At 45.4% G+C, this 70,363-nt stretch overlaps 6 protein-coding genes across 9 annotated transcripts; 2 read left to right on the top strand and 4 right to left on the bottom strand.

The window, feature by feature from the left end:
* Positions 1-1,401: 1,401 nt before the first annotated feature.
* tbx22 (T-box transcription factor 22) lies at positions 1,402-7,250 on the bottom strand (the record flags this gene model as incomplete). Its single annotated transcript, XM_079268503.1, has 8 exons — positions 1,402-1,943; positions 2,037-2,122; positions 2,343-2,407; positions 3,185-3,349; positions 4,832-5,006; positions 5,098-5,199; positions 6,443-6,677; positions 7,112-7,250. 8 exons carry the CDS (start codon positions 7,248-7,250, stop codon positions 1,402-1,404), a joined length of 1,509 nt encoding a protein of 502 aa, XP_079124629.1.
* A 17,099-nt stretch (positions 7,251-24,349) lies between these two features.
* LOC306777501 (integral membrane protein 2A-like) lies at positions 24,350-29,769 on the top strand. Its single transcript, XM_079268652.1, has 6 exons — positions 24,350-24,579; positions 24,985-25,122; positions 26,528-26,713; positions 26,809-26,919; positions 28,133-28,277; positions 28,539-29,769. The coding sequence occupies exons 1-6, from the start codon at positions 24,508-24,510 to the stop codon at positions 28,631-28,633; spliced, it is 747 nt and encodes a 248-aa protein (XP_079124778.1). The 5' UTR covers positions 24,350-24,507; the 3' UTR covers positions 28,634-29,769.
* A 266-nt stretch (positions 29,770-30,035) lies between these two features.
* gpr174 (G protein-coupled receptor 174) lies at positions 30,036-38,303 on the bottom strand. The gene is made up of 3 exons (XM_079268925.1): positions 38,228-38,303; positions 34,452-34,862; positions 30,036-30,966 (listed from the first exon to the last, which is right to left on the bottom strand). Exons 2-3 carry the CDS (start codon positions 34,653-34,655, stop codon positions 30,145-30,147), a joined length of 1,026 nt encoding a protein of 341 aa, XP_079125051.1. The 5' UTR covers positions 34,656-34,862; positions 38,228-38,303; the 3' UTR covers positions 30,036-30,144.
* An 808-nt stretch (positions 38,304-39,111) lies between these two features.
* p2ry10 (P2Y receptor family member 10) lies at positions 39,112-42,662 on the bottom strand. Of its 3 annotated transcripts, none has more exons than XM_079268807.1 (5): positions 42,489-42,662; positions 41,991-42,058; positions 40,930-41,162; positions 40,660-40,840; positions 39,112-40,434 (listed from the first exon to the last, which is right to left on the bottom strand). In XM_079268807.1, the coding sequence occupies exons 3-5, from the start codon at positions 41,100-41,102 to the stop codon at positions 39,538-39,540; spliced, it is 1,251 nt and encodes a 416-aa protein (XP_079124933.1). In that variant the 5' UTR covers positions 41,103-41,162; positions 41,991-42,058; positions 42,489-42,662; the 3' UTR covers positions 39,112-39,537. The 3 variants fall into 3 exon arrangements, with proteins under 3 accessions (XP_079124933.1, XP_079124932.1, XP_079124934.1); XM_079268806.1 differs by having other exon boundaries at positions 41,999-42,058; XM_079268808.1 differs by lacking the exons at positions 41,991-42,058; positions 42,489-42,662 and adding an exon at positions 41,587-41,720.
* A 2,092-nt stretch (positions 42,663-44,754) lies between these two features.
* On the bottom strand, positions 44,755-50,135 carry lpar4 (lysophosphatidic acid receptor 4). 2 transcript variants are annotated; one of them, XM_079268290.1, is made up of 3 exons: positions 49,852-50,135; positions 45,945-46,737; positions 44,755-45,806 (listed from the first exon to the last, which is right to left on the bottom strand). In XM_079268290.1, the coding sequence occupies exons 2-3, from the start codon at positions 46,518-46,520 to the stop codon at positions 45,318-45,320; spliced, it is 1,065 nt and encodes a 354-aa protein (XP_079124416.1). In that variant the 5' UTR covers positions 46,521-46,737; positions 49,852-50,135; the 3' UTR covers positions 44,755-45,317. The 2 variants fall into 2 exon arrangements, with proteins under 2 accessions (XP_079124416.1, XP_079124417.1); XM_079268291.1 differs by having other exon boundaries at positions 49,878-50,135.
* A 12,044-nt stretch (positions 50,136-62,179) lies between these two features.
* Positions 62,180-65,303, top strand: cysltr1 (cysteinyl leukotriene receptor 1). Its single transcript, XM_079269377.1, has 2 exons — positions 62,180-62,229; positions 62,916-65,303. Exon 2 carries the CDS (start codon positions 62,934-62,936, stop codon positions 63,966-63,968), a length of 1,035 nt encoding a protein of 344 aa, XP_079125503.1. The 5' UTR covers positions 62,180-62,229; positions 62,916-62,933; the 3' UTR covers positions 63,969-65,303.
* The last annotated feature ends 5,060 nt before the right edge of the window (positions 65,304-70,363 follow it).

Raw genomic sequence — 70,363 nt, 5'->3', positions numbered from 1 at the left:
ATCACGTAACCACCACAGATTATGTCCGTCTGCAGACAAAGGGCCGGCTGTTAGATTGCGGCGCACCTGACCGCTTGCTGAAACGCGGGGGCCATCCCCGACCTCCATCCCCGGCCTCCAGTTCCTCAATTGACTCCTTCCTGCTATTTCCACGTCCAGCGCAGCATTAGCTCGCCGCCACGCTCGACCCTGACAAGTAAATTGCTGTTTGGTTACGACCGTTTGTCGGGAAACAGGCCATTTCCCCCCGCTTTGCCTAAACCGCTGATCCTTGCTCTGCAGGGAGAGGGGGGGGGGAGGGAGGGAGGGAGGCAGGTGAGGGAGGGTGCAGGGGTTTTGAGTCTGAGCTGAAGGCAGGAATTATCACATCAGCGGCTGAACGGGCGTGCCCTGCTTTGGTATGGACTAAACACCACCGCATTATTGGCCCACAGTAGGTCTTCACTCTGCTCCTCGTGGCACACTGCTGCTCTGAAAAGCCGTCCGCATGTCTCCACACAGCGGTGTTGGTTTACTGTTGATCCTGGAACAATGTTACAACCGTGATTACAGCAATGATGACACGGCTGCGAGGAGCCTTCTGCTCGGCCTAATAAAGGCCTCTGACGAATAACCCTTTCACCTCCATGCGGCTCTGATTAGCGCCGTTATTGGTAATAAAGTGCAGGAGTGGAAAATGCCGGCTGAAACCTAGCAGCTGTTGTTCTTCCTCCTAAAATCACAGTGAGACCTGATGAGCTCATGTTATTAGTGAGGGGTGGCTGGGCCTGACACTGAGATACAGCTGAGTTTAGGGCTCGGAGAACACAGAACACGCTTTGTTTTTTCATCACGTCTGTCCTGTAGTTGGACCACTGACACTTTTTACATCATTTACATCATTTCTTATTCAGTATATTTCTTATTCCTGTTACACAGAAGCACGTGTTTCTGAAAAGGTGTTTCAAAGAACATTTTGAATGCTGGTGTGTGATCTGAACAACAAAATATGACTTTAATAGGCACTTATGGTCAGTTTAACAGTCATTCATTGATATCTACATTACATACCTCAGGTCCTAATGCTGATGCTCTTTGGTAACGCCATTACAGCGAGGGAAGTAGCGAAGGCGGGAAAAGAAACTGTGCTCTCTGTCCCAAATAAAAAGCTGCATCCTGTCTACGTTTCTGTTCACTTCGATGTCGGGTGTTTTTGGCACAAGCAGTGAAGGGGAGCAGCTCATGATCTGCTTCAGGATCAGTTGTTGTTTTTTCAGTGCTGGTAAATCCAACACAGCATACGAAAGTGTATCGCTCCTCTGGGTCTCGCTCCTATAGAGAATCAGCCCTCTCGGTTTTGTTGCTGTAGGCTTTGGCTCGTTACACTCAATGGGCCGGAGCCTGAAAAGTGCGGTCCAGCTGTCAGAGGCAGTGGTTGGTGGTCGGGTGCCACGGAGACTGGCGCAGCAGACAGTCTGTGGTGTTTTCGGCTAGTTTGGCGTGCCGGGAAATGGCTGCGAGCTGCGGGTTCAGGGGGAAGCTGTAGCGGTACAGACAGTAGGGGCCCGCAGTGTCAGAGAGATGAGGGAGCAGAGAAGGCCCCTGGGGGCTGAGGGGGCCGTGGAAGGGGAAGAGGCAGTGGGAGCTCCCCGGAGACCCGAGAAGACACGGGTCCCTACAGTGGGGGGGTTTCTTCGCCTGCAGCGCCGAGAAGAGCGAGAGGTCTGTGAGCGGAGACAGCGGGGCCAGGCCTCTCAGTCTGTCCGCTCCCAGGGAGGAGAAGGCCCCGCTGGGCAGCGGGGAGCCCGGCGAGGAGGTGGAGGTCTTGCCGTGGAGGGGAAGAGCGAGGGCGTGGAGGGCGGCGTCCTGGCAGGACAGCGCGGAGATGGCGAACGGGTGAAAGGACGCGGAAGAGGAGAGGGGGAGAAGAGTCTTCACGCTGCCGGTCGGCGACCCCGAGCTCCCTGTTGAGAAAGAAAAAAAGAAAGACGTCAGAAACTTGAATCACAAAGGCAAAAACTATTGGAGAAAAGTAATAGGAGCTGCAGCACATTTACCTTGGAGCTGTATGGCGAATGGCTTGAAGTCGAAGCTGAGAGGGCCTCTCCAGGGATACGACTCCAACAAGCCATCCAACACTCCCCTGCACACACACACATAAAGTGTAAAAGCACTAAAGAATGCTGTTTCAGGTATTTAAATATTGGTTCTGAGAGGTGTGAAACTCTGCACTACACATTTCAACTTCATGTGAAGGTTTTATGTGGTGTCAGATGCCAGTGGCTGAGCCTTAAAACCCTCTCGCGTGCTGTAGTGGAGCACTTTCTGAGCTAAAACAAGTGTTTTGGTGAGGTTTGCTGTACCTATTCCTTCCTGGATCTCTGAAGCCCTTGGCGAACGGGTTCCTGTCGATCTTCAGTTTTGTGATCTTGCCCCAGGAGAGAGGAATGGACACCGGTTAGAGTGGACGCGTCAAGCGCAGACGTGTTAAGCTAACAACGAGCTCAGCTTCACGGCAGCGTGGCGAGTGGCAGAGCTCTCTCCCTCGGGGACTGCATCTCCCAGCAGCACCCGGGGGCGAGCAGCCACGTCAAACAGGGTTCTCGGAGGTCGCACGGTTTTATTTGGTGCTTTATTAACGGGCTGCGTGGACTCCAGCGGTCGGCCCACGTCACAGCTCGTTATTGAGTTTCTGTAATAATACGTTCACTGGTCGTAAAAAACGAGCCATGATGAAGAGAGCCGGCGGTCCCCGCAGACGCCTCTGTTACTGGAGGAACTGTAGCCAACAGTGGGGTCAGGAACACAAGCACACACACACACACACACACACACACACACACACACACACACACACACACACACACACACTCTCCCCGAGCAACTGAAAAACCAGGACACTGTAATTCGTGATTTTGCTGAGACCACAGAATATTTGGCCTCGTCACCTCCATGATGTTCAGATTAAAGCATCGATTGGATCACTGAGGAATATTGCAGGTGCTGCGTGCATGAAAAGATGTTGGCTTTCTTAATATTTCTGGCACATAAAGCATGTAAATATGCAACATCGGATACAGCGGATTCTAAATTCAGATGTTTGAAAACAGCAGATGACTACACATTTTGAATGTATCGTGTTCTTCTGTTTCAACAGTCAAATCCATCGTTTGTGATCACGCTACAGAGCATATTTGGGTGTTACCTGTTGGTTCTGATAAGCCGTGACTGTGGTGAACTCCGTTTCTGGGAAGGAGAAGCTGTGGACTCCTTCAGCAGGCAGCGACTGGATCTGTGACAAGTCCATGCGCGGGTCGTTCCGGATGACGTGCACACGTGGCTTGTATTTATGCATCGACTGGAGAATAATCTGGACGGAGAGATGAGGAGGAACCGTTGTGTTTTACAACAAATATATGGGGCTGCAACTGAGGTTGCAGGTCACTAACAATAAATATCAAGATGATTTTTTTCTGATTAATCGTTTGGTAAAATGAAATGTCAGATAATAGTGAATAAGATCCTTCACACTTTCCTGAAGCTCATCAAATTGTTTTTTCTTTGTCCAAAAACCCAAAATATCCAATTTACTGTCACATGAGACAAAGAGTTGAGCGGCTGAAATCAAAGAACCTTTAGCTTGAAAAATAAAACCTTAAACTCTATAAAAATAAAATGATCCGAATAGCTGTTGTAACTTTTCCCTCAATTAACTGTTTAACCGACCAAAATAATAACATTTAAAAACTGTGGGAAATGAGCGAATGAGTTCAGCTGCACAAACAATATAATATGATAAGAGAACAAAATAAAACGTAATGTAGGCACCACAGTCTATAACAACACAATGTAAAATAGTATTACAGCAGCTGTTACGTATACGTTAAAACTAATACAGAGTTCGCTAAAATGTGCTATTCAACATATAAAACCAACAAATCATCAAATATAATTCAATCAGTGCGCCATACAAATATTAATCAACGAACCATTTCATGGAAATTGACAGGATTTTTATTTGACATCTCTAAAAAAAAATGAAACAAAGAAAATAGTAAGACTTATTTATCCCAAAACTGAATTTTGCAGTTTATAGAGTAGCTTTTCTTGTGTTATTATTATTATTATCATTATTATTATTTTTATAAACAGCCAGAGTAAAATGGTAAATTACATGAATTAACAGTTTGACCGCTTTGTCTACAAAACTAAAATTTTCCTTTTTAACCTACAGGAGCCAAGTAAAAATAATGTAATAAGGTTTCACAAGAAAAAATCAGATTCTTTCTAAAATTCACAAAGCAGCCAAACTAACAAATGGAATATAAACAAGACAATCGACACTTCTTATTTCGTGTTCAAAATAAGCATAAGAGTTCCAGACAAGAGGTAAACTGACCACAACAACATCAGGGATTTCTCCAGTTTCTACATTCCTCCATCGTTTATGAATCCCCTGAACACACCAACTCCAGCGTGGTTTTACAAACACAAGGATCAAGTGAAAAGCCACCTACAGCCTCCAGGCACCACATCCGTCACACCTGTATACATCGCTGAACCTTTACAGGATTTCCTCTTCCTTTATCCCTGAAAGGCAGAGGCCCCCAGGCTTTCCTCTCTAAAGGAACGCTCCACGAGACATGGGGTTCAACATGTGTCTGAAGTTGACCCTGCTGCGCCTTTACCATCTACACATATACCATGCGGCAGAAATGAACAAATATAAATAAAGTAAATAATATATTAAAATAATTTTGGGTTAAAAAACATTAAAATCACACTGTTGGACAGAGAGAGGAGAGAAAGAGAGAGTAAGACAAGGCAGCGCATGCTCAGATGGGTTACCTACATGCGCCTTATCGTCCATCTCGTTGTTGGTGAGTTTGACTCGGTCAAAGCTGATGACCTGACGCATCCACGTCTCTCCCGCGCACGGCGAGTCCGGGTGCACGTAGAGCCTGGGAGAGATGCACGAGTGGTCCGTGTTTCCGGCCACCATCCACTGCGAGCTGTGGTACACGTACCTGCAGGCCAGGGCGTAGATATATGAGTAAATAAACGCATAGACGCAGCGGGAGTTTAACTAATTGAATACACTCACACACATACACACACCTGTAGCGTTTCGAGTCCACGGGCATGACGTCCATTGCGATGTAGTACTGCTGGCACGGGTCCAGGTTGCGCACTTTGACGCGCACAGAGGGGAACATTCTCCTGACGAGAGGTGAGAGAAGAAGCGCAGCACGTTCACCTGATATCCGAGTCGTGTTTTATTCTTTTTAAAACCTTTCTGAAAAAAGGGAGTCTGTCTTAAAACCGCACAGAAGATCAGCGGTTAAGTTCAGAGTCCTCGAGGGGCCACGAAGGCATCTTCACCATCGAGATTTATAGCGCGTGTTCTCCGTATGTTGTGGAAACGGAAGCTAGACTTCAGCAGGTAGTTATGTACCAATAACTCATTTCTGGAATTAAAAAAACAAACAGAAGAAGACGCACATGGCCTGCTATTACAGCACAAATTAATTTCGTTGAAACTGACAGATAAAGTTATTCTCATCGATCTATGCCAAAGAACATCCACGTGCCATATGACTATTATGTCATCAATAATCCTGGATCATATTTAATAAGTCTTCTTTTAAATTGTGTCCCGGTAAATAGAGTTTGATTCAGTTCGACTAAATGCAATAATTCAACAATAATTATTTTTTTGTTCCAAAGACAAAATAAATACACCATCACATTATAAGTTTGTCTGCTCACCCAATCAAAGGACACAGTGAATACTGAACGTCTGGTGTATGCCTTATATATTGTAATAAACTGCTTACAGCACGTTCAGAGTCCTTCTACACCTGATACACGGGCACCATGTGACCGCAGGACAGTTCATGTAAATATCATATCATCATGCCACTGATGATGAACTATACAGCTTGTTTTTCATAACTGACACCTGAACACGTAAACGATGACATGACCGAATAAGATTAAATAAGATTCTCATTTTTTTTAAACAAAAAGTTAGATTGTCCCTATTTGAGCAAAGGCCCCATGGGCCTGCTCTTATTCCGTGAGATTAAAGACGATTGCTTGTTTTTATCACACTGAGAGAAGGTATATATTATGTTATTATATTATAAGTATTTATTTTGTTGAAAGAGTAAAGGATCCTATTACAATCTCATCAGGGATTTTGTTTTGTTTTAGCTGGTGTGTTTTTACAATAATTAAGTACATACACATAATAATACATATCATTATGAATAGACTCAGTCGTTGCCTGTCAGATGTTGTTCCTCTTGTCCCCGGATATGTTGGCCAAATAGGTGTGAAAGTTTTGCAGAATAGAAACAAACATAAAGCCTTAAAGGCCAGTTTACAGCAGCGTTAATCCGCTCCATAACATACAGATCACTGTAAAGTCTGTCTCTCTGATCCAGATTTGTTTTTTTACCTGCCAGCTTTGGTAATGATCATCTCGGTGCCGATCTCGTAGAATCTCTTCCACAGCTCGGAGCCCTGCAGCTCTGCCCGGACCTCTCTGTGCGGGCGGCAGTCGCTCTCCTTCGGCTTGCTCTCCTCCCCGCTGGGGTCCGCCTCTTCGGACCCTGATCCGAAGGTCTGTCTCTCCGGGTCACAGCACGTGTCCTCTGCCCTCTTCATCTGGCTGACTGGATGTTCGTTCAGGCCTATACAAGGGGCAAAGACTGGGATCAGTGAGGCGCTGACAGAAAAGAAGCCTGGTCGGGCATTTAGGGCTACACGTTGCAACTTTTACTTTTTTTTTAATTTAAAGTGTGTAGATATAAATAATGTAGGCTATAGTCTCATACAAAGGAACAGGAAGTTGCTGAAATCTTTGTTTGAGTGAAAACAAAACGTTTTTCCCTTTGAAAAATACTTTTATCTGATCATTTTGGTTTTAAGATGATAAAACATTTAAAAAAAAGTTGATTTGTGAAATTGTCAACTGTAGGAAACGGAAGAACTAAAAGGTCTGACGGGGCAAAATAACTTGTAAACTGACGACTGCATTTCCACAGCTTGTGCGTAAAATGCGTGTAGGCCTACATTAAAGCAATAAAGTGATCGTAAAAACCCAGCAGTCCTTCTGCCTCCTCACCGGTGAAGATGCTCGTATCGCTGCCGGTGTCTCCAGCTGAACTTGACTCGTGTCCCTCCGACACTTTCATCTTCTTGCAGGGTTTGCCGACCAGCGCCTCCACGGAAAACGCGTGAGCCCGGGAACTCAGACCCTGCATCTTGGCGACAGATCCCGTCTCTCTGCAGGTCCTATATCCGTCTGAATTTTGACTTTGCCCCGCACAAGGTTCGGTGTCCCGGCGCATTGAGAACAGGACGGGGTAGAACCGGCAGCAACAGCAGCAGCAGCAGCACCTCAGGGAGACCCTCTTCACTCACGGCGGCTCCGTGACGCTGCGTAATTGATCCGGTGCATTCCCATGTGTTCTCCGAGACGCGCGCCCTCATCCAAAAATCCTTGATTGTTGGCACGCCTCTCCTCCTCACTACAATAGTTTCCCTTCTCCCCCTTTATCCGTTTCCGTGTCTCCCCTTTAATTCCTCTCTGCCTCAGAGAGGGCTTGTTCCTTTCGTCCCTCTGTGCGCGTCACGGAGATGGGAGGGAAGAGCGCAGCGTGCATTCTTCCACATGAGCATGCGCTGCAAAAAGTGTCCATTCTAACCTCTCAGCCTTAGTTTTCTGAGACAAATGAGAAATAAATGTGACCGCTAAAGTGAAATAATAAATAGTTGTCTCCAAAAACAATCACATTCCCTTCATAGGACTTTGAAAAATGAGGCAGATTACTTCATCAGTAACAGGTGGAACTCCATTCAGTTATGCTCTTTAATTTAGTTTATTTGCAAGGAAACAAGTTACATTGTCCAATCAACTGCCATCTTCTAGCAGAATAAAACTATTGAGACTCTGTAAATAACAGAACATGTGTTTTGCAGTGTGCGCTCGGACTCTGCACCCAGAACAACCAGAAGCAGCATCTTTACGCGCGGTGCCACTGTGGGGATGATGAAAGGCTGAACGGTCAAACTTGGACTTGGTTTGTGGCATTTTGTAATATAATCCAGTTCAGTTCCATCAAAAAGATAAATGTGAGTTGTAGGCCACAAAATAATAATAATAATAATAATAATAAAGGCAGAAAACATAAAGCTGATGAAGTAATATAGGCAGGATGTAAATCTCCAGTGATATATTTGAAATCTGTGAAGCACTTGTTCTCGATTATTTTAGCACACGCCAGCTGTGATTGACCTGCGTGTTGTCCGCGTTGCTTCCCTCCATTTAGACATCTGATAGATAAATAGAATGAGCATTTTAGAGCTGGAGCGGGGAGACTAGGCACAACTATTTGAGCCTTTTAATTCGGACCATCTGGAAGGTAAAACATCGCCCTGAAACTCGCCGCGTTTCTGTTGAAGCTAACGTTTCCTATATTAATCTGAAGCTTTGCTTAAAACGGTCTCTTGTCTCCCGTTCCTCCGGTATAGAAGTGGGATTTTTTGCTTCTTCTCCCCCTTGACTTTGCGGTTCCCGGTGAGGGTGTGCGCCAGTCTGGTTCTCATAAATGCGGAGATCAGATGGAGTTCGGCGCACAGGGGGGGGGGCCGTAATGACAGCTCGGGATTATTACATTACTGCTCGACATGAAATAGATCCGCTTAACACAAATACAAGTCAGCGAAGGTCCTATTTAAAATGTTTTTTAATCACATGATATAATTGCTGTGAGGAGAAAACAAATGAGGGCTGTGTTTACGGCACGGTTGGTTTGGCTGGTGATGGAAATCTCTGACAACAGACGGGAAATGGAGAACTATGACCAACCGGAATCGCATGCTCTCTATCATCATAACCTGTTTGAGGACTGCGGCCCGCAGGAGTTATGTTTATTCTTTCCCGACTTTTCTCTCAATACTGTAACTGAAGTGCATCCCAAACACGCGGTCAGGAGGGAGAGAGTGCAATAGAAATAAATCCGTGCGCGCGAGGCCTTCCGATGGAAATAGCCTGCGTCGTTTCCTTCCACTCAAATTCGACAGCTTCTTTTGTTTTCTTCACCCTGTCGTCTTCAGCAGTCAACTCGTAAATCTTCGTCACGGGATTACGGGATGTCAGCCGAGTGATGCCGGGGCGCTGCTGAACACAACAGGAAACTGCTTCTAGTTGTTTTCAGGATTCTTAATCCAGTGCAAATCTGCGTTCGGCCCATTCGGGGATGTTTGGCACACGTGTTTCCTCTTATTAGAGGCACAATACGCATGCTTGGAGAAAAAAAAAAAAAAAGAAGACAGACAGACTCAAATCCAATTTAGCTCGAGCCTCGGGTTTCCATCAATGCGGAAGTTTGATGACCTTCTGCAATTAGGCCTTCCGATCATTTTGCGCCCGGAGGCCCGTCCGCATGCTGTTGATTTGCGTTATCCACCGCGGCCTAATTAATAATCATTGGTGGATAATTGGTTTGCAATTGGAAACGTACTGGTGGGCCCACAACCAGCAGGCTCGGGTGCAACACTTTAATGTTGACGGTAACTTAAACTTTGCGCAATTTTTGCGATTTATAAAAATAGATATGATATAAACTGCTCCACTATTTCAATACAAACGCTTTGTTTATGACTCGATGACTGACACTTAGGCTGGTGTGTGTGTGTGTGTCTGAATACTGGTGCCTAAAGAGTAATCACGACCAGCCGAACACTCATGCTAGGCGTCTGTCTGTACTGTATATGTGCACATGCTCACAAATGAATGCATGTGTGTGTTTATAAACAGGCCTGTCTGTCGGTTGCTCAGTGCTGAGTGGATGTGACGGGGCCCCTGATGGTTTGTTTTAAGTTGGATCCTGATGCTGAGCAGTTTGCGTGTGTGGTGTGTGTGTGTGTGTGTGTGTGTGTGTGTGTGTGTGTGTGAGGGCGACTCTGGGCATGGGTTGCTGGAGCGGATGCCCACTCGCTGCCAAACGTCAAACTTCCACCACCCCGTCCGCTGTGACACGTGTAGAGTGTTTGAGTACGGAACGCTGTAAACACTTCGCCTATTGTGCCACTAATGGGGAGTGAGTTCTCTGGAGCGGAGGCTCACCTGGAAAACGCACTCTATATGCTGAGACGATGATGTGCGAATTGTTTCCAACGCTGCGTTACATGAATGTGAATTTGGATTTCAAGCGGAGTGAGAGCTGTGTGTTATATACTGGTGGTGTCACCGACTGCTTCTACTTCCAACAGGCAGAGCTGAAACACCCTGAGGCGAAGAGGAGGATGGGAGCAGGCAACCAGTCGAAGCTTTTTACAACATGACCGATTACAGTGACAAATTCCTATGACTCTGACATGTCATCAGCTCCATGGTGTGTGTGGTGTCCTATCTGCTAATCTACTCATAACCTCCTTCTGGGCCCTGTCTCGGGGGGGGGGGGGGGGGGGGGGTACAGCTGTCGGAGGACAGTCGAGTCCCAGGGGGATCCCCTCTGTGCAGAAACAAAGTCTCCTCATGGCTCCTTCTTCTGCAGCAGCTCTAACGGGAGAGTCAGTGAGACGCTGATCACATCCTTCTGTCTATAAGAGCATCAACATTCTCTCTTCCAAATTTACGTTTAATCGGATTTGTCTGTATGATGACAAAGAGGAAAAAGAAAAAAAAGTGAGGACCACACGGGAGGCAAGAGTTTAAGATGGTTTGCTGCATCAATTTCCCCGGAATGTTTCTTACCGCCCTCGTCTCTCAAGAAATCAATCAAACAGGAATCTTTCATGCAGGTTAGTGCAGTTTTAAGTACTTTACAGGTAACTGACACGAGAAACAGAAAAAAATAAGAACAGAAACACAATAGAGACTGATAAATAAGAGTATAGAGAAAAGAGGCAATTCTTGGTCAAGATTAGAAAAAACGTGATTTGTGATCAAAATGACGTAGCAACGTAACGTAAGTAACGTAAATAAATGACAACCATCCTTAGCGGACATATCGTTATTATGCCAGTAACTTCCAATAAAGGCACTGTCACTTGCGCTGAGCGTCACTTGAATGCAAAAGCGTCCTCATTGAAAACAATACCCACATTCGATGTATCCGTGGTTTTCAGAAACGTACAATGCCAACATTTTTTGCCTGACACATACACTGACTGCTGTCATACATGTGATACAGGAGGCAACCTCCGGGTCTGAGGAGTGAAGCCAACCTGGGTGCCTGAGACGTGCACTCTTTGTAAGGGCCATCAGGGGAACATTTGGTTGTACTTAACTCCACGTGTCAATTCTGCTTGCAAAAAGCCAAGATGACGACGGCTAAAAAGCAAGATGGCGACGGCTTTCAAAACCAGCGGGTGACGTCACAGTGATTGCGTCCACTTCTTATAGACAGTCTATGATATTATTGCACCAAGCCTGCGGCTGAAAGCCGTCTCCAACAAATACACTGTTTAATCACTTTTGAGTCATGTTTGCTTTAAAGCTACAGTGGCCAGCAGTGATTCATGGGTTTGTTGACTGTCTGAAAAACATAACGGATATCGCCAGCCATATCCTTTATCAACGCTAAGCTGCTCTCTGGCAGGCCGTCCAATGTAAACTGGGTGTAATGTGCGCTCTCTTTCTGGTCTTATACCCGGGCAAAACACCTCCGCCAAATGTATAACTTTATTAGCATCACAATCGAGGTAAAAACGGTTGTTTGTGTTTCTGTGTTGCTACGCGGCAGCTCTCCTTTCCCTTCGTGCAGCACCTCTGCACTCTGGGTCTCTGGACCGGCAGCGTTGGAGGAGCCTGGGCACGAGGCCTGGTACTACCGCCTTCTCCCTGCCCGCAGTGGAGGAAGATTTAATGGCTCATGTGCCACGGCGTCGAGCCTTTACTGGCTCCTTCTGCCTCTGCCCGGCCCCGGCGGGTAACGAGGGATGAGGGCAGGGGGGGGAACAGGAGAGGAAAGTAACATGTTGGCCAAGACGCAGCCTCCTCCTCCTCCTCCTCCTCTCACCACAAGTGTGTTGTGAATTATTCCCCCCCCCTCCCTCAGTTTTCCTCTCCTCCTAAGCCTTTAGTTATCCCTTGCTACTCACCCTCTTCCTATTAAACACATATAGATCTTCTTCTGTCCACATTGCTTTCATGAGGCCCGCTGTGAATCCGGCTCTGTGGCACATTCATCTCACTTGTTTAGATAGCTAATTCTTTTTGATGAAAATTGCCTTTTTTCTCTCTCTCTCTTTGTCTCTCCATATCTCTCTCTCTCTCCCAGACTGCCAGTGACTGTGTGGTTAATAGCTGCGGTAAAAAGAAACAAAAACAGCCGTAATTGATAATGAGAATCAGACTCGTGTGAGGATCTCAGTCGACGCCTTCTCCCTCTCCTCCAATAACGGGGCAGCTCTGCCAAGCCCCTTCCCAGAAGCATGTCAAAGGGGTGGAAAACCAATCTGCACGGTGTTGGAGAGATATTTCCTAATACCTTGATGTGTAAATTGCACATTATGTTGGACTGCTTGGATAAAATAATGCACAAAAGAGAACAGTGTCAGCACTCAAGCATAAACGTGTTTTCAGGCTGTTGGCGGACTCAAGATGCGAGAGTTGAAATATGTTGAGGGCTCCTGTTGGTGTTGTTAACATGCATGGTGAGAAGATGTAGTAATTATTTCGGAGGAAACCATCCCCCCCCCCCCCCCCCCCACAGTCGCACACGTCTTTATCTGTTTTTGTCCCACTGAGCGCAATCACTCTGAACACAAATATCTTTTATCAAAGCCTGGCCACAGCGGAGGGGAATTGTTTTTAGATTGCTCTGATAAATGGGGGGTTTCATATATCTGGATGTGGTCGGCGGGGATGAAGAGTGAAAATTTAGGAGAAAAGAGATGAAAAACAAAAAAGGAAAAATCTGGCAGCGCCACAAAAGCTTTTAAAACAACATGTGAGAACTGCAGTTCTTTAACAGTTAGCTTGTCATTTTTATTTGCCTCTTCAGATGGTGGCAGCGGTCGTCTTTCAGGCCGTGCCAGCTGGGATTGGGCTGCTGGCTGGAAGGCGCAGGCCTGGCCCCGGCTAGCACTCTTATTATCATCACCACACACTGTAATTCACATGTCAATCACAGCCCGGAGCAGCGCAGGGCCGAGGGGAGAGGGGCTGGTTGGAAAGGGGCCGCCGACTGGGGTGACGGACCGGGCGGGGCGGGGGTGTGCGCCCTGAATACTTCCAGCAGGCCTTAATCGGACCTTTCATTCCCTCATCTCTGCAGAATGGGCCTGGATAGGGGCATGATTGGATGTGCAGGGCCGGCCAAAGCTGAAGCAGCGCTGGACACGGCTGCTGTATGAAGAGGAGTGACCTCCGAGGAAGGTTGAACTGTCAGAGTTTGGCCCGTCTGGCCTGGCTCGAGTTAGGACTGTAGCTGGGGTAGACAGGGGGAAAAACTGTTGATTTTTGCATTAGATGTCCCCTAATTCCAGTGTTTTGTCTCCATGGAAATCATGTTGGTTGCACCATTTCTTCGCTATTCAAACTAAGCCTAGTTACAACGAAATGGAGATATGCAAATAATTCAATAAAAACAGGTTGTATCAACAATTATGTAAACTGAGGATTTACTAAGCAACAACATGTCCAAAATAACAAAAGGTTCTGCCAATAAAATGTAGCTAAATGATCAGGTAATCGCATTCACTGCATAAATATACTGATCAGCTGTCGGTCCGATGACAGATAAGCCTTTGGGGGTAATATTTCTGGGGATCCGGTGAAGACAGTGGATATCCGTGCTTGTTGACACTCCCGATTATAAACTGGAGTTGCGAGACTGGAGTTGGAGATCAGAGACCACGTGCACAACCGGCTTGTTTCACAAGAGACCGTAAGCGAATTCTAAACAATCTAAATCATCGTCAGACACAAGCCCGTGGGTCAAAGCGTTCCGTCTCTTTTGCAGCGGATAGCATTGGCACACAGACTGTTTACATTCAACCGAAGACTGCTCGAAGGTGATTGGTCAACAGTACTCGATTACGACAGAAAAACCAGAACGCTTCCGACAGCAAAATCTTTCTCCCGTTGTCTACAGATTCTGTTTTAGATTATACTCACTAACTCTTGCATTGTAGAACAAGGAACACAAGAACAAAGTGGTGAACACTCACTGCCAGGTAACTGCTTCGTAGCTAACTGAAGTGATGTTAGCTAACTGATAACTAACTAACGTTAGCTTGCTAATACAGTGTGACTCGTTTAGAATAAACGGCCGATCACCTGACACGTCACAATTTCACAAAAATAACACGTAATTGAACCACAACTGAAATGTAATAAAACATTTTCCTCAATGACTTAATGACAGTTAGATTAGAATAATCTGATATTTCACACTTATTCCAAACTGCTTCTAAACACACACAAACTTAGTAATATATTTACGAATAGCTGGTGGGGCCTTGCACTTCCTCTGAACGACCAGCGATGCACTGTGCTGTGACACGACACCTGTGGACATGATAAAATCCACATCGTGGCTTTGACACTGATATCTGTAGAAACCAGTTAACCCCGCTGCTGCACCACAGAAGTCAATCCTTCAGAAGACAAACCAGCGTCTCTGTAGTCGTATCCAGACTGTCCTCACATGTGTCGAAAAACATTTTCCCTTCTCGGACTTTATTCCCACCCCGGGAAACGTTCTGCAGCCCTGTAGAGACACTATAATTTACATGCTGCCGAAATGGGAACTCAAAAGACAACATGCTATTTCAATCAAAAGCCTAGCTCTAGCCCCATCATCCGGCCTGCCAAAGTGTGGTGTAACTCACACACACACACACTCACACACACACACAAACATGCAGAGAGCTCGCCTGCCAACGTGTGGTTTGTATCCACGATGCTTTAATGCCTCGTGGTTAGTGCTCTATCAGGGCCATGAGAAATGATTTATTAGTGGCTCCCGCCTGTATTTATAGATAATGAGCCTCCGTCAGTGTTAATAAAGAGATCCATTCACAGTACCTCTTTAAGGGATTACTGTCACTGCTAAACAATAGCTCGTCCTCCAAAGATAGCCGTGTAGCGTGTTTAGTGTGGGGAGGGGAGTTAAAACAGGGACAGCCTGAATCCATCGGCCCTTCTTAACACCGGCTCATTCATCAACGATACACATTGATCTTCACTTCCAGCGTTCTAATTATTGTTGCATTCAAACACGAGTCTCTCCTTCTCTTCAGGCTCTCCACTCATCTGTTTTTAGAGGGGCTGGTGTTGGCGTGTCTGTGGAGGTTGGAGACGGAGCGAAGCAGCATGAATAAGTGTTTCCCTCGTAGGCCTACTGTACGTTTGCACTTTCATGTGTCTATCTGTCAGTCACATGTACAAGTGTGTGTGTGGTGTGTGTGTGTGTGTGTGTGTGAGGGGTGATGATGAGGATGAAAGAGACACGTGGAGACACATGAGCACCCTGGCAGCAAAGTGTGTTTGTGTGACATCATTCTGTCTCCCTCTGGTTCCAATCAGTCTATCCTCCCCTGTTAATGACACCTGATGGATTAATGTCTGATAAAGTGTGTGTGCGTGTGTGTGCGGGTGGGTGGGTGTCCGTGAGTGTGTTTTGTAGGGGCCCACAGAAAGCCCGCAATCAGACATCTCTCAAATTAGCGCTCCATAACTACATCCTGAGCAGGGCTTAGACTTCTGAAGCACAGGAAAGTCCTTCCAGACAGTCAGACCCCCCCCCCCCCCCCCCCCCCCACACACACACACACACACACTATCATTTTCATCCTCAGTATATCACATCACATTTGTCTTCTTTCTGGCATGGTGAACTTTGACATGGTGAGAAACAGGGTGTTGGGGATGTCATCAATTTTATCAGCTTACTCTTATATCCTCCAACCCTCCCCCACCACCAAGCACTCGCACACACTCGCACACACACACACACACACACACACACACACACACACACACACACACACACACACACACACACACACACACACACACACACACACACACCTTGACCCAATTCAAGTAAGATTAGTAAGATCAAGTAAGATTTTAAGAAGTAATAATGATAATAAAAAAAAGAATGTTTATTTATATAGAAATCATCAAAAAGCCAAGTATTACAAAGTGCTTTACAACGAGAACATATTAAAACAATTATCAAACATAAGTGAAAATACACACATTGAAAACTAGGAACAAACAAGGAAACGTATACAAACGATGATCAAAACAGACAAACACATGTATACTATTTACACATAAAAAATTGCAAAATATATACCAACCATTTTCTAATTAGGCATCCCTATCGACAACCAATTATCTGCATCGATGAGCTCATTTATGAGGCATATTATATTTAATAAGCCTTACTGTAATGAAGTTGAATTTTTGGTTTGTGACCCTTACTTGCCAGTTTTCATTATATAGACATTGGTCATTCATAGCAATAGTAATGTATGGCTTATCAACAACAAATTAAACCACGGCTCCTTGATGACTTCTTGTCAAATTGTATTTGAAAGAATATAGTCTTTGGCCAATAAAAATATCTTTCATTTAGAATCACGTTAAAGTGAGAAGAATAAAGATTTGTTTCGCATTGACCGATGTTTCCTGTCTTCATCCTGCCGTTTTAATTCAATCCACAAAATGTTGACTCTCACCAATGTTCCCTCTAAGCTGCGCGCTTGAGCAATCGCGCACTGCTCGCACATTCTCAGCGCACAAGAAAATCTATGCAGCGCATAAAATAAAATTCAACATAAACGTATTAATTAATATCTAATATTAGTCCTAATCTTATCTAATCAATTAAACCAATAATAATAATAATAATAATTTTGTTTTCTGTACTATTTTGCAACGTAACTCAGTGAGTGACAGGTGTCCAGCCAATGATACGATTCGGTTCACTTACGCTACGCAGCCAATCATAGCATTGACACTATTGCCCTGCCCATTCGCGCCGTGCAGGTTAGCTAGCTATCAACAGTGCGGCGGAGTTACGAGATGCAAATGCTAACCCCTTATCATGGCGAAACGAACGGGCAGCGACATAAAGTCAAAGCAAGAAGCAGACGAAGCCATCAACCTGGACAAAGTGTACAACCATTGGAGAAGTGAGAAGGACAGACGTGAAAAATAAGGTAAAATTTAAGTCAGATTTGTGCATATTCTAGTGACATTTATTAAGATTTTTTACTTATGGATATTAACAGTGGTGTATAGTAACGAAGTAGAAATACTTCGTTACTGTACTTAAGTAGTTTTTTTGGGTATCTGTACTTTACTTTACTACTTATATTTATGTTTACTTTTACTTTTACTTCACTACATTTTGCAAAGAAAACTGATACTTTTACTCCGATACATTTCCCCTGAAACCTTCGTTACTCGCTACAAAATCAAATCTATCTTTAGAAACAAAATGAATCATGAGAGCAGCGTCGGGGACTGTGGTGGAACACAGACTGCAAGCAAGCAGGTTTGTTGAATCAGTGGTCCTAGCAGCAAGTTAAATCATTGGTCAGTCACGTTAATGCACAATTGCAAACAAGTGCTCTCAAAGCCGCGGTGTTTGATTCCCAGTGATTCCCAGGATGCTACATGCTATAAGCTAGCGGGCGACTACCTGAGTATAATTCCACTCTACGATGACTGATTTCATGATGGAAGCAGAAATGGAAGCACCTGCTACTCCCGCAACAAACGACGGTGGTGACGAAGACCAACACCAGTGGATCGCTAGCGAGTTAGTGAGCTGAGGAAGTGTTGACAGTTGTGCAGCACTAGTTGCCTAACGTTAGCTGTAGCTATATACACGGATTGACAGGAGCCGCGAGAGCGCAGCATTCGGGGAATTCTTCGCAGCTGTGTGCAAGCTGTCTGTGACGCTGAACACACCTCTACCTGCCTCAGCGGCCTGTGAAAGGATATTTAGCATCGCAGGACGAGTCTTCAGCCCATGATGAGCGAGACGGAATTCTCGCAATTTTGAAAACCAACTTCTTTTGAAGATGAACAGGACATGTTTCAGTTTCAAGTAATGACTGTGTTGTTACTTTAGTATTGATCATGTTTTGATATTTGAGTCATGTTGTGGATGATCAGATGGAGTTATGATGGTAGCAGTCGCCCAATTGCAGATTCAGCTTGAGCAAAACCTTTGTATTCAAATCAGGCCCATAGGAGTTTACAAGGCAGGCGTCCTTTCTCTAAACACTGACCTGATGCATCAAGTGGATATGTTTTGCTGAACATAATATTATGCATTTGTCCTCTATATCCTCTAGTCTAATGAGCAGACTTATAAACGCACTGTTACAACTCCTTCATAGTGTCATATTGCTTTACGGAGAATTATGATGATAAGTTCATAGTAGATGCAAAAGTATACTTATGTACAATATATTATGTTTAACATTGTTGCTCCTGGATGGATCACAGCCAACCCAATTATGTTCAACACAGCTCCATGTCCTTGGTCATGGTGCCACAGCACTTAAAAGAATAAACTTCATAATTCTCACAATTCTAACCCTTTGCTTTTTTATTAACAGCATTTACTTGTACTTTTACTTTCAATGAACAGGTTATGATGTTCATTTAATGTTCAGGTTATGATGTACATTTAATATCAGAAAATTACTTTTGATACTTAAGTACTTTTGTACTTAAGTACAATAAATATCAGATACTTTAAGACTTTTACTCAAGTAGTATTCTAAGAGGTGACTTTTTACTTTTACTTGAGTAGTTTTCCAGTAAGGTATCTTTACTTTTACTCAAGTATAGCTTTTGAGTACTTTATACACCACTGGATATTAATCATTAAATTATGTTACTACTAGATAATTTATGGGGAGTAGAAATGATAATACAAAACTGAGTAATTACATATTTTACAGACAGTTACAGGAATTTACACTGTATCACACAAGCTACAGCACACATCATTGTGCAAAATGTGAATGTTTTAATGTGAACAAAATGTTATGTCTGAAAGGTGTATATGTATCATTTCTTCCAGAACAGGACCCTCACACAGGCCACAACAGGACCTCACACAGGCCAAAGCAAGACTCTTCCCATGGCCAAGCAGGACTCTCACATAAAACATACTACACATCTCATGAACAACAAGATTTTTGTCTTTTTCCTTTAAAGTTTGTCAAATCACTTATATTAAAAGTAAACGAGTGAAAATTGCTGCTGTAATTTGATTCTTTTAATAAGCCATGTAACTTGCTATGATCCAAGGTTTTGAACAGGTGTGATACTGGTGTGTGGCCACAGCGTGCACATCTGATGTTGCTCACAGTGGTCCTCAGTGTGCTCAGGGAGCTTGTGTGTATGCCCAGACACATGAAAAATTAGAGGGAACATTGACTCTCACGGTCTTCTGCTCTTTGTCTCTTGGAGTCAGTTGTTAGGAAAGTGTCTTGCTCAATGGCACTCCAGCAGTAGTTGCTGATGTAAAGGAGAGTGTCAGTTTCCCCAAATCGTCCCCGCTACATGAACCTTACAGCGGCCTCTTCCCTAACCTCTGCAGGCCACTAAAACCTCACAGTAATATGGACCTTTTAGAGTCCAGGTGGGACCGTAGCCTCATGGCTTTCTGCCATAACAGTTTCGGTCTGTCAGTCCACTGTATGATGTGAGGATAGTTGCTCTCCGAGTTCAATAAAGAAGCTGAAATAAAAATAGTTGAAGCAACCCCTGAGTCACAATTGAAGAAAAAAATACAGATCATCCTCCGGTGAAAAGGTGGTGTGTGTGTGTGTGAGTGTGTGTGTGTGTGTGTGTGTGTGTGTGTGTGTGTGTGTGTGTGTGTGCGTGTGCTTTCTGCTCCTCCTGTGAACCTGACAGAGGTGACGTCACTGAATCTGGAAGTGATTCGGCCAGACTATGATGCTATTGGCCACGATTCAGAAGAGGGTGTGTGTGTGTGTGTGTGTGTGTGTGTGTGCTCTACCGACGCAAAGTCAACATGGCCGAAGTGTACATGTAACGCTCTGGAGCCGTCTCATGATGATGAGGTAATTTCCCCAGAGTTTAACCCTCAGGAACATAACAGACATGCGTCCATTTCCATCGCTCCATTTCTTTTCTCTGCACCCTTTCATCCTTTCTCATCCCATGTGATTCTTTCACTTTTCCCCTTTCTACGTGTGCCAGCTGCTTACCTTGAGTTGTCCTTCATCACGGAGGCTATATGTGTGACCCACCTTTCTACTCTCCATCAGTCATACCTTTTGTTCTCTTCTTCACTCCCGTGCTTCAATAATTCTTTCATGCCATCGTCTTCTTCTTCTTTTTTGGCTTTTCACCGCATCTTCAATAAAACAGACGGACAGAATAGCAACATTAGGTCACAAGTTGAGAGAAAAAGCAGACGTTCTTCTTGAATACAGTCATAAAAAACAACGCATATTCCATGTTGCATCATATGTTATTTTAGCCTCAATAAACGACTCCAAGAACTCGAACAAAAGAGTCTTCAAGTCCAAAGTGTTTGTAAAACGAATCGAAAGAGAGAAACTTCTTTGCTTCATTGCTGTTGAACAAGTTGTTAATCAGTTAAAACTATTTTTAGGGCATTTATTGTTTACCAAGGACTCAGCTTACCTTCTGACAAAGCTAAAGTTAGCTTACGGACACATGAGCCTATTGGAGTGAGGAGTAAAAGAGTTAACATGCTAATAAGCTAATATGAAACATGGTTGATACCTTTGAACCACCGCTTGATACAATGTAGCGTAGCCTCATGAGAATGTAACCTGCAATTGTTTTAAATGACCTTTCACCAAAATAACACAACACACATTACAAAAAGCTATGCCAGCAACATTTAGCTAATAACACCAGCTAGGTTAGCATGAACAGATACTTCCCACTCATTGGGTAACCGTGACAGTTATGTTCAACAAATCTCTAAACTCTCGTTTTTGGAAGATATGCTACAGCTTGTGACACAGGAATGACTTTGAATGAAAGTCTAACCATGTTCGTTCAAGCATGACTTGCACAACATACTGCAGCTGCACTACACACTTAAAGCTACATAGCATCTCCTACAAGTAGCAAAGGCCAAGGAACGCTAGTTGCTTGTTAACGTGAGCTAAATTGCAGCAGGTTGATCCAACGTGGCGTCTTTGCTAACTTACACACACACACACACACACACACACACACACACACACACACACACACACACACACACACACACACACACACACACACACTCTCTCTCTCCAACTAAGCAAAACTACAAAAATACATTAAAAAGTAATTTATTTTTGACGATAGTAGATAATGATATATTGCCAAACCGTGTGCCATTATCACTCAGGTGCTAGAAATAGGAATGTCACGCTCCTGCTTTTGGAAGACACACCTGGCTGTTCTTCTTTTTCTTTGCCGGCATTACCATTTCAAAATAAAAGCACCCACCTATAGGCTACAGTGTGAAAGGATCAAAGTAGCACATCCTTCATAAACACTTTGAAAATTAACAAACTCGAATGCAACATATTATACAAATATACTGGACCTTGCCAAAGGTCATTTACAGGTATTAGAGTCTTTAGTAGCTGAGACTTTTAACACACCACCTAATGTTACCTAAAAACTGGCTCATAGCATAGACTGTATAAGGTTGGTAGTCATGAAGAATCTGCATTACAGGCACGAAGATATGAACAAAATCCTCATTCATTGTGAGTACTTCAACATGAAATTGTTACACCTCCCTGAGGTGAGCCAAGCCGAGAGGATGAAGACAGGCAGACAGGCGGTGCTACGGGAGAGTGAAGGTAGCTTTAGAAGCTGATACTCACAGGAAAGACTCGTTTGTCACCCCTGTCTCGAAACCATATGTGACTGCCAAAAGTGTGTGAGTGTGTGTGTGTGTGGCAGGGTCAAGGATCACGAGAGTGTGATGCACGCTGATTTTTTTTGGTGATGGGGGATCTGAATCAGGGTCTTTGAAGGAGCATCACTGCTCTCCACATGTAGGCTATACCCATGAGATCTCATTCTGTTTCCCTCTTATTTTCTCCATCTCACTCTCTTTGACCACTAAATGTTCTCCCACTGAAGGCACATGGTGATTATGGTGGGTCCACATGAAGACATGTCAGTGACGTTATGAAGCATTGAGCAGTGTCTAGCTTTTTGGTTCACAACTCTGTGGCCAGCTGTTACCATAGCAGTTTTTGGGGCCTATATGAGTGTGTGTGTGTGTGTGTGTGTGTGTGTGTGTGTGTGTGTGTGTGTGTGTGTGTGTGTGTGTGTGTGTGTGTGTGTGTGTGTGTGTGTGTGTGTGTGTGTGTGTGTGTGTGTGTAAGTATGACTTGGGAGCAGTGAAAGGGACACAATCATTTGTCACTTGCGGCTTCACATGTCTGGTATTGAAATTGATGACAAATCTATGAGGTGCCGTGTGTGTGTGTGTTCATATTTGTTGGCTCATATGCGGGTGATGTCATGCACAAGAGCTTCTTTTTCTCACACTTTATGAAGCCAGCTATGCCACTGCAGACTTTCACAGTTTGCTGACATTGCAGGCGTGTGCGTGTTTGTGTCTACATGTGCATTGTGTGTGTATTGATCGTTGCTTTCTTTGGCTGCATGCTGCAGACCACAGGGAAAACACTGGCATTCAAACTCCATCATGCACGCCTGCCATCCAACCATTACCACGCCCGCTGCCTTCTGCGTGCACAAAAAAACACGGGGGTCCATATACGGGTTTTTTGCGTAAAGCAACTCTACCCATAGCGCGCTCGTTAGGCAGTTTTGAGACGTAAACTGGATGGACGGCGAGTTTAATCTGCCGTTAATCAGCTCCTCGGAAAACTCACTCAAGCATCAGACACTGCAGATTGCTCTGCCTCTCTCACTGTGTTTTTCCCAGTCATCACTTCACCCCCCCCCCCCCTTGTTAGAACCACTCCATTTCACCCCCCACCTGCCTCCACGCGCCCCCCATCATCCATAGTTTCCCTCTGCGGTCTCCTCCTCTGCTGTGTGTGATGCTGAGAAGCCCTCAGGATTAAACCTAAGTCTTTTGTTTATCATCTCAGCTATTACTGCTAATGCTGTCTCTCTCTCTCTCTCTCTCTCTCTCTCTCTCTCTCTCTCTCTCTCTCTCTCTCTCTCTCGCTCTCTCTCTCTCTCTCTCTCTCTCTCTCTCTCTCTCTCTCTCTCTCTCTCTCTCTCTCTCTCTCTCTCTCTCTCTCTCTCTCTCTCTCTACGTGTGTGTGCGCAAGCTCTCAGATCAAACACAGCGTAAGACGAGCCCATAAACAAGCCTTCAGGACCACTTAGGTTTTTTTCAGGGAGAGTCCGTTATGGGTGCACGGAGGGAGAGGAGGGGGGAGGGGGGGAGTTAGGTACAAAAATCAGCTGCTCTGTTTATGTACCTTTCAGTGGTGATTACCGGTCCAATCTGTCTGTTTAACAGAGGAAATATCATAGCCTCGCTGCAGAGCGCGCGTGTTTTGTGAGACCGCGGTATAGATGCAGAGTTGCAGCGCGTGAGGGGGCTGCTGGAGAGATGCCACAGAGTTGCGTGGAACTAGAGCGCTGGTGCGGCAGCAAGTGTTTATTTACTCATACATACAACCTTAAATGAGTCAGGGAGAGTGAAAGCAGAGGAAGCAGAAGGACCACCGCACTGAAGGATGCGTGTGTCAGACGCACAGCACGCGGCCTTGGCGCTGGCATGTGTTTCCACACGGCGCATGTGAATGGCGTTGCACTGTGCGCGCGTGTCCGCGGGAGTGGGCAGACACACTGGCAGGTAGTGCCCGGCCCGTAGGAGGACTGGGATATATTTACAGAGTCCGTTTACAGAGTGGAATATTCACGGAGGTGAATGGGCTACTTCATACACTCAGGATATTATTTTTCATTACATTACAGCGCGGAATTGAGTCATGTGTGTGTGTGTGTCATGTGCTGTACATAATGTGGCAGGTAACGGGAGACAAGCTGAACTGGAAGTGTAAATAGCTCAAGTCTTGTGGTGTTAGGTTCAGTCTCATGAATGGAGGCTGATTGTTCCTGATGGGGGAGCATTTTCCGTTACACTGAATTATGGGCGGGTTTCACTCGTGGCCACTGGATGGCGCTAAAGCCACACATCATAACCACATAATCATAGAGACAGTAGAGGCAATAAATAAGGCAATGAATGTTATAGTGGTCACCGGCAAAAATAAAATGATTTCCAGGCGTCGGCTGTTTATTTATATCACGTAGCTTGAAGTTTAAAAGTCGTTTTCCCAGCTTCCGTTTCGGATGTCATCTTAATCCCCTCCAGCCACCGGAAGCTCGAGATAAAGCCGAGGTTGCAAAGTGCGTCACAGAGCAGAACAAAACCCCAAACAACGAGCCTGCAGTCCAGCAAGCGACCGTCTTCTCTTCTTCTCTTTTTGCACAAGAAACCCCGAGCGGACGCTTCCGCTACCAGCATGGTGAAGATCGCTTTTAACTCGGCTCTGGCGCAGAAGGCGCTGGGCAAAGAGGAGCCGGCCGATGTGAAGGTGAGCTGTCGTCTGAGCCCGGTGTCCATTTAATTCATTTTTTATTTTAGCCCGTTAGCATGGCCTCCGCTGACCGCAGGCATGTCTGCAGCAGTGACCGCGCACGTCATCTGTGTGTGGTGTATGGGGTCGCTGTGTTTTCACTTGCATTTTCGCACACTCGATATTTAGAGCTTTGCGGTGTTTTTTTTTTTTTTTTCGCAAACTGCACGGAGAGCCATTTTGCACCTGATGCAGCACACAGCGGGACCGCCCATCTACATCAGCTGTTCTGCAGAGGCCGAGCATTCAATGGGGGTTATAGATTGAGCCAAAGATGTGCGTGCTGAATGTTGATACTAAATGCATGCAATAGTATTTACAGATTTGCTGACTCTGTGTATGTGTGTGTGTGTGTGTGTTTAGGACCCTGAGCTGGGCTCTGCTCCAGCGGGCAACGAGGGCTCCACAGGTCGCTGTCTGCTCACCCTGCTGGGCATCGCCTTCATCCTCAGCGGGCTCATTGTCGGGGGGGCATGTCTCTATCGATATTTCACCCCAAAGGTAAATCAATATGTGTGCGTGCTGGCAGGTGCAAGATACGCACACACAATCTGAAAACATCCCTCCAGGTTTAGATTTGCTATATTACTGTAACATTACAACATGCTTGGGAATGTTTAATCTGCATTTCAGTCAGAATGCACCAAGATGGTCATGGGACATATGTACCCATTTATTGTCTTCCAAGTAATTGCAGCAGGTCAGGAAGTGTTGTTTGAGTTTGTGACGTTATTAAAGATGCTTTAGATTGCTCATGGGACTCTCTGGCCTTGGTGGGAAACTATAATGCTGACTCTTCTTCTCTTCTGTCTGCAAAGAAAGTGCAGACTTACATTTTGCTGTGTTGTCAGTGGGAGGGTCTCTCATTCAGTATAGTCTCTCTGTGCCCACAGGGGTTCATTATGCAAATTAAGCTAAGTTAAAAATGGCTTATTAAACTATTCATGCAATGCATGCACTTCTTAATGATAGGAGATGTGTCCCACTTACAGATTGTGATATTAAAGACTTTCTTCTTACCTTAATGGATTGTTTTCAGGGTTCATTCCTCAATCGTCTTGTTGTTCAAGTTTCCGAACCGCAACAATTTTTATATTTTTCTTAAACATCATATCTGATAGAATTTGTCCCTTGAATTTGATCCAGATTATTATTGTACTGAGGATGAACACAACCGTCCACGACATTGTCTCTCTCAGCTCATGCGTTTGGTTTGGTCTCCACAGATCTAAGTTGGGTTGTTTGACTTGAACATCGAGCAAGATTTGTCTTTTTATATGATAAAACAATCAAACACTTAACATACCTTCAAATAGATGCACAGTAACGAAAACAAAAAACTACAGATTTACATAATTCAATGGAATAATGAGGGTATCTTCTGCCCCCTGGTGGTCGAAAGTCATTCAATGAGGCTTTAAGCTGAGTTATTTTCAGACCTAATCCTGCCACTGTACCGTGAGCAAACTGTCCTGCTGCATTGCGTTGTGTCTGTCGGGCTGATGAAGTTTGTTGGCACAACAGACAGGTAGGTAACTGCAGGGAAACCACTGGCTCCCCTGAGCTGCCGTGTAAGACCACGAGGCACTCGTGGTTGCAGAGGCGAAGACCCACCTCACCACGTGTTGAACATAATTACAAATCCCCTGGTGGCAAAGTGGCATGTGTGGTTTTTCTTCCTTTGTATGATTAATTCCTAGAGCCGCCAGTTCATGTTGATTTTCCGAAGGTTGAAATACAAGTTTAGTTAAAGTGAAGAAAGTTTGAACTGTTAAAAAGAAGTCAATTGAATTAGAAATCACAAAATAACAACAAATGTGTAAACCATGAAGTCATGATATTGAATGTGTCTGCGTGTGCATCAAAGTGGATTTAATTGTCTGCTTGCATGTGTTTCCCCCCCCAGAGGCTGTATCACGGTGTGATGCAGTTCAGCGACGTGTCAGCTGGAGCTGGAGGAGGGAGCCAGCCGTACTACCTGCCGCGGGTGGAGGAGGAGGTGGAGATCTCTGACAGCATGGCCATCATCAGCGTCCCACCTCCCCGCTTCAGACCCGGGGACCCCGCTTACATCCTCCATGACTTCAACAGGGTAACGCACTTACAGCACTGCACTTACAGCACTGCAGATGCTGGTTTGCTCCTGCTCATGTGGTTTGAATTATTTCCTGTGTGCCGCGTGAGTAGAAGCTGACGGCATATCTGGACCTGACTCTGAGGACCTGCTTTGTGATTCCTCTGAACACCTCGGTGGTGCTCATCCCTCAGGACCTCATCGACCTCTTCTCGCAGCTGATTGTGAGTAGTGATCCGCTCGGGATGCGGCGGCCGGTAGAGGAGACCGGGCTTGGATGATGGAGGGAAAAACTATACGCTGGCACAGCACTCTCACTCAAGCTGACGCATAAGCCCGAATATTAAGGGCTACATATTACCTGTGGAAATCCAGGGCTTTATAAAAATTCCAGAGATTGTCTGTGCTTTAATCCCGTCCAAATCTGTCATTTGTAAAGTCAAAAATTTCCAGCGCGCATCATCTTCCCCTTACTCAGACATTCTGTGTTACTAACACTGCATGAGTAACCTCCAGGGGAATTCAGTACTCGCATATCTTGATCTCTTTTATTGTAGTTACATATGTGATTTGAAAAATAGTAGAACTCTAAATGAGTCTATTGAGAGCTGCAGGGATGTTGTATTTTTGTCGGCCAACCCCAGAAGTTAGCGCCACAAAGGTTCCCTTGACAAAATAACAATCCGATTTTTTGGGGGATTTTGAAGTATTGCAGAAAATAAGCTCCTTTGGAAACACAAGTTTCTGAAACGTACATGTTTTTGTTCAAAGAGATAATCTTCATCAATGAATACTACTTTTATTATTTTTGGAGAATGAATGAAATCAGCAGAAGGAAAAAGGTGGCGTATAAACAAACTACACCAAGGTTTTATTGACTTTACTTTTAAATGTATTAAGCTTGTGTTAACCACAGGCTTTATTTTAGGCATCTAACCAAAAGCCCATTGATTTGAGACGAGGGAACCGAAAGTGCAAAAATGCTGAGTCATTTTTGCGTTTTTTATTTTTTTACTCATTCCTGCAGCACTCTACAGTGGAAGACTTTGCATGTGTTTTCTTTGCTGAATCATCAAGTTAAAAAGTCTTCAGACACGCCCTGAGGCTACTTTGGCACTGGAACATGGTCAGCAACACCATGTTTGAGATCAGACTGCACGTAGGCAACAGCTTTCACTGAGTCCTCCACCATGGCATGTTATGCAGCATTTGGTGTTGGGTGGGTGGTGGAGCAATCAGCAAATTTCACTATCCGATGTGGAAGTGTTTCATAGACTGCAGAAGTTTGACGATGATTAATTAATTCTTATAATAAAGTCCTTCCCACTCTGTTGGTGTCCCACTTGGCTGCAGTCCTGTTCACTGAGCTGCTTCTCTCCTCAGGAAGACCAGAAGTGGTTCGTGTCGTGATTCCTTCTTTTCTTTTTGTTGTTCCAGTCCGGATCTTACCGCAGCTACTTGGTGCACGAGGACCTGGTGGTGACGGAGCGTATCGACGACATCAAGACTCTGGGCTTCTACATTCACCGACTGTGTGACGGGAAGGAAACCTACAGGATGCAGCGCCGCTCCAGCCTCCTAGGTCTGGACGCACCGCACAGCTAAAACTGGCATTTTGTCCCGTTTGTTGAGCTTCATTCACACATTGTGAAAGCACCAGCCTGTGAAGAACGCTGCTATAGGAGGGGGGAGGGGGGGGCTGTAAATATACACGTCTGTGCTGGTTTGACCAATACCAGCCAAAGCCAACAGAATAAGACTGCATGTACTGATTTCTTAGGGAGATCAGTTGGAAACAAGACTGATATTGATATTCAGTGCTGACGTCTCTGTTTTCTGCCAGGTGGAGGCATCCAGAAGCGCTCTGCGGACGATTGCTTCACCATCCGCCACTTTGAGAACAAGTTTGTGACGGAGACCAGGATCTGCAAGGCTTGATGGGAAGGCGAGTGCATCGGTCAGGGAGAGGGAGAGAGAGAGAAAACAGCTTTCAGCAGAAAGTGACTTTTGTATAAAACCCTTAACCCCCTCGCTTTAAACCCCAGTGATAAGTGAATTTAAGTTCCAGCATTATATAGCCTAACCCCCCCCCCCCCTGAACCTGTATAAGTCATAGCTCTCTCGCTCAAGTATTCACTAGTTAGTCTTGTACTAATAACCAGCGTCAGCCTGCTAACTGACTACATACTAAGTTTCATTTCGTTTGTTTCCGTTCCGTTGCCGTAGCTTCCTGCTGAATTATCTTGTCGTCGTTACCTGCCTCGTGAAACTGAGAAGTCGTTCATATCAGACCTGTCCCGTGTGTCCAGCCTACTGTTCCCACTCTTAACGGGGGGTTTTCTAGATCAGCAAGACATACTTTAATGTTACAGTGGGATATAGCACAAGCCACCCAGGAAATGTAAGGTGCGGTACAGTTGCGGTGCACGTGCAGCGCGGTTGTCCGTTGTGGTCAACAGGGCTCTCAGTCACCCTTTTTTGTAGATATTTCCCAGAGTGCCTCGCTGCTCCCAGAGGCCTCTGCTGTCCTGCTGTGTGATGATTTGTTTTAATGTAATAGATGGTGAGTCCAGCACCCTTATACGACGTGTGTTTGTGTAGAAACCTCATTTGTGACACTACTGGGACGCTAAAAGGGAAGTTTCACCAAAATTTGAAATCACTTTTTTAAAAATACTCTTATTTATGAATCTGAGCTGCTGCTTAGTATAGGTGGCTCCAAGTTTTTGCAGAATATATTTATAATTGTCACGGGAACAATACGTTTGTAAAGAATCCTTGAATCTGCATTGAAAAGCCCTTAAGGAAAAGCTTGAAAGTATGAAATGAAAATGAAATGAAAATGGCCCTTGGCCAAAAAAAACGTCAAGTGGTGTCTCACTCGATGCCTGCACAGAAAGACAATCAGACAGGAAGTGTGTGTGTGTGTGTGTGTGTGTGTGTGTGTGTGTTTGTAAAAATGTGTCTCTGTCTAACAAGTACTAGACGATTAGATAAAAAACAATGTTGTGTGCAGCTACTGAAACAAATTCACTTTGTCGCTGAATAAAGTTACATTTCTTTACCTACTGAAAGTTGTGTCTGTCTGTTTATTATTACGGCGGCAGTGACCGCAGCACCAACACGTCCCAGCTCATCATGAAGGTAGCTCTAGAGGGACAGTGTGGCTGCTTCAGGGGGTCTGCCTGTATTCTGTGTTTCCTGATGCTTAGAAATGTTGGCACTGATCACAAGGACATCCTTCATAACAGGAACAGCTCACTCTTCACCGGGGTCGTACACATTTAGAAAGAACAGACCTTTTTATTGAAATATAAATAGAAAAAAATGTTTGCGGTGGCATGTAAATGATATGTCCCTCGTTTTAAGGAGCGCAAAGTCTTCGTGTCAGAGTTTAGTGGTTGAGACCAACTGCTGGCCCTTCAACAAGAGAGCAGACCGACGGCAGTCTAGTCGTCCTCGGTGTCCTCTCCCCCGGTCATACAGGACAGACGCCTGCTGAACGCCATGCTCTCTGGTATCTCTGGCTTGCTCAGTCGCCTGCAGAATTCATCGGTTGTGAAATAGTACATGAGCGGGTCCAGGCTGCAGTTAAGGCTGGCCAGGCAGAGGGTGACGGGGTGACTTCGGAGGATCAGGTCCCTGAGGGTGCAGCTGCTCAGAGCGTTGGCTTTGACCAGGAAGTCCAGGGGCATGGTGACGTGGTAAGGAGCGAAGCACACCAAGAAGACCAAAGCACAGCTCAGCACCATCCTCAACGCCCTCCGCTTCTCCCCTCGGTCGGGAATGGCGCCCGCCGTCGAATCCCGGAGGCTCCCGGCGGTCAGACAGGTGCAGGCCAACACCAGGATGAGGGGGATGATGAAGCCTAGCAGCTCCGCCAGGATCAGGAGGACCCAGGCCCCTGGGACGCTGACGGCCCTCATGGGCAGCTCTGAGAAGCACACCAAGCTGTCGGTCTCCGGGGTGATGAGACTCGAGTTGGGGTCGGGGACACTGCGGGGGTTCCTCAGCAGAGGGAAGGGCAGGCAGCACAGGCAGACGAGCAGCCAGCCGAGGGCACACACTAGCAAGTCTCCCTTCCGCCTGGATGAGTTGTACCTGAGCGGGCGCTTGATGAGCTCACAGCGGCGCACGCTGACGCACACCAGGAAGAAGATGGAGGCGTACATGTTGACATACTTCAGATAGAAGCACATCATGCAGAGAGGGTGGCCAAAGGGCCAGGTGTTGTTCAGGTAATAGTAGATCCGCAGAGGCAGGGAGAGCACCTGAGGAGAGAGAAGAGCGGAGAGTTAGTCCAGATGGTTGGAGACGGTCTCGGATGAGCACATGATTTTAGCGTCGACTGAGCTTTGGAATGCATTTTTTACAAGGCCCTTGTGGTTTGAACTGTACAAAACAAGCAACTTTGCGTTATAACAATTTACATTTTTCCATCATTTAATCGATGAAACAATATAAGCAGTCAATAAAACACTTTATTGTAGTTGTATGCATTTTAAAATGTCTATTTCGTGTATTTTTCAGCACTTATAACTAACCTAATATAATCCTTATCCTAACTGGCGTAAACATCCACAACATAACACGGTTGTATTAAATGTATCTTAAATTAATTATAACCCTCTATTTATTTTATTCATCAAAGAAGTTCTTATGATAATTGTGTATATCGAATTTATTCATTTAATATTAATTCCTCCACAAATACTATTTTACTTTCCATGACAACTGAGCAAGTTCCTTCCGCCAATGAAGTCGATGAGATGTGGCTGAAAGCTCTGCCAGAAACATAGTATGTGGAGCTTATTTAAGAAGTCTTGATTTGTACACCTACTATATGAACAGTCGGTGGATGTTTTAACACACGTAGAAAAGATGAGTTTGTGTACTTGTTCATACTTCATTAAATACAATCACAGCTGTATTGTACTGAGTTGTCAATCATTCATTGTCTATTTATGCACCAGTTATGGATGTCATTGGTGAGAGGTTGTAATTGTTCACAAATACATCAAACACTGAAAATGTCATTTTCTACATTGTAGTGTGTTACAAACTGTGGAAGTATAATCAGAGATGGGCAGTGTTTCTATTACTTGTCTTTGAAATACATATTTCAATTGCTTTGAGTATTTTGTAATTTGTGTTTGATAGGGCCGATGAAAAATCGAATGTAATTTGTAACAAAATACTTTAGAGTGGAGTAATCTTGTATTTAAAATACTCAAAATACTTTCTCCACCAATCAAAAAACAGTTCACGAGTTCAGTCTTCAGATCTTCCAGTTCAATGGATTGTCTGTCAAGGTAAATATTTTATCTGAGTGTGACAGATGTCAACAAGCTTAATGTATAATTCATGTCTGGGTCTGGCTACACAGCCTATTGTATATACATGGTGATGGTTATGATATCAAGCTAGCGATTTATGCTGACATGCTAATGAAGCTAGCATGCTGTCTACATACATGGTAGTTATAATATCAAGCTAGCGATGTATGCTAACATGCTAATGACACTAGCATGCTGTCTATATACATGGTGATGGTTATGATATCAAGCTAGCGATTTATGCTGACATGCTAATGAAGCTAGCATGCTGTCTACATACATGGTAGTTATAATATCAAGCTAGCGATGTATGCTAACATGCTAATGACACTAGCATGCTGTCTATATACATGGTGATGGTTATAATATCAAGCTAGCGATTTATGCTAACATGCTAATGACGCTAGCATGCTGTCTATATACATGGTGAAGTGATGTTTATAATATCAAGCTAGCAATTGATGCTAACATGCTAATGACGCTAGCATGCTGTCTAGGCTAGTGCATAGCCAGTGTTTAGCAAGTTAACTTATCAGTTGAGTAGCTAGCTATATAGGAAGAGGGAGATTGGGAGCTTGTATGTTCATGATAACCTTATCAAGAGACGTCTGACCATCTAATCTTGCACTGAATTACAAGTTATGCCAGTGGCGGGCCGTGCATTGTATGCCTGGGCCTTCACTGCTGTCCTGCAGCTGAAATACCACCTTATAAACACATGATGGCGCCACATCTATTAGTTTTTAAGGATGTAACTATATACGTCTTCGTATTAACCCGTTTAGTACGAGGCTTACAATACGTTTGAATCATACTAGAGCACTTGGAAAATGCAGAAGTTTAAATTGAGGAAATTATAATGTTCTCTACACTCATGTAGGACAGTGGTTCTCAGATGGTCTGGCTGTGGGATCCACCGTCATTCCTTAATGACAAGCCGCAACCCACTGAAATTGTTTTAGGATTTTACTTTCACAACTGGAACATAGAACGTACTGCTCTGCAATGTCTTTCTTCGTCTCAGCCCCGTGTCATGGTGTGTGGTACATCTCACTCAGTCAGAATGCTCATATATGATTGGCTGAGCTGCATCACCTGATGTGATTCACTACCCGACTAAGCCTCTGCTGTTAAGTTTTGTTTCACGATAGTCACGTGCTCGCCCGCTGACCAATCACAGCACACTCTGCACCTCGCGGCAGAGCTGCACATGGAAACTGAGCTGCACGTAATGCTGACGTAGCTATAGGCCGGCTAGCAGGTGCTGACACGTCAAAGAATACGCCCAACATGTCAAACTAAAGATCTGATTGTTTGAACACTATGACAATCAACAATATCGTCCCCGTTCACTTAAAGTGCACATGGATGCACCTGAGACTCTGCAGGCCTCGGGCCTCTGTTCTTAGAGACACAGAGGTGAAATCTGATTGGATAAAAGCTCTACTTAAAACAAGCTGCACTGGAAGCAGAGCAACTTAGGAAGACAGTAGCTGTGCAATGAGAAAATAAGATAATGGGGAAAATATTTTTATAAATTACAATATATTAAATTATAAAATAGACATAACTTTGTGATTCTGTTTAGGCCAGCAGAGAAGGCCTTGCAGGCCCTGACGGCCCACCACTGAGTTATGCTGTATCTTCTCAATGTGGATGTCATAATGCCATTTCAATTACTGGCAGATAATATTGTTCACAGTTAGCCAGGCTATGACAGTAGTAGTAGTAGTAAAAAAACATTAAATATCCAATTTATTTTATTTAAAAGGCATATTATGAAAGTATTCTTAGTTTTATTATTTCATACATTTTACAGTTGGCCAGGTGGACAACATGTCTCAGCAAGATGATGTTCAAGAAGGACCATCAACAAGCACAGATGTGCTTAGTTACACTGACATTCTGTGACTGTTCTTCCTTTCTGTGGGCTTCACTAGAGCTTTGTGTACATTATAGCCCAAACCTGAATGCTCTGCTATACCAAATTGTGAGAAAACGGAAAATCCAGAAAAAAGTATTTCCTATATTTTAAATACAATATGTATTGTATTTAGTTACATTTTCTGGCACCAGTATTTTGTATTTTATTTTGATACATTTACTTGAGGGGTATTTTGTATTTTGTATCAAAATACATTTTGATGTATCTTTGCCCATCTCTGAGTATAATGTACTACTTCTAAATGCGTATTACGGGGGTTGAAGTAAAGTTATATCAGTTAAACGGTTTATTGAAACAAACCGTAATGAAAACAAACATGAGTTTTGTCGCCCTAGTATTCACGCAGAGGAGAATATATCAGGAAATATCAGTGATAAAAAATATTTTTTGAGTCAAATTACATGAAATAAGACTGACAGATACATAAATATACATATGATAAATTAGATGAAGGAAGGACGATAAGGATTTTTACCTGCAGCAGGTCGGCCACAGCCAGGTTCATCATGAACACCACAGCCTTCTTGGTTTCTCTGACGTAAACCTTGAACACCCAGAGAGCCAGCACATTACCCAGCAGGCCCGGCGCTAAGATCACACTGTACACCACTGCGTACACATGGTGCTGGTACGACCGGAGGTCTTCATCGCTTTCACAGCTGTGGTTGGCAAAGTTCATCTTAAGCCGAGGGCTGTTTTGCCCGTTAGCTGGGCAGACAAGCCGCCTTGTGAACCAACGGGATGCTTGAATCAGCGAAGCTGCTTGTAGTCCGGTGATGGGTGCGTTTGAGCGGCCGTGCTGTCCATCATGGAAGCTGAAGTGTGTGTCCGGCGGGGACAAACTGTCGACGTTTCAGACCGCGTTCAATCCGAGGAACATGGTATCCTGGTTGAGGAGAAACGGGAGCGTCAACAGGATGGTATTGGTGTGACTGTAATTCTATTTCTGACAGAAGCATGTTGTACAGATAACTGTCACGTTTCACTGTACACACACACACACACACACACACACACACACACATGCAAACATGCTCACACGCTCACACCTACAGCTACAGAGCACGGCTTCAGCCATGTGTTTAGTTTCTTTTGCATTTAGGATTATGCAAACCCACAGAGAAGTTGAAGCTGCAGTCTCCCACGTAGTGTTCACTGTTTCGCTTCTCCACCTGCATGGCAGCCAACAATAAGCCAGTGTGAACCGCCTCGGAGCAAGGCATCAGTTAAACTGGCGTGGTTAGCAAGTCATACCAGGCTCGGGGGGGCCTGGTATGAACTTCAGATATTGATTTGAACTTGAAATGGAAACACAGTAATGTCTGGAACTGAGCCTGCAGCTTGGAGGTGTCATCCACCCACTGCTGAAAACATAACGCCATGGGCTTCCTTACTTTTTGCTTCAGCCCATATATACTGTTAAAGAATATACATGTGGGCTGTGACCGTTCGTCCTTGTTTTGTACAGTTTTGTCTCTTTTTATTATCTGATTTGGCTCGGACTAAACTGATCCTACAGCTAATTATGGAACAGGAAAAAGGGAAATTGTGTTCTTAACATAGTTAGTAAAGTAAGTTACTGTTTTTAGCATTGCAAGTGGAAGGACACTGATTTTGCTATGTTTACACTGAGCGTCCACACTACGCCGGGGTTTTCGAGCACCAAAGACGGGGGAGTTCGAAAACGCTCCTGAGGACGGATAAGTTTGAAAACTCCGGGGTTGCGGACTAGTATGGACAGTCGGAAACGCATAAGTTTAGAAACGATGACGCCCACACCCGCGTTCGCTACTTGATCACAACGTGTCCGTCCCTGATTCGTCAAGCTCCTATCTCGTGACCCTTTCCCGGAAAATCACAAACAACAGCCTTGATTACCGATCAACTACCAGGTTAATTCAACATGGACAACTGATTACAGGTGCTGCTGACCTTGCTGTCTTTACTATCAGCTATTGTTCAGTTAAAGTCTGCAGTTTTTTGCGGAGGAAGCAGCTGTTACTGGAGTGGTTAGTGAGCGGCGTGTGCAGCGGCGTTATCAGACCTACGAAGCAGACGTCTGAAGTCACGGTAAACGGCTTTGAGGAGGACGGATACAAACAGAGGACTTTCCTTTTCTTATCAATGCTTATTTTGTTCTGCACAACTAATGTGGAGTCCACACAGAAACTATAAAGGAACAAAACATTGATTGCTCTCCGGTAGGACAGATAGTTAAGCCACCAGAGTGAGAACAAACGAAACGGAGGAAACGAGTGAGAGACGTGTGTTGACCTCATTTATGCACCCATAATCTAGGAAACCAGTACGTGTAAGTGTTCATTTTACAGTAAATATGAGGTGAGAGAGAGAGAGAGAGAGCAAGACCCGCAGCGTTTTAACTAAGTCTGAAAAATAAAACTTATAAAACTTTTCACAAAATGTCTTTTTGATTTCAGGAAGATTTTTAGAGGAAGATCTTAAGTATCAAACACAACCTTTCATTATTAAAGACGACTATTTACTCTGTCGTATCGTTTTTAACTTAGCAGCCAATCTACTTCTTGTTTACACCGGCACCCGCATGCCCAGTGTACGTGAAGAGTCACGTGAAATTTGTTTTCACGGCGATGAAACGCTGTGTGGACGGAGATCGTTTTTGTTTTGAAACTTAAAACGTAATAGTGTGGATGTAGTCTGAGTACATCGCTGCAGCAATTCTGTTTTTGGCAAGATAGTTTGACATGTCTTACAGAACGACTAAGTGCCAATTGTCTGCACAGATTAAAGCCTTACAGTCCAATGGTGTCGAGCCAATTACGGGTTGTCTTTCAAGCACACAATATAGAGGTTGTCGTTGCAGACACCTGGAGACCTGCACTCCACTGAGTGCACCTTTCCAGTTATTTAAGCCTTTATTAACCGTCTGACACGCTCCGTCCTCTTTGCAAGCTTAGTATACGGATCCTTCTCTTAAGTAAAAGTACCAGTACATCACTGTAAAAATACAAATGTCCTGCTTTAAAAATGTTCCGAACTAAAAGCACAGAAATGCTTTCAGCAAAATACATTCAGAATATTGAAGTCAACGTCGTTCCGTCACGGTGCTCCAGCTTATTCCCCCGTGTCTATTGTGTCCCCCTATCCCCTGTGTTTCCAGCTGTCCCCTGTCTGTCTGTGTATGTGTATATGTGTGTGTTGGGGTGGGCGTGTCTTGCCTCCTGCCAGTCTCCCGGCTCCCTCCTTATTACGACTCACTCGCCTCACCTGTCCAGCTGCCTCCCATCAACTCCTCAACTCCACAGAGCATCTACTCCAGTTCTCCGTACTCTCGCTGCCAGTCCCAGCTAGTGTGACAGTTTATGTTTCAGGCCTCAGCAGTTGTCTGTGTTTCCTTGTGTTGCTTCAGAGCCTGACATTAACTCTTATTTTCCCAGGAAAAACACAAGTAAAGTAAAATGCCCTCACAATTGAACTTCCTGAGGAGGACGTTAACGAGCAGAGGAACTTTGGATCAGTAAAAGAGGGGATTAAAAAAAAAAGAGATTCCACAGCACTTTGGCAGCCTTTTATCCTCCTTCAGAGCACTGAGAAAGATCTCCCAGTGGAACCTCAGCCCCCAGTCATACGTTTAGCCTTACTGACCTTTGACCTCTGTGTGACCGTTTCAGTGTGATTCTTCTCTTTAATGTATCTCTTTGCACGTACGGTATGCTTCTTTCAGTGGCTGTCTATATGATCTTAAATTGCTGTTTTTTCGTTTCCTCTTTGCAGCTTGCGGCAGTGGTATAACGTGCACCTTATGTGATCTCCAGCAACTACACATCATCTTACTGCGACAGAAACATCATCATCATCGTACGTCTTTGGATCTCGCTCATATTAGAGTTACGTTTTGAAAAAAAGCTACACCCCCTTCCTTCAGCAGGGGGTGTAGATCTTGCCAATGGAAATATATTATTTCCGCTTTTTCCGCTCAGACACGATATCTCGCCTCGTGCACCAGCACCCGGATCCCTCCACGTGTGCCGTGCCAACACACAAAACAAGTCATGGTCTCCATCCCACATACAGATGGAGGAACACCAGGACGCCGACCCACAGACACACACTCCCACCCTCGACATAACAGACATTCCTCATGTTGGAGAAACATGCGAGATCCCCCATGAGGCATGACTCCACTCTGAAGGCATCCAGCTGTTACAGGCTCTCACACAAAGGCTCAACCGCAAGTCTTTTTTTGAAAGGAATCAACAATAAACATCTCACCTCTGTCTCCAAGCTTGAGGCTGCGTCGCATCAGAAAGCAGGAGGGTGAAGCATCAGCCGACAACCCATGCCACCCCACCCTCCCCCCTTCTCCCTCTGTAACACTCTTCACTCTTCACCCCGTCCCGCCCTCTCTGTTTTCTCGCTTCGGTATCCAGTTTCTAATGTCTTTTTCTTATCAGAAGTAATTTCCTGTGTTGATTTCTCACCGCGTTCTCTCTGTGTTTCTCCCTCTCTGTGTCTGTTGCTATACTGAGGGTTTCAGTGGAGACTGGGCTTCCTGTGAGTGTGTTGGGGGGGGGGGGGGGGGTGTGGTTTACAAGAATTTGTGACACCATGACTTCTGCTATAATGGCTACTTCCACCTCCCCCTGTGCGCTGCCATGATGCTCCACGTGTGTCCTTTTGGATGACAGATGAAAATATCGTAATACATTCAGTCAATACTGAAAGTAGGAACAGGAATGTTTATTTTTTTGGGGGGGGGGGGCTTTTTAAGCTGCTGTTGGTTCCTTTCTCACACTTATTTCTCAACGCAGGACTTTCAGTATCTAAATAGCAGAGGACATTGCTAGATACATAGCAGCCAAGGGATCAGAAGTGGGTGGGTGAATCAGACATGTTCTTCCTAAGGTGGGCTGCATACATCTGCCTGAGGGTGGGGGTGGAGGGGGATTTGGCTCAGACTTCGGTATAGCAGAAGTAAGAGAGGGGAGGGGGGGTCTGACTTTTGTCTACCGGTTTGTCGAAGCTGCCGCAACTGCTTCCAACTGCCTCCACCGCTCTTCGTTGCGAGAGGAAGCACAGCCGAAATGAGTCGGCACCTGTTTTCGCTTGAAGGAAGCCTCATTATGAAGCAACACAAACATCACAGCACCAGAGGAGACGGACAGCGCTTTTATTCACACAACATGCATTTACGGACACATTATGACATACAGCTTATTTAAAGTTGTCGCGCGTTTCCTAAACATGAACAACATCGATGTAGCTTATGTACAGGAGGCCGCTGTGATGATACTCACATGGATATCATCACAGCGTTGTGAAACACAGACATCCTTTCTGTAGCTGATTGAAGATCTGCTGGTTTGCATATGAAGGCTCTTCACATTGAGGTCAAAGCTCTGCGGGCCAGTTTGTGTTCGGACAGCTGTGAAATCATCTCGCTGTCACACTTGGATCTTGCCAGTCGGTTTTACAATCTCAATCTGTCATGCTTTGTCTGTTTCATTACTTGAGGAAAAACCAAAGACCCCGCTTGTGACCCCCTAATCGTGAAAAACAACCCCCCGCGCCTGCTAATAACGCTACTCCCTGTCTGAGCAGCTACTCTCCATGCTCATCAGTCTGTGCTGCGCAGGGCGCTGGGTCGGGGAGCTGATCGGGGAGGAGAGCAGCGAGGCGGTGAAGGAGGAGGTGCGCCTGGTGAGGTGCAGCCTGAACTCGGCTGTCACGAAGTAATAAAGCAGAGGGTTGAGGCAGCAGCTCAGGCTGGCCAGGCACAGGGACACCGGGTGGAACTGATGCACGGCCAGCTTGGTGGCGCAGTGGGACACGATGTCCTGCGACACCATCAGGTAGAGCAGGAAGTTGATGTGGTAGGGGGCGAAGCAGATCAAGAAGAGGGCTGAGCAGCTGAGCACCATTCGCAGAGCGCGCCGCTTCTCGGCCTTTGTCTGCTTTTCCTGGTATTTGTCCGACTGGCAGCTGGCGGTGACCGACTGGAGCCGCCCGCGTGGCGCCGGGTTTTCCTGACCCTGCGTCTGCGTGTGCCTGAGAGAGCGGGCGATGCGGATGGAGCTGTAGCTGATGCAGGCCAAGGGGATGAGGAAACCAAACAGCTCAGCGAGAGCCATCATTGTGACCGCCAGAGAGACCGGCAGGTGACGCATGGGCAGGTCCTTGAAACAGCTGGTATTGGAGACCCAGGCGGGGCTCGCACTCGAGGATGGCGCATGAAGCCCGGCGTAACCCGAGGGATGCTGGGTAGAAGTGGCATCCAGAGAATAGGATGCGTTGTAGACTGCCTGTGCGTCCACGTCGGGACTGGTGGAGCTGCTGCTCCGCATCAGGATGAACGGCGAGCAGGCCAGGCCGACCACCACCCAGACTACGATACTGATCGCCAGGTCGTAGCGCCGCCTCCACCGGCGTGCGGCGAACGGGTTGAGCAGGAAGACACACCTCTGCATGCTGATGCACATCTGGGGACAACAAAAAAAATAGCGACATGAAAGTTATTGAGCAGATTTTGAGCCACAGGAAGTAAATTTGTTCCGACAACTGAGGAGAAGGGAGCCGAGACTTGAATGACTTCCTGACATTTGGCTCCCTTTAAACCGATTCAAACTGGCTAAGCTGTCGTTTGAGTTCCCCTTGCTCCTTCTACCATCTTCACAGTAATTCCAGGATTATTACCGCCTGCTCACCAGGAACACTATGGCGGCGTACATGTTGAGGTATTTGAGGTAGAAGCAGAACAAGCAGACGCCTCGTCCAAAGGGCCAGGTGAGTGTGAAGTAATAATAGATCCTGAGGGGCAGAGAGAGGATGTGGGCCAGGTCCGCTAACGCCAGGTTTATCATGAAGATCACCGCCTTGGTCTTCTTACTGCGGAGCGACATGCAGAGGAGTTAACCATGTTCCAGAGCGGGTTTGAGGTTTCACATATATATATATAAATACGTGCGTGTGTGTACCTAATGTGTCTGCAGAGGACCCAGAGAGCGGTGGTGTTGAGCAGCAGCCCGGGGATGAAGAGCAGCAGGTAGAAGTAGGTGTACATCTTGTCCCAGCTGATCACGCTGTCTCTGCACCGTGAGGACGAGTTGACCAGGGCCTCCCCCCACGCTCCGGACGCGTTCACAGTCATTTCCGCATAAGTCGACAACACCCGATCAATCCTTCATCTCGTCGCTCACACACTGAACACCTGCAATGGTGAAAGGAGAGCTTACAGTTAAATGCAACTGATGGCTGACATCGCATTTAGAGGAAGTCCCAATTTTTTGGTACCGTTTCTTGATAAGAGACCCTTTATTATGGCCATTAGTTAAACAACTATATATATATATCCATGATTTAATAATGCTGTATAGATCTGTTATCAGCTATTATTCAGGACAGCACTTGGGTTGCCAGGTTGTGAAGAAAATGTCTCAAATCAGTAGCTGTTCTGGAAGTTTGTCCTGGAATTACATGATGTTCAAATGTCAATTTTTTTGCCAACCGCTGTTCCTAATTTCTTTCAGTCTCATCTTTGGCGAGCGGTCATCCTATCGCACAACACCTTTTTTTTATTAGCTTGCTCCTTCATTCATCAAAGAAGACTTCCATTTGACTGTTGGACCACTTACCTTCTGGAAAAAGTCTGCAGGGCATCTGATCCTTTTTGTACAGTATATTGCCGACTGTAAAATATTAGACAATTACTGTATACTTTGATTACAGTAAATTGCTGTATAATTTTGATACAGTAGCTAAATTACTGCCACTAATTTCCGGTGATTTTACGACTTTCTTTAGGTGTGAACATGTTTTCTTTTGCTGGATGCCCAAATGAAATCAGAGGAGTCTCTGTCTCGCCAAAGGTTGCAGCAGGAAACGTGGAAGAAAGACAGCATTTAGTCTGCTTATCACTCAAGCATCGCCCTTCCTTCTGCCATCAAGGCGAGACCCCACCCTTCCTCCGGCGGCCCCAGAGGGGGAAGAGAGAGACGCTTTTGCTGCTTTACTGTAACTTTCACCAGTTTTGACTCACAGACTCACCTCGGCAGTTTGGGGCCGATCGGTCTGCCACAGTCAGCACACGGATCCCCTCGCGTTAACCTGTGCAGTGAAGAGTTGCACAACAGCATGTTGTCAGGCTTGAATCTAGGGAAGTGGTGCGCAGGTTGATGGTAACTTGAGAGAATACACTGGCGACTTGCATTTTCTAAGTGCTGTTGTGTAAAGGACATTTTTGACAATATCAAAACCCATTTGATCCGGTTCTCAAACTCTTACATTTCAGTCTTAAAATCAAAACCCCGATGACGTTTCCAATCATTAAATAGTGCAGCGGTGATCGAATTTTGCCTGCATGACAACAACCTAATTTGATTTCAACAATGCCCGTAACGTGTACATACTGATACATTATGATGCTAAGTGAAAGAGGATTTCATAACAGATCCCCCTGTCATCAACAAAATGTGAAGCATGACTTTGACCACACATTTGACCACCATCTCCCTAACCCGACAAACTGTGCAATTACCTGGTTCGTCTCCCCCTAAACGATCAGCGTGGATGGAGGGGAGAGGTCAGAGCCCGGAGTGACCACATGCTCCTGCAGTTCCACAGCAGACTGACGCACAAACACTCCTCCTCCAGCTGTGCAGCGGCAAAAACAGGGTCAACAGCAAGCCTCCCCTGTCCCACTCGAGCAGCAGAGACCTGTCAGCGTGTGCGTGTGCATGTGGGTTCTGTTTGAATGTCTGCACGGGTTGGTGGCGTCCGGTGTGAGCTGTTTCTTATGCTGACGACGGGAAGGGGAAGCACGGCCCTCGCAAGTGTTTTTCTACAGTTTGTGATGTCACTGAGCTCCTACAGCAACCAACTCAGAAACTTAACACAGTGTGGGGCGCACAGAGCGGGTGAGTGTGTGGTTTAGAAAACAAAATGACAGCACAGCACACACACACACACACACTGGTAGAAAATATTGATCGGAAAGACAGACAGGGATGAAGGTGTTAGCTCCTCTCACCTCTTGACATTCTGAATCTGGTCAGTGGACGCAGCAGAGTGTGAGCACACGCCCTTTGTTTCTACACTACGATGCTGTTTCGCAAAGTCAATTTGCATCTTTCAACATTTGGAGATAAAAATGTAATCATCCACTTCCCCTATCAGATGCCACACTTCCTTTTTCAACGCTGTTTATCGCTGCATCATTTTGTAAAAAAGGCGGGCGTGTGTGTAGATGTCACACTTCTTGTTCTGGTCTTCTGCAAAAGGTTTGATTTTATTATTTCTCAAGTTGCAGACAGCGAGGAGTGGCTACGTGCCCTCTTGTTTTCAGTCGTGTGGCATCGAGAAAAAGTACATTTTCAAGTGTCTCCAGGATGCAAAACCACAGTTCAACAACATGGCAGCGGTTTAAGCCATCCTGTTAGTGTCACACACAGAGAAAATAACCGACTCACGAGGTTCCGAGCCACCTGCGACACACACACGCATGCACACACGTGTTTTCACTCAAATGTTTGTTGGGACTTGTGGCCACGAGAGGTCAGAGCAGGCCAATGCTCTCAGTAAACTGAATATGCATGTTTTTTGTTCTCCTACAATCAGGAGGGCGGATTGCTCCATTAAAGGACACGTTGAGCTTCTTCTGCTGCAATATTCCGGCACATTCTTGACATGAACCGCTCAGGGGGTTCAAAGCACGGTTCTTGTATATTTTTCTACACTCCCACTTCTTATGTCCTGCCCTACGCCACTTCTCCCCACTCGTCCTCCCCTCTCTGCTACCCTTGACCCAAATCCCAGACGAGTCCATCCTCTGTTGTCCCCGTCTCCACCGCTGGATGCACATGGTCACACCACTCGCACGATCAGAGAGGCCCTCTAGAATTACGACATCTTTTCTCTCTCTGTGTCGCTCTGCTGCAGCTATAGAGACGTAAGACATTCCCAAGTAAGGCCATGAATCCCTAACTCTGCATGGCTCCACGAGAGAACGGATAAGCAACTTGTGCGGACGTTTTGCATAATGTCCCAGACAGAAAAGTGTCCCCCTCTCCAGCAGGATCCCGTTGTATGCACAAAGAAAACATATGGACGACCCAGCTGCAGGTCCTAGCAGTAGCTCAATTACAAACACACAATCGAGCCGGGAACATCCTGGCCCAAGACACTTACAGTATCTCACTGTGGATCGTTTTTTACTTTCTGTGCCGTTTTAGTTTTTAGAGTTAAGATGGAACAAAAGCTCTCCAAGCTAGCTTTCTTACTGTCATTCGTTACATGGCATGTCTGCCTTTTGCATAAAAGTATTCACCAAACGCACCACAACTGGATCTGCTGACATCACTGTTTTTTGCTTGACGTGCAGCGTAACACGATGATTTTGGGTATTTGATCAACAGTGTTCACCCGTGCTTTGCTGTGCATAAGAGACTTTGAGCCGATCTGCAGTGTAAGGCCAGATTAAGACAGAGAGACCTCATTCAGAAGCAAACAATGGACCGTTGCGCCAGTCATTATAAGCGGTTGGCCGGTGACACGGCACACGGGCCAAGGTCCTCGACTGGATCGGCGCTGGCCTTTGCTCCGACAGCGAGATCGCTCCGGCTGCTTGATGGAAATTGAAGAGCAGAAAAACAGAAAAACTCCCTCATGAGTTCAAACATACCGACATGCTGACGACGGCCAGATCAGATTAGTTAGACCGAACCAACGGGAACGAGGCGGGGGGGGGGCAGAAAAAATAAATGCAGCAACGACAACAATTTGAAACATTTAATGGCCTCAAATGTCTACATGAGACACATTTTACTCCTGTGTTACAATAGCAGTGGGTCTCACCACACTAACGAGTGTCATAGCATTAAGGTCTAACATGATATAATGTGCTGTGGAAGCTTGGACTTTATAACAATACAACTTAAGGGCTCAGCGTGTTACAAAAGCACTTAACAGCATAGTCCAACGATGTGGATGGAAACCCACGATCCAGTGCATCTGTGAGTGTTTGTGAGTGTGAGTGTGTGTGTGTGTGTGTGTTAAGCCTGAGTATGATGTGTTGCAGTCTCTTTTAGAGGCTCTGCGTGTCTCTGGACAATAGTCCCGGTGTGGCTGGGTGTCTGATCCCCGGAGTGTTCTCTCATAATAAACACACACATATACATTCCTCTGCTCTCCAGTGGTGGAGTAATCCGTAAAGCCCAGGCCATACCTCAGGGTTTACCTCAGGACTTAACTAATCTGCTGAGTTATGCGTCACTTCCAGGAACAAACAGCTGATTGCTTTGTTGTTTAACATTCAGGGCTCCCATCAAACCAACACTGTCCTCCTTCACCTTCCTTCTTCAGTGCCGAGTCAGAACTGACTCTCGGACATCTTTGACTCCTTTCCGTTGCTGGCCGGGTTGTGTGTGTCTCTGGGGAGAGTGTTCGCCGCGTCCTGGGTCTCGGTGTCGCTGCGGGGCAGACTCCCGGCCCGGGAGCCCGTCCCTTTGCCGCCCATGGTCAAGCTCTTCTGGAAGCTCTCGGAGGTGAAGTAGTAGACCACAGGGTCCAGGCAGCAGTTGAGGCTGGCCAGGCACAGAGTGATGGGGTAAAGAGTTCGGGCAAAGCGCTCCACGCTGCAGTTAGCCAGGGCCTGGGTCCGCACCAGGGCGTACAGGAAGAGGATGGAGTTGTAGGGGACGAAGCAGATGATGAAGATGCCCAGGTGGACCAGAATCATCCGTAGGACACGTTTCTTGCTGTTACAGCCGTGACCAACGGTCATCGGACGGCGCAGCGTCCGCAGAACAAGCGAGGAGCATACCAAGTTGACCAGGAGGGGGAGAAGGAAGCCCACAATCTGGGAATTAAATAAGAAGCACAGCAAAACTTTACGAGGAAGTGGAACATCACTGCTGTGTCTCTGGTTAGCTTAATAAAAGACAGCGTATGAATGGTGTCTATGTTAATATGTGCGCCTGTCAGAGTCCTCACTCACCTCGATGAAGATGGTGATTTTGGACAGGTAGTTCCTCCAGGTGCTCTTGGAGAAGCCCTCGAAGCACGTGGTGGCTCTGTGTTTGTTGTTAATGGTGGAGAAGAAGGTCACCGATATTCCTCCCCCTACGATGGTCAGCCACACGCCGGCGCACACCAGCGCCGCGTTCCTGCGCGTGCGGATGGAGCGCGAGCGGAACGGGTAGACTATCGCCAGGAAGCGGTCCACGCTGATGCAGGTGAGGAAGAGCATGCTGCCGTAGATGTTGGTGATGAAGGCGGTCCCCGACACCTTACACAGTCCGTCGCCGAAAGGCCAGTGGCGGTTGACGTTGTAGAAGACCTTGAACGGCAGCGTGAAAACGAACACCAAGTCGGACAATGCTAAATTAGTCATAAACATGGTGGTCTCGTTGCGCATCTTCATCCGGAAGCAGAACACAAAGAGGGCGGCACAGTTGGTGATCAGGCCCAAGACGAAGACCACGCTGTAGACCACCGAGTACAAGTTGTACTTGAAGGAGTCGTCAATGCCGCAGTCCTCCATTCCGGTCTCGTTGAGCACCAGGCTGGCCATGGCGACAGCTTCGACAGGGCGGGGGGGGGCTCCACAGAAAGAGGGTACGCCAAAGCCGTCAGGAAAGGTGGGGGGGGGTCGGGGCGGATGTCTGGGGACCGGAGGTGTCAGCAGGGGCTCCACCAGTCAAGTCTCCTCCAAGTCATCGTGGACGTCCAGACACACAAACGGAGGCCGAGGCGGTCAGGATGTGCAGCTGCAGGGCCGGTCGGGCATCCTGTGGAGAGAGAAGGAAAAGACTCGCGGTCACTTCCTCACCATACACGCTACAGACGGAGACGCAAACAACTCCAGCTCGCCTCGAGACCAAGTGTATGTTACACCCGTACGCCTTTGGCCACTGACTATACCAAGACCTCCAGTAGGTTTAGTTGTTTTAAGTGTATAGAAGGCAGACATTCATTCCATGTTACACCAGTGCGGATTTTAACGATTGTTACCATATAAGAGCCAGAGTTGTAGGATATTTTCTAATAAGACTTCTGGCCAACATGCAATCCCCCCACACACACAAAATATACAAATGTTTGATGAATGTGTATATTTAAAAAATATATTTTAAATGCTTCACAATCAACTTTTATGACTTGCATTTAGTCAATCTGTCAGTGTTGTAACATTGAGTTTGATCCATCAGTATAAATGAAGGTCATAAATAAAAACTCCATTCATCTGCATCCATTCATGAGCGCGGCGTTAAAGAGCCCGGTGTAAAGACGTAGAGAAGTACACAAAGTGCAAGGCCGAGCTCCAACTGGAGGAAGTAAACAAGTCAGCGTGATGGTGGTTTGGTACAAAAGCAGCTCCCACCATCGCAGAGCAGCGTTGCCATGACACACAATGGTTCGGTTGTCAAACATGAACAATTGAAAGAAAACGCTTTTTTTTTTCGAGTCATTTACTCGAAGTGCAAATAGTTGTGCGGGCGTGTGATGTCAGAACAAGGACTCGGGTTGTTGGGACTGTGGTGAGTTTTCTCCATCACAGCGGGGCCGTGTTGTATGAACACACTGCATCCATTTACTGTAATGTGGAAGAGTTGCTGCTCCTCCAATCATACAATATATACGACAACAATTAATCTGAGTTGGAAAGTGTTTGTGTGGCCAAGTCACAACAACAAACCTCCTCACAGTCGCACGCTGTTATTGTCAGTGCGCTGCCTGTTAACCAGGCTGGGAGCCTCTAGTGAAAGACTCTATCCGGTTACATCATTGAGTGATGTTGACCAATATTATGGACTAAAAACTCGGGACAATCTTGGCCTCTGCTGTATTGATTCTGACCGTTCCTTTATCTTCTCCGGCTAAAATCTCTCTCCCAAACTCCTCCCAACTTTATGCAGAGTGCAGTTCTAAGTCGCTGCAGCAGCCGATTTAAACTGGCCTTATCTTGTGTTACGCAACGGAGCCGGAGCAACAGAGAGGTGGTTGGCCTTTTGGCGTAGAGTGTTAAAAAAACAAAGCATCCAGAGTGTCTCTGGAAAGGTTCACTCGTATCGCTCTTTTCACCTCTCTCACACACACACACACACACACACACACACGCACACACACACACACGCACGCATGCACACAAAGGCAACGCTGTGAGTGCGAGCGGTCCATCAGACCTGTCCCGTGCCAGCTGCAGAGTGACATCTTTACTGCGCTTTCACACGCCTCCTCAGAAAAGCCTCGGCCGGTCCGGCCCCTCACAATACCCTCACTGTACCCGTCTGGACCAAACACACACGTGAATACACAAGCAGGCAAACGCGTACATGTGCCAGTCCTCACACACACACACACACACACACACATACTGTAGGGGTCTGTGTACTGTGGCTCAGTCCCAGGACCTCTGACAGTGCCGGCTTCATATTCAGCTGATGTTGTTTCTGCAGGGAGCCAAGTCTATAGAGCACTGCATTTGGCTGCTATACAGTTCATGTGTCAGGAAACAAGAACTACACATTTAACGCATGTTACGGATTTCTAGGAGTCCCACTGGGGGAAGGGGGGGGGGGGGGGGGGGGGGGTCAGACCTGGATTTCCATGCACAGGTCGAAGACAGCTGCACATTTAAGAGGCCCCCCCCCCATCCCCCGCAGTCGGCAGAAACAGGCCTCTGGGGCCCGCTGATCGGATAGAGTTCAGGCTCAGCTCACATCCAGCTGTTCCTTTCTCTCACACGCTAGGAGGAAGGAGGCAAGGAGGGAGGGTTGAAGGCAGAGGACGACCAGGCGAGCAGTGTTGGAGAGGACATCTTCACTTACAGCCAGTGGAGCTGATAGAGCTACACACAGTGTTCAATCAGAAAGGTCTGGTTCCAGTTGCATCACACTCCACTAATATCACGAATACGTGAATATAAAGTCCTCCAAATACTTCTTCATTAGGTTTGTAATATGTTGAAACTGTTAGTTATCACACACACACACACACACAAATGATTTCTTGTTGAGACTGTGGAGAAAAATCAGGTATTGGCTGGATTGAGATTCAATCAGCACTTAATACTTGTGGCCAACTGTTATTCAGAGGTGGCGTGTACTATGCACTAAGTACTGTACTTAAGTACAATTTTGAGGTACTTGTGCTTTGAGCATTTCCATTTCAAGCAACTTTATACTTTTACTGCACTGTATTTAGGAAGCCAATATTGTACTTGTAACTCCACTACATTCATTGGACTACATACATAGTGGGTTCAGATAACTTCTATAAAGTATAGATGAACTAATACATAATTATTGCTTTGGATGAAGCTACCAATCAGTATATCAAGTAGCTGAGATTAGGCTGCATAATGAGTTCTTTTACATTTTGTACATTTAGTATATGTTGATGCTAAAACGTGTGTGCTTTTACTAAAGAAAACATTTTGTATTTTTTGTATATTGTGGTATTGTTACTTTTACTTAAGTACTTCTTCCACGACTGGTGCATGGTGAATTTGCACGAGCCTACAAAAGGTGTTGTTCTGTGCCCCTCAACACATGAAATAAGACTTGTGATACACATTAAACCTCTTATTTCGACTTTTAATGTTCAATTCTGAGCAAGAGAAAAGCTGAGTTCTCGAAGGGGCTGTGTGGTAAATTGCATTAGGCTGTATTGAAGGATGTGTGTGTACTTCAACCACAACAGTTCAAAGCCTCGTCGTTCGGCTGTAGCTGCCCTTTGTCAGCTCTAAACTGGTACAATCGGATTTTGTGGCTAAATGATTTCTGTTGTGTGGAAAGCAGCCACTCATACGTTTTTCCTCAACTATAGACGAATTATGTTTTCAGTCAACTTCGCCCAACAAAAAGACATTATTGTGTGAAGACAAAGCGGACTGGACTTACAGGCAGCTGAAAGGATGACAGCTCACCTCCCGGTCACTGATGTTTGTCAGTCTGGCAGCGGCGCAGCTGTCAAAAGAAGAACTCCACACTTGTTACGTGTTTTCTCCCTCCAATGTTCCGGTGCCGCTCGGTCCGCTCGGCTCGACGTTTTCCCACCGGACCAGACTAACCCGGCGAAGTCCCGGGGCCGCTTTTAAAGCGAGTTAGCAACGGCGAAAGCACCGCGGGTGTGAGTTTCCTCAATTAATCCCGACGACTCGCTCCGTCCGTCCGTCCGGCTTGGAGTGTGTGTGTGTGGGGGGGGGGGGGGGGGGCTGCTTCACATCCACCGCGCCTGCTCGCTGTGCGCGAGGGGTGCATGCGCGTGTGCGTGTGGGCTATGTGGAGGGCTGCTCGCGCAGGCTACAGGAAACGAGACAATGGGTACCTCGGCTGGGCAGTGAAGGGAGAGGAGGGGAGTGTGGAGAAGGAGGGAAGGACACAAGGACACAAGGACAGACGGGACGGGGGGGGGGGGGAGAGACACAGGCTGCTGTCATCAGCTGGACAGCTCTCAGTTTATTAGACCCAGAATAGTATTACATAGGCCTGGCTGTTTTTATTTACATCACTGTAACATTAATGTGATAACAGGCGTTTCCGTTGTGTCAGTGACCAGTGGTCGAAAGTAACTTTACTCAAGTACTTCAGAAACAACTTGCTTTATGTATTTTACTTTATACAGCTGTAATTACTCGTTTCTCTGCAGATTCAGGTTTTACATACAGTAAAAAAAGTAATAATGACATTTACAATTCATAAAATCAACAAAACAGCAGCTGTCTCTGTGTGTGTGTGTGTGTGTGTGTGTGTGTGTGTGTGTGTGTGTGTGTGTGTGTGTGTGTGTGTGTGTGTGTGGTCCTCCTGGCTGCACTTACACACCTGTCTGCAATCAGTTAATCATCCCAGCGGTAGGCTATATCTCTACCCGGGCGTGTCAACCACAGATCATGATCTATCTTCACCACTGTGGCGCTGCGCTCAGGCCCAGCGGTTGATGTTTTCCTTGTATTCTTGTACCTGAACTAATCCTTGTCCGTTTCCCCTTCTCCAGGATTCCTGTCTGCCTGCTTGCTGCCCTGTCTGCTACCCTCGTGCTACCTCAGCCTGCTCAAATCACTCATCTCACAATAAACCCAACCATTTACATTCAAATGCTACTTCCAGAATATTAAATGTAACAATAAAACAATGATAATCGCTGTGTACTACGACTTTAAGTAAAGGATCGGGTGTTTTTTTTACCTTGAAGTTCATGAACTCTTTTTGACAAATTCAGATAGTTTAAACTGAGCTTGTTCATGCCAGGGAATAATTGAGTTTCCCATGGTGAGATACTGTCCTTACCAACAAATGACTTGCATCAGACCACATGTATATGAAGTTCAAAATGGGGATGACGTCTTCAGAGTCTCACACCAGCCAAAGATACTGTTAACCGCTATGTGTGATGAGCACAATGATATTTTTGGCTGATCAAAGTCCTGCCACACCATTGTTACAATACAGTCTTCTTGCCTGCAAAAGGGTTATTTTTAGCCAGGTGATAGGGCGGTGTTGGACAGGTTCCCATTGTGTTCAGGCTGGCATGGGGCTGTGCGTGGGGTGTGTGTGTGTGTGTGTGTGTCCATGTATGCTCAACAGAGAGAGGTGTACTTGACAGAGAGGAAGTGGTCTTTGGGGGTAGCGTCTGGCAGGCTGACCACTCCACAATAGCAGCAGGGAGGACAGGACATCCTGCTTACTGCATAAGCTGCTACACACTCACACACACACACACACACACACACACACACACACACACACACACACACACACACACACACACACACACACACACACACACACACACAACCCATTACACACCACCAGATGTCTTTAACCTCTGGATTGTTGGTGTTGAAGGCATGTGTTTAAAGAAGTCATACGCTCTGATAAAAACATGTTTTTCTTGAACGTTTCACAACACGAGTCCAGTCGTTTGGCCAGCTCCATGTGGTATTGCTTTAAAATCATGTTCAAAGACTTTCCTGTTGCTGGAATTTGGAACAGACACAATTTTGGCAGGAGTGACCCACTAGACCATTATGGGGGAAATGTCAATGGGGATAGGCTAAAAAACAAACAATATTCATATTAATGTATTCTCCTGACATCCAGGATTACCGGTATCTAAGATAAGACAATATTTTCATGTCACACTGCATGAACCCATTATCCGGAGGGAAACACTAGGGTCTGTATCATAACTATTCATTCCAGAGTTATCCAAACATCTCAGTCTTGATCAACCCTGCTCTGACCAACATTGGCATATTGTGTTTCCCAGTGTCCCAGTCACCGGATTCCCCTACATCCATCCTCATGCATGCAACCGAACAATAACCCTCCCTTTAACATTCCACCCCTGAAGACTGTGCCCTGCGTTCAACCCTGTAACAAGGACACCTCTAAAAAGTGATGGGTCTACTTTTTTGTATTTTCTTCACATTACTACCACTTTGAGTCAGTCCCCCCCCCCCCCCCCCCAACCATGTGATTCCCAAACATATATTCCTTTGAGTGACTGCTGTTGTTGTCCTAAACAGTACTGTGTTTTAGTTTCGTTTTTTTAGGGCTCTTTAGATGACTTCAGCCAAAAAAGCTCCTGTATAATCAAAGGCCATATTCCACGAAGAATGACGTCACCTGTCAGTTACTCTTAAAGTTATATGTTATGTAACTCCCACGTAACCTGCTCTGACAAGCTGATGGTGCAACGATAGCGTGACAGCAGGTCGCCTGTGATGTGCTGATGGTCAAAGCCAACGCGGGGCCGAGAACACAAATCTAATAGAAGCGAAGGCGGAGGAGAGAGAGATGTGTTGAAACGTCCCGAATGGATACAAGGCATGTAAGGTTTGATTGGGTCGCAGAAACATCCCCCAGTTCTGATACACACAAACACACTCCTCCCTCCTTATTCTCTGTGTTTGGTAACGGTAACCAGGCTGTGCTGCCCCGGCCGAGGCTTTGTGAGTCACACCAACCAGAACAAAGACCCCATTACTGCACCCCCCCACCCCACCCTTGCTCTCTCCCTCCATCGCCTCTCTTCCTCGACCCCTCTGTCCTGCTCTCCTTTAATGCGATGATGAGTGTGTTTCCTTTGCTCGCCTCCGTCCATCCTCTCATTCATTGGCTTCAGGAGGGTTTAGGGGTAGCCCCGTCGTTCCATACATACCTCTGCCCTGACAACAGAGCCGGACAAAAGGCCGCAAGGCAGTAAAACACATGAGACCAGAGCTCCGAGGGTTTTATGGATTGATATTAACACGACTGCAGCGAGGTTTCCTAAGTGTGTATGCGTGTACGTCCATAGCTGACCTTAGCCCCCTGTGAGTCAGCGTTGACCTGATTAGAGACCAGGAGCCCCGATCAATGCTGCCGGCTGTGGCCGAGGCCTCAGAGCTAGACCGCAGACGCTCTGCGGCCCCAGCCGCAGATCGGGCAGCGGCTGTTTACCCCACAAGCACCGAGCATGAGCAGCATGGGTGAGCGCTCGTTCTCCAGCCTGACAGGCGAGACAGACGGGCTGACCAGACTGACCCCGGCCTGTGCAGACAGAGCCGTCTGTTTGTCTCCGTGATATAATGGGCTCATGTGCTTTGCCTCTGGGTACATACAGCGACAAGTCGTCTGTCAAAGGTTTGATCAGTTCATTTCCACACTCCGGTCAACGACAACAAGGCAATTCAAAAGTTCTTTATGACTGGGAGGTATTTAATAACAGAAACCACATGGCGACGTAAAAAAGACACGTCACGGACACATAGGATTTAAAAGGGAAGAAGATACAAATCAGCTAAAATAGAACAAAACATAAAAATAGAGAATGAAATCACAGAGCAATTTGAGATATGAATAAATAGTCCCATCTGTGATTCATAAAAAGCAGCGGCAAACAGTAAAGTCTTCAGCCTTCTTTTGAAAGATCAGACCTCAAGATTGGAGAGTTTGTTCCAGATGATGTGGTGCATAAAATATGAACTGTGTGTTTAGTTTTCACTCTGGGGACAGACAGCAAACCTGAAACAGGCGACCTGAGAGTTCTTGGCGTTTCGGAGTAAACACTTTAGGTTGTTGATTATCGTTCAACCCTCTTCTGGACACAAGATCTTTGACACAATGGTGCATCTCACTCTGCATGCAAACACAGACGTATTTAAAAAAGTCCAAAGGGGGGTGCTAGAACTGCACGTCACAGCAAGAGGACATACTGTACAGCATGTTAATGATTGGCAAAAAGATGGGCTGCAGAGGTTCATTCATGTGATTCAAGACATTTCTTTTGAGATATCCTCTCATGTATATTTTTAAACCCAGATTACTTGATAGAGGAAGTCCCCTCACAACAAACGGTCAGCTCCTCGGGTCTTTCAAAGCCTGCAGGGCCCAAATTAACCTTGACCTGTTAAAGAGGACAACAGGATCTGCTGCTATATTTAAAAGTCTGACCTCCCACATTGTTTGCCCTGGACGGACAGCCCCAGTGCCAAAAGTACACCCGGCCAAACAGAGAGCATCATGGGAAGGAAGCCGCCACCTGTGTCCCTCACTCCTCTTCACCCCGTTGTTCCACGGTTTCCAGCTTTAATTGATTAGTTCCAGGAAACACTTGAAATTGCAGCCACACACACACACACACACACACACACACACACACACACACACACACACACACACACACACACACACACACACACACACACTGGAGCAGTCATGTTAATTCGCTTGTTGTAGCAGCCGAGTCCCTCCATCCTCTGAAGTCTTTGGCACTGTTTTCCAAAAGACTGCACAGACTGCAAAGTCTCTCAAAGAACACTCTGTGCTTCCCTCTGCTGGTCACGAGTCACACTTCAACAATGAAATCCCAAAGAACTCGCAAGGCCGTTCCTCACCTGAGTTCTTCTCCTGCTCACTCATGTCCTGTGTGTCGGTGTTAACGCTGACGTTTCTCGGTTGTGGTGTGTGATGTGCTGTCACTCACAAAATGTAAACCGTTGACCTGCATGATATCCATCTTTTATCTTTCGTGTCCTCAGATCAGCGTAATGCCGCACTGTGCCCAGTTCTGGCCTTCAGGCCTGTGACCCCGTGACCCCGTGACCCTGTGTTTGTGGCTTCGGTGTCATCGGCTTGACCGACGCTAATGCAGACAACGCTTTTATGTGTCTGTGTATCTGTGTGTATTATCTGATCGGTAGCCAGCTGAGTAACTGTGTGGATGGCAGCCATTGAAACAAGCTGAAGCAGTTTCCATTCATTGAAAAAGAGATTGCTGCTGAACCGTCCCAGTTGGTGTTTCCTGCTCTGAATCAGTCTTACTGTGCAAATGATTCGCCTCAGAAAGATGCGAACAGACCTTTGTGAGCTGCTGCATTGGTCGGCGTGAGCGATGCGATACACTGTATATATTCAAACAGAACACCGTGAAAAAACGCATGAGACGCCGGGAAGAGCAACATTAGATACAATCCTAAGATGTTGCAGTGTGCTGTCTAATACTGCAACGCATTTTAGTAGAGGGTCGTATTTCATTGGGATACGTCTCTGCCAGACCAAACAGTTGAGAGACTGCCGGACGAGAGCATGTTTACAATAAGAACCCGATCGTAATCTCTCTGTTGAAATGTGAGATCAGCTTCCTTCACAAGCATCTCAGATGTAAACTGAGGAAACCTTTGACTGAGCCACATTTCACAAGCTGTAGCATATTCACCATACTCCACGTTTCATACATGTTTCATGTGTGTAAGCAATTTATTAGAAATATAAAAAAACAAAAAACAAATCATATTTCAATTATTTGCCACTTGTAGGCGCAGGGCCATTGTTCTGTTCAAGTTGCACCTCGAGATAAGGTCCATACAGATAAATATGAATCAGAATGTCTGCTACTGATAGTAAAATAATTTACTGTATACATTAAATAGAATTAAAAAATTCATGGAATATTGTACAGGCAAGTCTTTTAATGAAAGAAGCTCTTTCTCTTCTGCGGTCTGCGAAAGACGACAGTGTAATGCAGCCATAAATTCAGCAGCCATAATGTCCTCCTCAGGTAGGAGGAGACAGCCGGAAGGGAGGAAGGAGGCATCAGACCCAGAGAGGGACTTTGAGAGGTCAGAGGTGTTGAGAAAGAAGTCTGAGGTCTGGAGTCCTGCAAACGTTTTGAGTGGAGCGAGTACAACAGTTCCAGCAGCACAAGCGTCCAGACCAGGTTGCAGCCGAGCTGAGCCCAGTGAGAAGTCCTGAATCTCAGAGTCTGCTGAGGCCAGCGTGACACCAGCATGGCCTCCAGACCCAGCAGCCCCAGCAGGAGCAGAGAGGCCAAGTGGTGCGCGTCAAGCAGCCGCTGACAGAGCGCGTCCTCCCTCCACCAGGCCGACTCCGCCTCCCTCACGAGGCCCGTCTTAGTCCCGCAGCACACATCCTCCGTCCACCAGGCCAGCTGGAGCATCCAGTGCAGCGGCACCAGAGTGTCGGTGATAGCCAGCCGGGACAGGAGCACGGTGGAGGGCTTGGTGGAGGTGTGGGGGGAGCGGAGCAGCAACAGGGCCCGCAGGCTGAATGCACAGCCCACCAGCAGGGGGAGGCCTGCTGTGTGGGGCAGCAACAGCACCGTCGCCAGCTTCAGCAGCAAGAACCGACGCAGCCATTCTTTCGAGGTCGAGAGCAGTCCTGCTGGTGCTGAACCGGGCCAGCACCAAGAGCTCATCTCCCAGACTGACTTCAAAACGTGGCTTGACCTGCAGAGAGTTCAACACTTTGAGGTTAGCTCAGTGGGATGCGCCTTGCTTTTGGATCTGTGCTCCACCCATTTTGAAGGTGGAGAAGAGACACACGCACTGGTGGATTGTCTCCGTCACGTAATTCACTTTAACTCTCCTTTTTTCTATGACTAAGCCACTGTTGTGTAAGAAGGCAGAGGCCCGGGCAAGCAAACAAGCCATCGATGAATTCCTCAGTTTTATAGGCAGCGTCTAACATGACTGAGATTGAACTTCAGCTCTCATCTTGGCCAAGTGCCACAGAGGGAGCCTTTGCGTGGCATGCATTTCCTTTAATTTGAAGATAAAGGATAACGGAGCCTCGTAAAAAGCACATGACAAATTATGGGACATAAGGGAAAGTAAATATAATTCAGTTTATGGATGGCGATTGGAGTCAGAAAGGTGTATTTTACATGAGGTGACAGGATGTTTAACATTTACATTTCATTTAATTCGATACATTTAACTCTTGTAAATTGTCAATGAGATGCCTCAGCTCTCTCCACCCACTTCCCTCAGCTCCAATGCTGACCTCTCCCAACATCTAAAGGTGTTCTTCACATCCGAAAAAACAGCGGATGATCAACTGATGATACAATAAACACATGCATTTACCGTTCAACAAATAATTGAATCTTGTTTGTGTGAGACTCACCTGTGTATTGGCAGGAAATTGAGATTGAATCTCCTGTTTCACCCGAATATGAGCTGGCAGCGATCCCTCCACCCCCAATGCCCGCACCTCTTCTCAGAGAGGCTGAATGAGAGTGTGTGTGTGTGTTGGTTGCTTCAACTCAACCGGTTCAGCCCGCAAATGTCATCATGTCTGTTCTGGAGGAGAGCCAGACTGCGTCTGACTCATGCCAGTGGACAATATGTGCACGAGGTGTTTCCGTACATCACCAACGGACACCATGTGTAAACCTGTTATTCCGTGGAACACGGAGCCAAAACAGGATCTTTCAGTCAGTCGAGGAACTGCTGCGCAAGAAACTTTCACTGACAAATATCAAGTCGATATTGATTCCCCAAACCTGCATAGCTCATTATAATGAGTGTTTGTCCAGCTCCACGTGTGCTGTCATGCATGTCGGATGCTGTTTTAGGCCAGGCAGGGTGAAACACAAAACCATGTCCATGGCAAATATAGGGCGTGATCTTTGTCATAACTGGTCCCTGTTATCGTTGCAAACAACGTGACTCCCCGACACTGACTAAGCCCTGAAGTCATTCTGTCGCTGCGTCGTGCATTGCTTGATTACTTGGTCTCAGCACTTCTCTGATGGTTGACATGGGAACAGCTGCTTTTGGTTTTCGTGTTCGATAGGCTGGGTGTGTGAGTAAGTGTGCAACACACAAACGTTGTGTGTTGATTGAAGAGCATTTGATTCGAGTTTTATAAAATCAGGTCATATTAATAACGACAGTATTTACAGATGATGAGATGAACTTCCCTGCGTGATTAGTGAATCCGCCCCGTTCATATATGCTGGCCACGGCCACCGTGCCTCAAAGTACTGCACGCATATCAAACAGATGACTTCACAGAGATTCAAAGACTGCCGTGTGACACACAACCTGACCACGTCCTGTGACAACTCCCACGAATATCAACTTGCAAGTTTAAAAGATAAACCAGAAAGCCCTCATAAAATGGCGAGCGCTTCACGTGAGTGCTCATCATCAGACGCACGATAACGGGAAGCTTCCCCGTGATGTGCTCGTGGAGATACGTGCATTTCTCTTTGTTCCTCGGCACACACTAGCAAATCAACTCATTGTTGTGCGCACACGCTCAACTATTTCTCTCTTTCATGCTTGATAGGTGTGGGAGGCTGTGTAAACACGGCCTGAAGCCAATCCTTCTCTGAATGAAAATATTAAACGTGACAGTGATCTTTGTAAAAACCACGTGGCAAAGGATCATTTGAATAAACTTTATATTTCCATGTAGAGATGCTGCGCCATGCCTTAACTGGGGCTTTAATTCTTTCTGTTTTTTTGTTTCTTTTTAAACGAACCAACAGAGCGCTATTCTATTATTTGTAACATTGATTTTGTACATCTGCAGCACGTGAATCCTGAACAGTCAAAAGCACCGCTGTTCACACTGACCTGAAGCATCCAGGATGTAGAAAACGATATCTGCACATCAGCTAACAAACACTCTCAACTGAAACCAAATTGAACTGTTCGAACTATGTCAGCAAGTAGGAAACCACAGAAGTGTTTGTTGTTTCACTCCAGTCTTATCTCTGACTCACGACTTTGTGAAACACTCCACCAAAGTGCCGAGATCAGGAATGGTACATTTCAGAGATGAAGTGACCTACATGGACATCCTGGTCTGCAGGGTATTTCCGGCTCTGTGAGAGCAACAAAAAGTGAAAAACGATTTAAATTACAACAGACATCAGTGTAAGCAGACCACCCTGGTATTATTAGTCTTTGACTTCAATCAGCATGCTTTAAAAAAAATCTCGACTCAACATAAATCTCTCTGTTAAAGCGTGATAAATGAACCAAATCGTACTTTGCAAGTACTTAAAGGCAAACAGTGTTTGGGAGCTTAACAACTTCCCAGCGGTGTAAAAATACAATGGGAATACTTGGGAAATGAATCACAAGGCGATTATGAGATGTGTGACTCAAGGGAAACAGCTGCTCTCACTTCCATGAAAGGAGTGGTGCTGCAGCAAAGACAGAGGGGCTGCCGGGCCTCAAATATGTGGGGTATCTGTATCCAGTAAACAGAAGCTTACAAGTGTTCATACGTCAGTGATAGAGGAGGCAGCTCTCTACCACCTCTATGGTCAGGAGACATTAATGTTAAAGAAAACACAGCTTCAGACACAGTCAGCGACTAGCTGCTGAACATAATGGAGCTTTATTCTGCTAAAGAGCTGGATGTTCCCCTCAGGGGTGAATAGGAGCCAAAAGTAGAGTTAAAAGGAGAGTTTTATACTCTCGCTCTATATTTGCTGGTTGAGTTAATAGGCAACTGTTGCCACATCACCTTAAATGGTGTTAAAATATCAATGTAACATTTACAGCGTGTTTCCGCGAACCCCAAGTGGCCAAAAAAGCCCCCAATTAATGCAGATTCAAGCTAAGCTGACGCCACTAAAAAGGCTTGGTTACGAACAATGAACGATCGTAGTCATGATTGAGTTCAGGGGAAATCATGTTCATGTTTAGAAGAAACAGCGATAGCAAGCCAACCACATCCAAGCCTCCTAAGAGGGTTTGCAGCAGCATTAACATTTCACTGAACCGTGTCGGAGGAACCATGTTCCCTTTTATTCAAATTTCCGCCTTTTTGTCCTAATTTGGAAAGGGCCGTTATCGATGCCAGTTGCATGTGTTGCAGGTGAAGAGCAGGTGCAACCAACCAACCAACCAACGTATCAACCAAACTTTTCTTATTCTAAGCACTTGCTCCCTGGCACACCGAAGTGGAACAGAGTCATTACTTGATTTGCTGTCTGTAAAACAACAACAACACTACATCGGGATAATTCACTTTTGGGACTTCACCATGTGGGGGGAAAAAATAGAGAGGCCTACATGTAAAAAGAAAAGCCTCGACGATGAAATTGCGCCGAACCCCATTCAGGCTTTAAAAACCTCACCTGAGTGTGAGATTTGGTTTTAAACCACAACACTGGTGCATCATTGGACCGGACCAACGGGATCCACAGGGAGTCCCTGTGACATGGCAATGACGACACCAAGTCTGTCAACATCGGCGCACACCTTCACAATGCGCCGCTCCACTGTGACTAGCGTATAAAGGAGGTAAAAACACTGGTACCTGAAAACACATCGATATGGACTCACGAAGCTGGGGATCGAACCGCCGATCCTCTGATTGAACGACACTCACACACACACACACACACACACACACACACACACACACACACACACACACACACACACACACACACACACACACACACACACACACTCACCTGACCACGTGCTTGTTTGTTGCTTCTAGGTTTAGTATGCTTGTATAATATGTGTTTGTTGATTTATGATATGATTGATTTTTGATCAGTATCATTAAGTTAAATGGTTATAATTGTTAACGTTTTAAAGAGCGGTTTCTGTGATTGTTTGGTGCATAGGTGTTGTGATAATATCTGGTTGTTACAGTCAGTGCTCGGATTCAGCTCTTCACTGTTCACTCTATAAATGTGGAATAGTACTTTAACAATTTAATAATTGTATTAACGGCAATAATGTATTTTTTTATACTTGCTAATAACCGAACCAGCGCCAGATCTCCACACCACGAACAAATATAAATGGTAAGAGGCCAGGGATAAGGCACTTAGTCTATTAAGCATTTTGACTTCCTGTCCACATTATTGGCTGTTGGCAGATAATGATCCATGAAGAAACCACACCAGCTCATAAACAACACACTCAACTCAACCACCACTTGTTGTCAACCACCTGTAGATGCTGACTGGGTGGAAACGACAGACGCACTTTCAACATCTCTCAGAATATTCCACTTATGCGCTGTCGAGCTAGAGCAATAACTCTCTGCCCATGTAAAGAGTCAGCGGTGGTGATACAGACGACTCCTCAGTGCAAGTGGGGTTGGACGTTGGCCTTTGTTGGTTCCCAGCTACTAAATGAGTTACAGATGAATTATCCTGCCCATCCACCACAAAGGCCTTTCAGCTGCAAAAATTAGTTTTTCCCATTTCCACTACAGCATCCGCAGTCCATTTACTCACCACAAATCATTAGGAGATTTCAAAGGAAGTGCTTGGAAAGAACTAAACGTTATCCATCATCAAACATCATCCATCATCCCTTTGCTTTACCAGCTCACGCCTCAGGGTTAACAAGCGCTTGAACTTGACTTGAGTTCATACATGTTATAAGCGCTGTACAGTTACATTGGAACAGGTTAGACAAGCTAATACAAGGAAATGAGATATGATACATAATGAGGCAGATTACATATGATCGGGACAGAGACAGGTCTGTGGGCGGCTGTAAAGTTGACAGCTGGAGTGCGACGCAGGTAGATTCAGGCAAATGTTTAAATTGGATCGGATTAGTGATGTATGTCCACGATGTAAATAAGCTATCGGGCTTTATTGTGTTTTTGTCCTTTTGACAACATCAAATGATGCAAATGAGATTCATCTAAACGTCGTATATAGTTTTCAATATTTAGTCAATCAAAAAGTAAATTCAAAGTCAGAGCAACCAGCTAACGAGAGCACAACGTTCAGGGATAAATGCACGTCTCTTCTGTTTTCACCCTTCAGTTCTGTTTTTCATTTACTGTAAATGCGTGGCCACATGGTTGATGATGTCATCGTTGGAGGAGAGTCGAAGACACGGGCCAAATGTAAAGCTCCTCAACCACTCAGGCAACCTGCTGCAGTGTCCTCCCACTGCTGTTACAACATCTGGCAGGCGTGGCAGAGCAGACCGAGAGACAAGATCAACAGACTGGCTGCAACACTCCGACAGCAGACAAGGAACTCAGAAGGTAAGGAATGAAGACTTGAAATTCTCTTGCTAAGGGGGGAGTAACTGACAGATTATTACAGTTACCGTGTGGAGTTATAATATGACTTTTCACATCCAGTATTTGAGCACATTTTCAGCTTGCAGACACTCTTTTTCAGGCAGTTAGTCAAAAGACAAACAAGTGCAGTTAGCATGAATTAATAACATTCATTTATCTTACTCACTACACAAACTGTCCGATACAGAGCTACACGGATAAACAAGTGCACAGCAACGTGCATGACATTCTGATTCACTGGATGCATTTTAAATTAGTAATCGCAGAGAGTAAAAGGTTTTCGTAAATTGCCTAATGCGCTTTCAATTGAGGCTGCAAGTTAATGGAACAGGCGTGCAAGTTCATCACCTGATGTACAGATAAATAGAAGTTGGTTGCAAAAAAAATTGTTTGTGCACATTTGTCTGTTTTTCAACCAGAAAAAAAGGAGGACCTTTGTCACCCAACAACATAAAGGTCTAAGATGCGTATCTACTTTCTGCGTTTCTCTCTCATCAGCAGAATGCAGAGACTATCTCTGACAACAATCTCTCACATTAGTCACCACACTCAGCAGCAGCCAGTGTGTTTTTCAATTGGTTTTTTTGGTTTCTATCCTTCACTCTTTTGCACACATCACCGTGTCTTTTTCCTCTGTGTCTCTGCAGCTGCAGGTGTGACTTAAAATGGAGTCAAATCTGACAGGCAACCTCGAGAGTAACTCTACCGAGTGTCCGGCCATCGACAACTTCCGCAACCAGGTTTACTCCACGTCCTACTCCCTCATCACCGTGCTGGGCCTGGTCGGCAACGGCTTCGCCCTGGCGGTGCTGATCAGAACGTACCGCCAGAGCTCACCCTTCCACATCTACATGCTGAACCTGGCTGTGTCCGACCTGCTGTGCGTCATGACGCTGCCGCTGAGAGTTCTCTACTACGTCAACAAGGGCCAGTGGAACCAAGGCGATTTCCTCTGTCGCGTCAGCTCCTACGCTCTCTATGTAAACCTCTACTGCAGCATCTACTTCATGGCTGCCATGTCCGTCACGCGCTTCCTGGCCATCGTCTTTCCCGTGCAGAACATGCGGCTGGCGACGGAGACCCGCGCTTGGCTGGTGTGCGGGTGTGTCTGGGTGTTCATCTGCCTTTTATCCTCGCCGTTCCTGATGTCGGGCCAGCACATTGACCCCATCACAAATAAAACCAAGTGCTTCGAGCCACCGAAGAACAGTGATAGAAGTGTGGATAGACTGATGATGCTGAACGATGTGTCCCTGGTGGTGGGCTTCGCCCTGCCTTTCCTGATCATCCTGCTCTGCTACGCTGGCATAGTCCGCGCCCTGCTGTCCCGCACCAGCTCCGCTCGACGCCAGCAGGGCGCGAGCACCAAAGCCATCCGCATGATCGTCATCGTCCTGCTGACCTTCCTGATCTGCTTCATGCCATACCACGTGCAGCGCACCATCCACCTGCACTTCCTGTCGCGGACGGACACCCTCTGCTCAGAGCAGGTGGCCATGCAGAAGTCGGTCGTGGTGACGCTCTGCCTGGCCGCTTCCAATTCGTGCTTCGATCCGCTGCTTTATTTTTTCTCGGGAGTGGGTTTCCGCAATCGCTTGTCCTCCCTGCGCAACACAACGAAGGGCATGAGCCTGAGCCGCACATCCAGAAGAAAGCCCGTCACAGTCTCTGGGGAGAACCACCAGCTGACGGCCAGTTAATTTGCACCAGACAAACAAGCATCTCGGGATTTGTCTGAAGGAACACTTCACCCACACCAGTACCATTTGTGCATCACTTACTCGCCCCGTGTTGCCTTTAATTCTGTCAGAAACTGTTTTACCTTGCATGACTCTACAGTGAAAGGAGAATTGGACCGGTTACATGAGAATTCAATTATAGGGCACGATATGCGTGCAAAAACATGTCTTCACAAATTCCAGGTAAAACGGGGTGTAACTGATATACAAATATTCATCTGGTGGGTGTAGTGTTCCTTTAAGGAGCTCAGGATGGGTTGTGTTCCCATTTACACACAGGGAAGGAGTTGAGAGAAACATAAGGAGGAGATGAACGGAAGAATAAAGTGTTGCTAGTAAGGGCTGGTTTACTCATGAAGCGAGTATTTAGACATCGAAGTAGCAAGTCTCAGTCTCATTTATTGTTCCAAAGAACGACAAGTGTTCAATATTGAAGTGATGTTCTGTATTATCATTATGGCAGTAACAATTAGCCTATTGTGTCCCAAAAGTTACTCAAACCGTGGAATTACAAATATGAATTCACAGTATAAAAATGTATGAATGTATTGTAGATACTTTTGTAATATGTTTTTTTATTGAGTCTTGTATCACGCAACCTGCATATGAAAGAAGGGCTAAACTCTGCTGTGTTGACTACTGTAGACCTTTACTTTTCTTCTTCTGGTTATTCCTCTATCATTGTTATTTTTTTAGCGTTTTTGTAGCAATTTTAATGTTGTCATGACTGTAACCTCTTATTATGATGAGTTATTGTCCTTTTCCATGCTTATCATAATTACTTTTACTCAATTTGGATTCAAAATTGTTGTTTTTGTGCTTTGATTCTTTTAATTTTGTGCATCTTTTCTGGAAATACTATTGATGATGATGATGAATTATAATGTTCTGAACCGTGTACCTTTAAGGGAGTAGTTTGATTTGCTTTTTTTGCTCTCAAGAGTAAAATGAGAAATACGACACCACTCTCATAACTGCGGTAAATATGAAATTACAGCCGACTCACGCCTGCCTAAGCTTAGCATAATTACTGTAAACAAGTGAAACCTCTGGGCTCCCCAATTAACACGTTGCACACCATTTGTTTAATCCGTAGAATTAATGCGTGTTTCCAATCTTTATGCTAAGCTAACACAGCCGGCTACTGGCTGTAGTTTCATATTTTCTGTGCAGATGTGAGAGTGGTATCATAGCAAGAAAGCAAATGAGCATATTTCTCAAAAAAATCTAGCCATGCCTGAAATGATCCTGCTGTAATTCAGTCGTGTCCAAACATTGTTTCATCTCATGTATGATAACCGCATCAATAAATCATCCAACGCATGTCAGTTCAGTATGACCACATGACACCCTCACTGTGATAGAAGTTACCAACTCCGTCCACTGGGTGTCGCACCGGCACACACGTTGTTGTCGCCCTCCTCCAAATCATCTTCTTCATTGCTTTTCTATTATTCATCTCGGTTTCTCATATATGAGAAAAAGCAATGAGCAGCAGCACTGCAAGAGGAGTTGTGTTGCACTGTGACAAATTCAATTTGTGCAAAAAAAGTCTTAAAACGGTCACGGCACATAAACGCATTAGCTGAAGTTATAAAAAAACATGCTACATTTATAGAAAAGGCTAAGAGCATCTTTCTACACAGCAAATCAAAAAGCACGACCACAATTTAGCTCCCCTGTCAATTAGAGATGCAAAACAACACTGAGAAACCAGACTGCTGAGGCCGACCCTGCTGATTAGAACATAGAGGGCCACTGTATGACCACTTCATAACCAGATAATATCGAGCACATGATCGGCTCCCTCCTCCATCTGCACAAAAAGATGTTTGTTTCAGTCTGCAAAGCAGGACCATCGACCATCTCCGAGATGGGAGCCTGTTGTTGCAGTGTTTGTGTTTGGTGGACATACTCACCATGCAGGAAGTAAGTACCCTGCTCAATCCTTCCTCATCTGTTTTCTAAAGAGGTTACGGATAACGTTACACCCCAGTGCATTGCAGGAACGTTTGCAGGAACATTTGCTCTCTTTCATCTGTTCTCCAGGTTTGCTGCACTCCAACAAGTGATTTGGCTGAAGCATTGATTCGTTTTCGGGAGAGGCTAAGATTAAAACTCGATCGCCCTCGGGGGGAGCAGACTCAGCTTTGCAACAAGTGTTAGTATGCCCACCATACGAGTACAGAAAACAGTCAGAAGAGCTCTCCAGGAGCGCTGCTTTTACCCTGGGTCCTCTCTTATCCCAATGGCAAATACCTTGAAAGGCGCCTATCAGGCCTTAAGATGACGCGACGTGCGCCCCTTTAATACAATACAGGAGGGGTTCAGTCTTTCTTTGAATAACATTTTTGGCCACTTGAAAGCAGCACAACAGGCTGTAAACAACAGGATATAATCACCTTGTAAAGAAGAACGACATAGCGAACGTGTCGGCAAACGGCTGCCTATTTGTCCATCCAGCTGACACAACAGCATTAGCATTAACACTACTAGAGTCCCAATTAATGTATGTCCATTATTCATTTTCCTCCATCAACAGATGGCAGAAATGTCCCAATGTGTTCATCAACTGTTGGCTGTCTGGCAATGACCCAGACCCTGAATCTGACTGTAAAGCTGATTTATTCTACAAGCGTTGCTGGAGATTTGTACTCCATGTACATCTTCCAAAGGTAAGTAAGTGAAGTTGTGCCAGAAACCCCCCACTTTGGTGTTTGGGGCTGGGCAGGTGGGTTAAGTGGGTTTTTTTCACTGAGAACAGCTGCCTGCTTTGACTGAAAAACGACGCTAATAAGAGTAAACCAAAACGTTAAAGTTTTGGATCATAAAACTGAAATAAAGAGCTGAAAAGTGCAAAAAAAAAGCTGTGAAGGGCTTAATGGAGAGGAACTATCTATTTCTTCCCTCAGCATATATATAGTCATCCACCTTTAAATATGGATTAGGGCAGCTTTAAATATGCATACAGTTCAAGTCTCCGGTTATTATCATGGTCTTATAACTGACGGTTGATGCAAATATAAAGAAAATTCCTCCCTTAAAACCTCTTGTACACGAGAGCCCCCTTTAAAGGGGGCTAGAGGGGGGTGGGGGGGTGGTGTACATGTGTACAATTCACTTTTGCGATACGAATAAAAAAAATAAAAAAATAAATACCTGTGTAACAAAGAGATTCTGGGCGAAACAACCACGGGAGCCATTTTACACACTGCAAAACACAATTATACATGATCTAAGATCATATCTAGAAGAATACTACAAGTTTTACCACAAAACCACGTTTTTCTGGGCAAAAAACTGCAGTACTATACTTTTTGTTTTGGTCTCTGATGAGAAAACACGGCGCGATTTTGGCGGATGAGCACATCCAGAGGACCGTGCTTCGACCCCGCTTCGCGTATCGTTTTCGAAATTACTCTCTTTCAAACCGTTCAAAAGTTATGGGGGTACATGCCAAAATCAGCCACAGGTGACGAGAAAAAGAATTGGGTAAAAAAACGTACGTTTTGATGATTTTATGGACGACAAACGGCTCTATTCCAGCGGATTTTGGCGCAGCTGTGTGCCCCATGTTGTGGTCCGTGTCTGTGTCTGATATCAATGCGCTGGCTGACTGAATGAGGAAATGGCAGGCGAAACTGTGAGCTGGACCAATCCATGTTGGGAGGGGGGGTTCGCCCAGCAATTTCCGATTTTTAGTCAGTAAACAGACAAGGAGATTGTCAAACACCCCCGCATGGCTCCCGTTGGACTATCCCACATTGACAAATGTGTTTTTTGTGTAAATCGAGCAGGCACAGCCCATTGTACAGTCCATTTTACAGTCACACAGACACAAATTAAGATTCATATATTTTTATGATTGACAGATATGACATTCATAACTGCTCAAAATTATTCCAAATGGTGTCAAACTGCTTTATTAGGATTATTGAACACTCTTAGTGATAAGACAAGTGAATATATAGTTAATATTTAGTTATATACTATATCAAATTTGAATACAGCAATGCAACCAAATGCTTCCAAAAATGATAATTTAGCATGCCGTTGCTTGGTTTATGCTGGCCTGCTTCACTCAATCAAAGTCAAATCAGTTTTAGAGACTGTAAAACCGGTTGTGCTATGACTGTGGCTATGCCATTGACATTTTTAGGCGTTATTTCAAGTAATATTTTAGACACAAGTGCTTTTTTTCAGGTGAACCTGAAACTTTTTCAATTTGAGCTGTGCCATATGTGTATTTGTTATTAACCAGTAACATATACACAATTTTACAGATGTCAGCACATCTCATAAGTGTTACCTGTATTATACAATCAAAAAATTATTAAAATAGACCTTGTAGTTGCAGAAATACACTCTCCTTAGTATGGGTATGCAATTTTCGAGCAGAGGCCTAAAAATAGGGGCGGTGTTCTTAAGGAAACAGCGTAGATGTGGGAAAATTGCAGAAGGTTGCAGAAAATTGCCTGTTTCTTCACACTGGTCACAGTTCACGGCTGGCCGGAAGTTGAGCTCTAATACAAACCTGAAGTTTTGATGCAACCAGACTTGATTTAACACACAGACATGGCCCTCCGCCTCACTGATAACTGTTGGAAGGTAGAAGGAAGCAGAACCAGAGTCCCTAGTGAGGCCTGGAATTTGTATGTGGAAACAGCATGAATCCAAAATGTCTGCTCAAGAGAGCAGAATCTCCATCATTAGATCGTTTGTCTGGTTGTTATCTTCAGGTACAAAGCAGGTCAGTAAACATAACCAAGTCTTGAGCAGCTGACTGACATCACATGACGCCTACTGCCGTGTGTGTGTGTGCGTGTGTGTGTGTGTGTGTGGTCGCACGCACACATCTATGCCCTTATAATAACCACTCAACCAAAAGCCACATGCAGAGTGTACGTTGTTTGGTTGAAGGCCAGGCTGATGTGTTATGGTCACTGCCAATGTTCCCTCTAAGCTGCGCGCTTGAGCAATCGCGCACTGCTCGCACATTCTCAGCGCACAAGAAAATCTATGCAGCGCATAAAATAAAATTCAACATAAACGTATTAATTAATATCTAATATTAGTCCTAATCTTATCTAATCAATTAAACCAATAATAATAATAATAATAATAATTTAGTTTTCTGTACTATTTTGCAACGTAACTCAGTGAGTGACAGGTGTCCAGCCAATGATACGATTCGGTTCACTTACGCTACGCAGCCAATCATAGCATTGACACTATTGCCCTGCCCATTCGCGCCGTGCAGGTTAGCTAGCTAACAACAGTGCGGCGGAGTTACGAGACGCAAATGCTAACCCCTTATCATGGCGAAACGAACGGGCAGCGACACATCCACTCACCAAGCCATTGGAAAAAAGAAATGTGGTTCTTTTAAGATGGAATGGCTGTCGGAGTATGTTCAAATAGAAGAACAAGCGGTGAAACTGGGTGAGATTTTTTCTTTTTCGAGGGGGAAGGGTCTACTCTGCAAAACATGCAGCGAAGCTAAAGTAGCAAATGAGTTTTCCGAGGGAAAAATGTGGACTGAATGGAAGTTGGACTACCTCAAGCGTCACATTCAGCAGAAAAAAATAAAAATAAAATCAAAACAGCATCCAGAAATCGTCTTGAAGTGGCACATTTGGACCAGCTGATGCGCATAAAGTCAAAGCAAGAAGCAGACGAAGCCATCAACCTGGACAAAGTGTACAACCATTGGAGAAGTGAGAAGGACAGACGTGAAAAATAAGGTAAAATTTAAGTCAGATTTGTGCATATTCTCGTGACATTTATTAAGATTTTTTACTTATGGATATTAATCATTCAATTATGTTACTACTAGATCATTTATGGGTAGTAGAAATGATAATAAAAAACTGAGTAATTACATATTTTACAGACAGAGTTACAGGAATTTACACTGTATCACAAGCTACAGCACACGTCATTGTGCAAAATGTGAATGTTTTAATGTGAACAAAATGTTATGTCTGAAAGGTGTATATGTATCATTTCTTCCAGAACAGGACCCTCACACAGGCCAAAGCAAGACTCTTCCCATGCCCAAAGCAAGACTCTCACATAAAACATACTACACATCTCATGAACAACAAGATTTTTGTCTTTTTCCTTTAAAGTTTGTCAAATCACTTATATTAAAAGTAAACTAGTGAAAATTGCTGCTGTAATTTGATTCTTTTAATAAGCCATGTAACTTGCTATGATCCAAGGTTTTGAACAGGTGTGATACTGGTGTGTGGCCACAGCGTGCACATCTGATGTTGCTCACAGTGGTCCTCAGTGTGCTCAGGGAGCTTGTGTGTATGCCCAGACACATGAAAAATTAGAGGGAACATTGGTCA

Source organism: Melanostigma gelatinosum (genome assembly GCF_949748355.1).
Source record: "Melanostigma gelatinosum genome assembly, chromosome: 5".
Classification (NCBI taxonomy): Eukaryota; Metazoa; Chordata; class Actinopteri; order Perciformes; family Zoarcidae; genus Melanostigma; species Melanostigma gelatinosum.
This window is presented reverse-complemented; position numbering and strand designations above follow the sequence as displayed.

Excerpts from the sequence above, each read along its gene's own strand:
- LOC306777501 (XM_079268652.1), top strand. The coding sequence starts at position 24,508 with ATGGTGAAGATCGCTTTTAACTCGGCTCTGGCGCAGAAGGCGCTGGGC. Across the intron at positions 25,123-26,527 it reads ATCGATATTTCACCCCAAAG|AGGCTGTATCACGGTGTGAT; the intron begins GTAAATCAATAT and ends TTCCCCCCCCAG. Across the intron at positions 26,714-26,808 it reads TCCTCCATGACTTCAACAGG|AAGCTGACGGCATATCTGGA; the intron begins GTAACGCACTTA and ends CCGCGTGAGTAG.
- gpr174 (XM_079268925.1), bottom strand. The coding sequence starts at position 34,655 with ATGAACTTTGCCAACCACAGCTGTGAAAGCGATGAAGACCTCCGGTCG. Across the intron at positions 30,967-34,451 it reads CTGTGGCCGACCTGCTGCAG|GTGCTCTCCCTGCCTCTGCG; the intron begins GTAAAAATCCTT and ends CTCTCTCCTCAG.
- p2ry10 (XM_079268807.1), bottom strand. The coding sequence starts at position 41,102 with ATGACTGTGAACGCGTCCGGAGCGTGGGGGGAGGCCCTGGTCAACTCG. Across the intron at positions 40,841-40,929 it reads GTCCTCTGCAGACACATTAG|TAAGAAGACCAAGGCGGTGA; the intron begins GTACACACACGC and ends GTCGCTCCGCAG. Across the intron at positions 40,435-40,659 it reads ACGCCGCCATAGTGTTCCTG|ATGTGCATCAGCATGCAGAG; the intron begins GTGAGCAGGCGG and ends TGTTGTCCCCAG.
- lpar4 (XM_079268290.1), bottom strand. The coding sequence starts at position 46,520 with ATGGCCAGCCTGGTGCTCAACGAGACCGGAATGGAGGACTGCGGCATT. Across the intron at positions 45,807-45,944 it reads AAATCACCATCTTCATCGAG|ATTGTGGGCTTCCTTCTCCC; the intron begins GTGAGTGAGGAC and ends TTTAATTCCCAG.
- cysltr1 (XM_079269377.1), top strand. The coding sequence starts at position 62,934 with ATGGAGTCAAATCTGACAGGCAACCTCGAGAGTAACTCTACCGAGTGT.